The sequence below is a fragment of the Pithys albifrons genome, chromosome 23 (genome assembly GCF_047495875.1).
Source record: "Pithys albifrons albifrons isolate INPA30051 chromosome 23, PitAlb_v1, whole genome shotgun sequence".
Lineage (NCBI taxonomy): Eukaryota > Metazoa > Chordata > Aves > Passeriformes > Thamnophilidae > Pithys > Pithys albifrons.
This window is the reverse complement of record NC_092480.1, coordinates 7,481,584-7,549,047: the sequence shown is the minus strand read 5'-3', so window position 1 is coordinate 7,549,047 and position 67,464 is coordinate 7,481,584. Positions and strand designations below refer to the sequence as shown.

The 67,464-nt window shown below is 54.2% G+C and overlaps 6 protein-coding genes across 11 annotated transcripts; 3 read left to right on the top strand and 3 right to left on the bottom strand.

The window, feature by feature from the left end:
* The first annotated feature begins 4,776 nt into the window (after window positions 1–4,776).
* Window positions 4,777–7,346, top strand: TMEM218 (transmembrane protein 218). The gene is made up of 3 exons (XM_071576194.1): window positions 4,777–4,907; window positions 5,004–5,106; window positions 6,797–7,346. Exons 1-3 carry the CDS (start codon window positions 4,804–4,806, stop codon window positions 6,929–6,931), a joined length of 342 nt encoding a protein of 113 aa, XP_071432295.1. The 5' UTR covers window positions 4,777–4,803; the 3' UTR covers window positions 6,932–7,346.
* A 4,972-nt stretch (window positions 7,347–12,318) lies between these two features.
* On the bottom strand, window positions 12,319–22,186 carry SLC37A2 (solute carrier family 37 member 2). 3 transcript variants are annotated; one of them, XM_071576366.1, is made up of 20 exons: window positions 22,076–22,186; window positions 19,802–19,883; window positions 19,606–19,693; window positions 19,162–19,240; window positions 18,833–18,968; window positions 18,346–18,422; window positions 18,089–18,255; window positions 17,687–17,724; window positions 17,269–17,448; window positions 17,032–17,122; window positions 16,893–16,955; window positions 16,324–16,409; window positions 15,414–15,462; window positions 15,044–15,117; window positions 14,480–14,558; window positions 14,289–14,386; window positions 13,897–13,961; window positions 13,572–13,620; window positions 13,024–13,056; window positions 12,319–12,575 (listed from the first exon to the last, which is right to left on the bottom strand). In XM_071576366.1, the coding sequence occupies exons 1-18, from the start codon at window positions 22,132–22,134 to the stop codon at window positions 13,578–13,580; spliced, it is 1,554 nt and encodes a 517-aa protein (XP_071432467.1). In that variant the 5' UTR covers window positions 22,135–22,186; the 3' UTR covers window positions 12,319–12,575; window positions 13,024–13,056; window positions 13,572–13,577. The 3 variants fall into 3 exon arrangements, with proteins under 3 accessions (XP_071432467.1, XP_071432469.1, XP_071432468.1); XM_071576368.1 differs by lacking the exon at window positions 13,572–13,620; XM_071576367.1 differs by lacking the exons at window positions 13,024–13,056; window positions 13,572–13,620.
* Window positions 22,187–23,592: 1,406 nt separating this feature from the next.
* CCDC15 (coiled-coil domain containing 15) lies at window positions 23,593–38,421 on the bottom strand. The gene is made up of 11 exons (XM_071576073.1): window positions 38,027–38,421; window positions 37,438–37,624; window positions 35,069–35,218; window positions 34,108–34,272; window positions 33,257–33,361; window positions 29,705–29,857; window positions 28,603–28,713; window positions 26,887–26,990; window positions 24,839–25,009; window positions 24,619–24,767; window positions 23,593–23,988 (listed from the first exon to the last, which is right to left on the bottom strand). Exons 1-11 carry the CDS (start codon window positions 38,419–38,421, stop codon window positions 23,882–23,884), a joined length of 1,797 nt encoding a protein of 598 aa, XP_071432174.1. The 3' UTR covers window positions 23,593–23,881.
* Window positions 38,422–39,059: 638 nt separating this feature from the next.
* On the top strand, window positions 39,060–43,952 carry HEPACAM (hepatic and glial cell adhesion molecule). Its single transcript, XM_071576164.1, has 7 exons — window positions 39,060–39,535; window positions 41,570–41,911; window positions 42,141–42,422; window positions 42,530–42,623; window positions 43,229–43,302; window positions 43,389–43,459; window positions 43,542–43,952. Exons 1-7 carry the CDS (start codon window positions 39,451–39,453, stop codon window positions 43,827–43,829), a joined length of 1,236 nt encoding a protein of 411 aa, XP_071432265.1. The 5' UTR covers window positions 39,060–39,450; the 3' UTR covers window positions 43,830–43,952.
* A 1,773-nt stretch (window positions 43,953–45,725) lies between these two features.
* On the top strand, window positions 45,726–53,863 carry ROBO4 (roundabout guidance receptor 4). 4 transcript variants are annotated; one of them, XM_071576131.1, is made up of 19 exons: window positions 45,726–45,807; window positions 45,929–45,973; window positions 46,062–46,340; window positions 46,418–46,556; window positions 46,631–46,758; window positions 47,464–47,576; window positions 47,691–47,910; window positions 47,998–48,119; window positions 48,669–48,840; window positions 48,920–49,070; window positions 49,153–49,283; window positions 49,759–49,935; window positions 50,016–50,307; window positions 50,392–50,946; window positions 51,037–51,186; window positions 51,288–51,617; window positions 51,698–52,041; window positions 52,159–52,293; window positions 52,391–53,863. In XM_071576131.1, exons 1-19 carry the CDS (start codon window positions 45,744–45,746, stop codon window positions 52,525–52,527), a joined length of 3,684 nt encoding a protein of 1,227 aa, XP_071432232.1. In that variant the 5' UTR covers window positions 45,726–45,743; the 3' UTR covers window positions 52,528–53,863. The 4 variants fall into 4 exon arrangements, with proteins under 4 accessions (XP_071432232.1, XP_071432231.1, XP_071432234.1 ...); XM_071576130.1 differs by having other exon boundaries at window positions 51,034–51,186; XM_071576133.1 differs by lacking the exons at window positions 50,392–50,946; window positions 51,037–51,186.
* A 49-nt stretch (window positions 53,864–53,912) lies between these two features.
* On the bottom strand, window positions 53,913–66,426 carry ROBO3 (roundabout guidance receptor 3). Its single transcript, XM_071576097.1, is given in 25 exon segments — window positions 53,913–54,127; window positions 54,208–54,315; window positions 54,390–54,467; window positions 54,548–54,654; window positions 56,010–56,177; window positions 56,250–56,406; window positions 56,496–56,705; window positions 56,792–56,895; window positions 56,974–57,100; window positions 57,179–57,656; window positions 57,750–57,862; window positions 57,944–58,163; window positions 58,244–58,368; window positions 58,554–58,720; window positions 58,804–58,972; window positions 59,057–59,138; window positions 59,346–59,557; window positions 59,648–59,819; window positions 60,263–60,387; window positions 60,468–60,595; window positions 61,082–61,220; window positions 61,294–61,414; window positions 62,202–62,359; window positions 63,136–63,462; window positions 66,276–66,426. Coding segments are annotated over 25 exon segments (4,161 nt in total).
* Between the last annotated feature and the right edge of the window lie 1,038 nt (window positions 66,427–67,464).

The window sequence follows — 67,464 nt, the reverse complement described above, 5'->3', positions numbered from 1 at the left end:
AACAAGTTAAAAATGAGCATGGAGGGCAAGTGGTACTTGGAGATATAGTTGGCCTCACCTTTACACATCTCTTAAATCAATTAAACTTAAAATATTCTTAGTAAAAATAAATTAAAATTAATTAAATATTTTATAAATAAATTAAATAATGTTTTAAATTTATAATATAAATTTTAAAATTTAAAAAATCAACTAAACACTGAATATCCTAAATAATCTCCAAAATATGCCCAAAACATCCCTAAAATATAAATAACACCTTTCCAGGCTAGAGGATCTTAGGACCCCATGATCATGCTGGTTTGCAGCAAACCCCTCCAAGCAAATCTACACCAGTGAGAGGGACTGGTGGTTCCTGACATGCCAAGGATGAAAAATATGTGTTTGCACTGATGCTGTTTTACCTGATCACCATCCCTGGGCTCCCAGCCCACAAAGAGTACCCTCGAAAAGGGGGTCCCCAACCAGGTCCCCACCATCCAACAGATCCCCATCATCAGGCTTAAACACCTTTACAACAGAGTAATTTAACGCCATTCCCAGCTTAAGCTCCATATCTACCGGGCGTGAAATTAGTTCCAGCAAGCTGCAAATTTGCTGCTAATAAAAATATTTAGCAATTCGCTAGTCTTTAAATCGGGACCAGAATATTTTCTTGCTTGCATCAATGCCTGTTTCTTTTTAATTCTAATATTGTAGCATGAGGGAGCTCCAGCTGTAAAACTGAAGTTTTACGACTGCGCGAAGACTTTTAAATCAGTTATCCCAGCACTTCCCACTCAGCCACTGAGAGCTTGGTCATTTATTATCATTTGGTGGTAGACTATGTTGGTTGTTTTCGCCACCAGGATGGTCACTTGGCTTGGTGGATTTGCAGGTTTTAACCAAACAAAGGGCATCGTGACCCAAACCCACCCTGTTTCCATGACCTGCTCGTTGAGTGGTGCCTTACAAAAGAGTTTTGATCCACATGATCCCATCTGGCAGGCCTGGAAGGAAGGTCACCCCTCCATCCTCCTGAGCAAAGCATTTAATTAGCCTCAGCATTAATTGCATCTCTATGCCAAGCCCATTTCATCCAATTCCAACATCAGGATCTCTGTCTTGCCTTTGCCAAGAAATGCTGCAATTCCCTGATCTTTCCTGTGGGAAAAACTACCTGCAGTGATGAAGCATCCTTCAAATCATTCCTCAGCAGGACAGCAGCTCCCATCCATTGGAGAACACTAAATTATTTATGTCCAAATAAATCCTTTGCATTGGGTTTTCTGGGCCATGAGCCTCCAACAGCACCTGGATGATCCACTTCCCCTTGTTTAAAGCATGGTATTCCTTGAGAGTCTTGCCAGGAAAGGCTTTATGATAACTAGATTATTAATATCAAGCACATTGGAGCTGGAATTAATCACTAACATATCATTTGTCATTGGACCTGTCCCCAGCACAAGGGTTTGGATGCAAATGTCATGTGATGCAAGTAAAAAGTCTTGGAGAAACCTGGACCTCTGACATCAGCAAACACCTTCACATCAACAGCTATCCTGGAAAAAAACCACCATAAATATGAAGTTTCTTTCAGAGTCACATAAACAATACAAAAATCCTCAATTTCTGCTGCTTTTCTACATTTTTTAATTTACCTTTTATACTCAGCACTGCCTTTCTCCCAGTTTCTGCTACCTTTTAATTCCAGGTGTAATGCAACTCCAAGACAAACAGTAAATGGGACCAAATCCCAGCATGTAAAAGCTAGAAGGAAAAGTTGTTTTAGGCCAGCAATAAATGATTCTTTAACCATAAAATCTGTTTGTTACACTCAACTGACCGACTTCCAGCACAGTCCATAAAGCAAATCCCCAGTCAGGCATTTCTGATGCTGGGAGGAGGCTGAGATGAAGAACAGTGATGTGTTTAGGATGCTGAGTTTTGTTGCAGATGGGTTGAAGAAATTTCCAATGAAAGTTGTACCACACCAATAAGGTTGGTATTCCCAGGTACCTTCTCCCAGTGCATTAGCTGTGGATTTACCATTTGCCTCCAACATGCTCAAAGAAACCCACAGTCCTGCTGTGGTACCATGTGAACCATGCAAATAAACGTTATGGGAATGTATATTTGTCCTGGGTTGAGCTGGCAAAAGGCCAACTGTCCAAGACAGAGTGAAAAGGGTTCCTCCTCCCCCCAACCAGCCAAGGGGAAAAGAAGAGGGAGAGAGGAAAAAAAAACTTCCAAAGCCAGGTCTATGCTGAAACTAACTACATGTATTTATACAGAAAAGAGAAAATTAAGAGGATACTACAATAAAACACACACTTACACAAGTTATGTATAACAAGAAATAACTTCCCACTTCCCAGTAAACACAACTTCTACCATTTTAACTACAAATCATTTTAGAGAAGTTGGTTCTTCAGAGACAGACTTAAGCAGAGAGAAAAACTAAGAACAAACATTTTACTTCCTTCAGATAACATGATGTTAAGCCGGTGCTCTGGGCTTGGGCCTCCCCATCCCTCCTGGGACAGCAGAGTGTCTTGCTGGCACCACAGCTGTGAAGCAACTGAACAAGCCACACCCACACACCAGCTCTTACCCCTTTTGAGATGATGCAATATGGTATGGAATACAATATTATTGGCTAGCAGAAGTCAGGTGTTAGCTAGCTCAGCCCAGCTCAAGTCAGCTGACAATTTCAAACCTAATCTGAACTTTAAAGCCTAATTTAGGCCCACCTGGCTAAACCCATAACAATATTATTTGTACCCCTATAAATAAATTCTATGGGGATAAATATATAGGCATTTTGGAGCACACTGGGCTGCTTGACTATTTCAAACACAAATTAGTGCTTCATTTACTATCAAACCAACTTTGATGGTGGGATTGAAACCAACAAGCAGCATGACTCAAACTGGATGTGGTGGCTGGAGTGTATATTGAATTTATTCTTCAACCTCTGGCCAAATACCTGGTATGTGGTGTAGTCCACCAGATGGTCCAATAGCTGGATGATTCAAGTTCTCTGCTGCAACCTCTTGAACTGACTTAACGTTGCTGTTGCCAGCATCAAGAAACTACCAGGCAGCATCAAGAGATGGAGATAAGATCTAGTTGGTACAGGAAGAAGTTGAGGCCATTGGAAAAGCTGTGGGGAAAAGGTAGAAAAGAAAAATAAGTCAAGGAAAAGCCTCATTGGCTGATGGACAAAAATTACCACTTTTAGATGAAGAGTCTAAAGATGGAAAAGGAATGGCAGAAAGAGAAAGTTCCATCTGAAAACAGGGCTAGGAAGAAGAAATTTGGGATTTTTCAAACTACTGGGAAATACAAAGAAATGGCAAACTAGAGAAAAGCAAAGGGAGATTCCCAAACAAGAGCAGCAAATTCATAATTTCTGCTTGCCAACAGGAGCAGGAATCATGGAGAATAACAGAAGAGAAGGACTGGGGAAATGATAGTGAAATGGACATTCGCAGTCATGGGGTTTGCAGAGGGAAAATCCTGCCTGGTGGGATTGACGGCGCGAGGCAGAGCGGGAAGGTGCTCGCTGTCAAACATACGCTTTGAACACGCTGGCAGCCGGTTCCCACTCAGTGCCAAGTGAAGGCAGGTGTCAGAAACAGTTTGTGCTCTGCCTGCTGAGGCGCTTGTTGCCACGCCAGTTGCTCTGATTTCATCGCAGCAAAAGGCAGGTCGGTGCCGTGCAGCATAATTAACCTCCAGATTATTCCTCCCATTGGAAGGGGTGACAGAAAACAGCACTTTGGTGACATTTTATGCAGCCAAAGTATCATCAGACTTCAAGCAGTTGAAAAGATAAAGGGAATATATCAACGTTTAGGTTTTTTCAGGTTAACTGGTAGTTAGTTGAGCAATGAGTACCTGGGGGTTGAAAGAAAATGGTCTTTAAGGTCTGGTCCAACCCAAACTATTTTGGGATTATGTGATTCTGTGATAAAGTCACTCATCAAACCACACTGGCCAGGGGCTTCTTGGCAAGATGTGATGGCAAAGAGACAGGATTTATAAACAGGCTGAAAAATCTATTTTAAATGGAAATTTCTCTTGTCTTGATATTAAAAGATGCTCAAAGCATTGACAAAACTCTGTGTTTTGGCTTGGCTGACCCAGACGTCCAGCATGACTGCTCCAACACTGTAGTCCTCGTACAAGCATTATGGTATTAACTGAATCTGCCTGATTTTGGCCCTAAATATTTTGAGGGCACAGACAGCTGAATTTCTAGGGTTTGGGGGTGAAAGCATGTTCAGAGACGCTCCTTCCAGCGAGATGAGCAGGAACTGGCTGGCGCGGAGCAACGCTGGGCCAGGCACTGACCCGTTTGCACCGGGAGCAGAGCGGGGAAGGGAAATTCCAGTTCCACCGGGAGCAGCTCCGAGGTCCGGAATGGGGGGCCGCAGCCTCCGGACAGGGAGCGGCTGAAGCGGGTTCTGGGCGCTCTATGATGCCAGGAGGGCCGGGGTTCAGCAGCGACTGGTCCAGTGGGTCCAGGTTTCAATGGGACTGGGCCTGCGACTGGGCCGGGACCAGGACCGGACCGGGACTAGAACTCTACAGACCGCAAGGCGCGACCCCGCCCCGGGCGGCGCGGGAAAAGCGTCGGTCCCGCCCCTCCTCCCGCCCCTCAGCCAATGGGAAGCGCCGAACGAGTGCCGGGGGAGAGGGAAAGGCAGAGGCCGCGCCCTCCGTCCCCCTCTCAGCCAATAGACAGCACAGGGTGCGCGTCGGGCGGCGCTGATTGGCCAGGGCGGGGCGGTTGCTAGGCAGAAGCGACGGCGCGGCATGGCGGGGACGCTGGGCGTGGGGCCGGGGGTGCTGGCGCTGCTGCTGCTCTGGGCCATGGCGCTGCTGCTCGGACTGGCGCTGGGCCGCGCCGGCCGCGCCCGGTGAGACGCGGGACGGGGGGCCGGGCCCGGGGAGCCCCAGAAACGGGGGGCCCGCCCGGTGCTGACCCGCCCCGCCACTCCCCGCTGTCCCCGCAGGGTCGCCGCGCTGCCCGTGGTGCTGGGAGCCGCCGCGCTCACGGCCGCCCTGCTGCTCTTCCCCCGGGAGGGCGAGGGCCCGGCCCCGGCGAGCGCCGAGGAGGTGAGCCCGGGCCGGAGGAGCCAGGCGGGCCCGGGGGCGAGGGGGGGGCAGTACCCCGGGGGATGTGCCTTTACCCCAGGGATGCGCTCCAAGGATGCGCTGAAGCTCCGGGGATGGGCCCTTGAGACGGGCCTTTAGTTAATGCGCGGCCCCGACGCTACCCTGAGGCCTCGGGATGGGCCTTTACCTTGGGAATGGCCTCAAATGTGCCTTTGCCGCAGGGATGGGCCGCAAGCGCCATCCTGAAGCCCTGGAAATGGCTCTTTATCCCAAGGGTGCCTCAAGGGCCATCCTGAAGCCCTGGGAACGGCTCTTTATCCCAAGGGTGGGCCGCAAGCGTGCCCTGAGGCCCCGGGAATGGGCTTTTCCCCAGGGACAGCTCCAGCAGCACCTCCTGCCGCTCCCTCTCCTGCACAGGCTGTGGCTTCTGCATCAGCTATGTCCCAAATTCTTCAGCTAAATCCCTGATTTACACCCTGTTCCCCTTGGCCTGTGGGGTTTGGCTCCAGGGGCTCTGGCAGCGATTGCACTCCAGCTTTGGTCCCTCCCAGCTCCCCCTCTGCCATCCCCTTTCCCTGTAAGTTTCCTTACAGTTCTGCAGCCTTTCGCTTTCCCCCAGCTCTGTTATCTGTTTAAGCCCAGTGACTGCTCTGCAGCTCTTTTAGGTTGTTGTTCTGGAGCACGGAGTCATCTGTGTTTTCAGTAAGCCCCTCGTCAGGCACAGGAATCCCCTGGCCTAGGTTTGCATCAGGCTGCCCGAGCTGCCACCTTCAGATCTCCCAGAGCTCTTTGGGCTTTGAATACACAGAGTTTTGTGGCCTTTTAGGTGCCGTTTCCTCTGTTCTATTATTAATGCATGTTAATTATTGCTCTTGTGGATTTTGATATGTGTAAATCCCTACTAAAAGATACTTGTAAGGTTCTTTTCTTCTCTCTGTGTTGCATGTGACCTGCTCGTGTGAAGGTTGGGAGCGAGATGAAGGGCAGCCCAGCGCACGTTTGTGCCCGGGAGGCAAACGGAATTGGAAAGCTTATTTTTTTTTTTTACGGATCTTCAATTGGACTGGACCTGCCCTGCCTATCAATAATACATGACCTGGGCTTTCTGCACTGAAACTCTGCTAATTGGCTAATTAAAAAGTGAAACGTGCAGAAGGAGCCAGCACTTTGCTCACAAGAGACCCTCTCTGCAGCGGCACCAGGGCTGAGCATGTGCTAATGCGATAAAGCTGAGCCGAGGCTGAGCAAAGCTCTAGGGGGTCTCGGGAGTGGAGAGGGGGATTTTGTAACCAGCCTCCTCGCTCTTGGCTTCTCTTTGTGTCTTGCCTTTCTTCTGTAGCTTCTTTTTAAAATATTTTTTGTTTTTCTTTTCCCACCATTTCCCTTCTAAAAGGGAGTCAGGGCTGGAGTTTTGTAACTGGGACGAGCTGCTCCAGGGCTCGACTCGTGCCTCTTCCCTGCACTCAGTACTGTGTTGCTCCACATTAACATTCCCACAAGTAGCATTTTGCAGGGATTCTTGTCGCACACAGCGCATCCCATGGAGAGCACCCATGCCAGAGATGAAAAGCAAGGAGAGAAATGTGGTGGGAGCCCCATAGGTTCTCTTTTTTCAGGATGTGACATGCTCCCTTCAGGAGCAGGCTGGGTCTGTGACGTGCTGGGATCTTTGTGTTTCTGTTCCCTCCAGATCGTGGACACTTTCTTCATCGGTCGCTTCGTCCTCCTGGCTGTGACGAGCCTGGTCTTCTTGGGGTGCCTGTTCCTGCTCCTGATTTACCACCTCATGGAGCCTGTGTACGCCAAGCCACTTCACAGCAGCTAGAGGCAGCAATCCCTGTGAAGAGGAAATACCAATTTCATGGCAATAAACCAGGAAGGGAGACCAGGAGACTGTTCTGAAGGTGACCATGATGGTTTTTCTGAGCTCAGGAAGCACCGGTGAAGCAAGTGAGGTCACTTGCACCCAGCTCTGCAGCTTTCACTCTTTAAAGCAAAGGTTGGGCTGGGCAAAAGCCCCTTTCTCCCCAGGATATTCAAACCTCTGCACCTGCAAAGGCCTTTGAACCTCTTGTCTCCTGTGCTCCTTTACAGGCGAGCTGAGATCCAGGCACCCAGTGCTGCATCGGATTCCCCAATTGCACTGAACTGAAATAGTTTGTTATTGTTACGCACAAGAGATAGTTTGTTACCACTCCGTTTTCAAATTTGCTTAATAAAACCCTTTGAGAAGGCACTAATTCAGCCTTTGTTTATTCTCCAGGAATGTCACCTTTGGCCTCCCTGTGGTGATGGTGCCACCTTTTACTGGGACAGATGCCTTTTCCTGGGGCAGGTGTGGGGGGTTTTTGGAAAACAACCCAAGCAAACAAACAAGCAGTGCATGGTTGTGGATTGTTGGTTATGGTCCATGGGGCTGGAAACCAGGAGCTTTGGAATGGGAAAGGAACAACAGGTAAAATAATGCCAAAGCAGCACACAGAAAGCTGCCCTTCCCAGGAGTGCAGAGAAAAGGTGGGTCTCATCTCCCTGCACTGAACAGTCCTGCCAGCCATGGGAACCCCCCTTGCTGATGCCCAAGTCTGCCCTGGGTGTGAAGGACCCCGAGGTGTCACTCTGGGTGTGGTTGAAGGCTCATGGTTGTTGCTACCCTAAAGCTTCAAACCATTGCTCACTCTAGCACAGATCCTGCTGAAGCTGCTGCTCAACTCCAATACCTTCCCTCTTGGGGGGGAAAAAACACTGTATGTTTTGCAGCAGCAATGGGGTTGAATCCCATTTAACTTCCAGTTTTTTCAGGGAAGCTGGGGGAAGCAGAGCCAAGCCTTCAGCTGGCAGATACCTGTGCTGAGATGAACCTGTCCACAGCAGCAGCATGGGCTGGGTGTCTGCACAGCAACTGCTGCTCTGTGCCCTCACTGGCAACAGTTTATTTTCTTGCATAAAATTCAACAGGCTTTTAAATTGGAGGAGAAAAATGTTTTGGTGGCCTGGAGCAGCAGCATTTCAGTGCAGGGAAGAACCCTTTACCATCCCTACTGCATCAGGGAGAGGTTCCCACAGGTGCCAGGTCTCTGGGTGAGGTGGGTTATATCATGGCTCATGTTTTCCAGTCCCTGAGGGATGGAGCTGCCCAATCTGCCATGGTTCAGCAGGCAGTGGATGTTGCAGTGAGGTCAAAGCCAAGTGTGAGACAGCCCCAGTCAGTGGTCAGAGGCAACATAGGCAAACACTTCAGGGGCAGAAACTTAGATTTTTAATTTTTTCCCATTTTAGAGATATTTTTATTTTTCATTTTTAACTGAAGGTGGTGAAAATTAAAGACTCAATGGGCTTCTTTCAGCCATGTCCTGACAGCTATCAGTCACCAAGTAGCATTGTCAGGACATGAAAGATTGATAAGTCTGAGCCAGCAGGCATAGAGATGATACTTTCCCAGCAGGAAATGCCCCAGCACCCCGGAGCACTCAGTCAGTCAGCTAAAAATTGTAAGTACATTCCCAAAAAAGGCAGAGGAGAGACATCTCTGCTTTCCAAACCGGATAAACACTCGATCTCTTCCTATCCCAACGTTTAAGTCCAACGGAGCCGAGCAGTCGTGTTAAGGAACACGCTGAGCGTTTATGCAACACAAGCGTGTTGGGGTCTCCTGGTGATTTTGAAGTTATGCCTGAAACAAAATTCATATTTAATTCATCATCTTAATAACATTTTTGAACACGGAGCCTGTCTGGCAGTTCACTGCAGCTCCACGCCTGCCATTCCCGTGCTTGTGGGGTGGTCTGGGGCAGCCTCAGTGAGGCCATGGCAGAATTTTGCCAGGGTTTGAGTTGGACAAATGGAGGGCACACAGTGGCAAAAGTATTGGGGCACTAAAAACCCAAATCTAAAACCAGAAAATGTGAAACTTCTTCACATTTTGCACTGTAAATAAACCCAAACAAGGGCTTTTTCCTCCTTGTAAACTGTGACTAAAATCAGTCAAAAGGCTGACGGTGCGGGCGGTATTTTGGGGACAATGGAAAGCCATGCTGCAAGAGGGACATGGTGGCTCCTGCTTAAGGAGGCCATTCCAGAATTTTCCCCAAAATCCAATTAACTGGAGAAAGAGCCCCATGTGCTCTCACTGCCACAAAGGTGTTACAAGTTCCATCCTCATCCTTCACCACCCCTGGCGGTGGGGAATGACCAGCTGGATGAACTCAGCCAGGGCTTTCCATGTATTTATTTATTCTGGGCCATTCTGCTCCTCTCCTCACAGGGGCTTTCCAAGGCTTTCCTGTTTATTTTTGGGAAAGGAAAGACTGCGTCAAAGAATTGGTATGAGCCAAAGCTGCTTTCCAACCCACCCCAAATGGTGATGTTTTTGCTGCCATCCCAAACCTTCAGTTCTTAGGGGATGACCTCTCATTATCACATCCACCTCTGTCTAGCATCCTGATCCTTTATTTTTAAATTAATGTGCAGTGAGAGGGTGGGTTTGGCTTAAATCCCAACCCCTCAGTTGCCAGTGAGGTTGTTGGGAGCTCAGAAAATGTGACAGCCAAGGAGCTCTGCTCCAGCTCAAACTGAGCAAATGGTCCTGCTTTGCTCTTGCAGGGTGGGAACACTGGCTGTGCCATGTCCTGAGATGCCAGCTATGTGCAGGCAAGCAATGGGGCTGAGTCCCAAGAAGAGAAACCTGTCGTGTCTAAAGGGCAAGTGTCAAAAGATATAGCATGTGCCATGATGAGGACAGCAAGTCTGCTTTCAGGTCAGATGGGAAACAGCCCTTTCCCCTGCTAAATTGCCTGCCTGGCACGTTAGAAACAAGTAGCGATGCTCCTGCACCGTGATGTGTGCCCGGCCTCACCAGCCTGAGGGCAGCTGCTCTCTCCTGCCCGAGGCTGGGCGGGAAGCAGTGCCAAAGCAGGGATGGAGGAAGTGCGAGTGTCTGCAGGGGAAACTCCTCTCCTTGATTTAAGGTCCTTGAATGACGGCAATTCCTCACTCTCACGCTGTGCTCTGCCGGCACTTAATTACCCTCGCTGGAAAATCTGCCCTCAGATTTCCACCTTGACTTTGCTGACTTCAGCTTCCCTGCTGTTGGATCCTGCTTTGCCTTTGGCTGCTAATTAAAAAGCCCTTCAGCCTTTGCCGGCTGCTCCTTGCATAGGTAATTACGGGCCGTGCCCCAGCCACCTCTTCACCCTCCCAAGCAGCACGGCAGACCGGCGGCATTCCTTCAAAATATGTGTCCCCTCTTCCCAACCCACCTCCCGGTGAACGGTGTCACTGTGGTGGGGGGACTGCGGGGTGACCTGTGGAAAACCCCAAGCTCTGCATTTACCAAACTTAAAGAGCCCGTTTCAGGTGGGCCAGAGGGTGAGCAAGGGATGTGTGTCCGTGCCCTCCGGGCTAGCACAGCCCCTCACTGCAACGCGATGCTGAAGGGGGTCGTGGCAGAGGGCAAAGCAGCGGAGAAAGGAATGAGGCAAAGTGAACCTTCCAGAGAGCTCCCAGAGGAGCTCAGCTCCATTTAAACAGTTCTTTGGCTGAGGTAAACCCAAGGGATCCCCCCTGCGCCTTCCTGCCCACCCCTCAATGCCAAATCTCAGCGAGATCTGGGATTTTCTTTGGCATTTGTCTCTATTTTAAAACTGGTATGGGCCATGTGCCCTTTCTCCTCACTCCCAGCAGCACAGCCAAGGCTGCTCAGACTTTCCAAACACGAGTGGGACATGGCCCAGACCTAAATTTGTCCTGGAAAAACTGTGATCAGCTGAAAGGAGGGGGCGAAGGGGGGGGCACGCAAAAAAAGGAAGAAAGGGAGGAAAAAAGTCCCCAAACCAAATCGCTTTTGCAATAAGTGCCTGTGTGTGTCAGTGCTTGTGGGCTTTGTAGCTTGAAAATGTATTTCGAGCCCATCATCTCCTGGACAGAGGGATGGTAATTAGGCAACGTGAAAGCTCCATCACATAATCACTGAAAGAGCTGTTCTCAGCCCAGCGTGTGCCATTGGTCCTTGTGCCCTCTAAGGCCACATGGCCCTCTTGGCTATGCTGAGGACAGACACTGTTGTGACTCCTCTCCCTATACCTCCATCAGGGTCTGCCTTGGACAGGGGTGTGATATTTTCCTGGGAAGAAGGGCGGTTGGTGATTTTACTTCTCTCTGCCCGCCACATCATTTTCCTGCTTTTTCTCCCAGGCATCCACTGAGTTTCCAAGCCCCACTGAGCATCTCTGATCAGTGTGAGAGGACCAAAGACCATCTCAAACCTGCAGCTGCCACGCTCCAAGTTGTCTGTCCCCCTGTGCCGCTCCATCACCTTCAGGGGTTTACAGGGAGCCGATCAACAGGACAGAAAGTCTCCTTTTTTTTTTTTTGGTTCCCCCTTCCCAACCCCCCCCACCCCCCACTTTTCTTCCCCTTCACTGATGAAATCAGCAGTTAATAAAATCACATCAGGCCCAGATGTTTTTTCCTTGGGTTAAGATCTAAGAAGGTGAAGTCAGAATTCAGATTTATACCAGGCATAAACAAAACTGGAGCTTGCCTGGGCATGATCCCCAGATGGTGAGCAGGCTGGAAACACAACCCATGCCTTTCAAATGCCCCACGTACCCCAGCTTCTCATAGATCAAAGTTGGTCCCCCCCAGGAGGACACAGCTGGCTGCACAGCTGGCCATGGCCTTAGTCAAGTGATGCTGTGGGGACCTCTGAGCCCGATCTCTGCCTGGGTAGCTCACAGAGCCAGCAGCCAGTGGCGCCAGCTTAACCTCCTGGGGCCCCTCCTAATTGGAAGGTGTCTTATGAAGATCATCAGCTGCCCACACTGGACAGAGAGTGGCCACAGTGTGCAAGTGGCTGTTTGCTGTGGTGTGGAGGTTGACGCATATTCATCTTCTGGGGCTAATTGGCATGATTTAGGAATCATAATAATCAGGAAAAACACTTTTTTTTTCAGTGGGATGAATTGAGGAGTAAACGCAGCTTAATTTGGGCTCAGCCCAGAAATGTTCCCTATGTAGCAGTACTTTCTTGGTGAGGCAGTGCCTAAAGTGATGTGGCATCATCCTCCTGATCCAGGTCCTGAAATACCAAGCTTTGGGATGGGGCAGGCTCACAAACAAGAGACTGCATGTGCAGAAAAGTAAGAAGAGGGGAGTAATCACTGCCCCCAAGTATAGGAAGACCTGGCCAAGCTCCTCCAGGCACAGATTGGCCACTCAGGATTTGCATGTTTTTATTAATAAAATGGCCGACAGTGCAGAAACGCCCCAGGAACCAGCTGGCCGGGGCCCTTAGGCTGCTCCTCACCGCTCCTCTGTCAGAAGCTGACCCTCGGTGCTGGTGAGCCCACAGGGCTGTGCCTGAGGCTGTGCCTCGGCTCTGCCGGGACATCCACACTCCCGGTGTGCCCCAGCCTCTGTCCTCCCTCCGGGCTTGGGGCAGCTCACAGGGGGCACATCAAAACTCCTTAAACCTGTGAGGATAGAAGGGAGCGGCTGAGCATGGTGGGCACCAACCTGCAGGCACCACAGCTCTGCCAGAGATGGAAAGGGAACGCAGCTCTGCTGGGAAAGCCCAGCCCTATCTGCGTCACAAGGAGGAGAAGCAGGAGCAAGGAGATCCAGCCACCATTTTATCTCTGGAGAAAGCTGAAATGTCACCAAAAAACCCCCTGTATTTGTGTTTCCTCTCTGCAAGCTGTTCCACAGACAAGGCGCTCCCCAAAGCCCTCAAGATGTTGCAGTAATTCCACAAACTGAGCCAGCTGCTTCCCCCAGCAGAAACCAGCTGGAATTTGGTGCTAACAGGGATGCTGCTGACCCATCCAGGAAAGTCCTCATCCCAACCAGCCCCGGCACAAGAGAATGGAGTCCGACAGCCCTCCACCGGCAGACGGAGAAGGAGATTTGGGCCGCACTTACCACAGCGCGAGGCCCAGACTATTGGTCTTTCACCTGCAAACACAAGACATAAAGGACCAAACATTCACAGGGGGTCAGCCCCTGCTGCCGGGACTGGCTGCAGCCCCTTCCCTCTTGGTGTCATGGGGATGTCAGCGGCAATTGCAGTCAAGCTGGTGCTGATTTGGAGATTATTTATAGCCTGGCTGCAGTGATTTGGCTACGGTGATTAGCAAGCCCAGGCCGTGTGGAATCAAGATCAGTAGCACAGGTGGGTAAAGCCTATAAATTCAGCTGTTTCAAGTGCATTAATCAATGCCAATCAATCAGGCATCTGGGCCAACATCTCCTAAGGCAGCTGGAGACAAAGATGTGCTGCCCACCCATCCCTTTGCACTCTCTTCCCCAGACATTGCGATTTGATCCTTTGATTCCCAAATCTTGATCTCAGCCCTTAAATGATCAGGGGAGGGGCTGTTTCTAGGCTGAGTCTGGCGAGTGACACTCAGAATCAGGATGAATCAGGCTTGTTTGCATTTAATCCTCAGGGCTCAAATGGAGATACTTACACCAAGCTAATTCCCATCCATCACTGACTCTGTTAGCTGCACACTAGAGCTACAAAGACACAAGGACGGTGTGTTTAGCACCCTGAGAGTTATGTGGGCTGCAGATGGTTAAAGTCCCCCAGGTGCTGCCCTGGCTCGAGGTGGAAATGTCTCTGTGGCCATGGGAGTGGGGCACTGGGCAGATGGCCTCGCAAAGCCCGACGTGATGCCCATGCGGAGATGCAGCAGCGACAGCAAGGGATAACAAATGTCTTTCTGGAGCAGCACCGACACCGAGTTTTGGTGTCGTGGGGCCGGAGGCCACCCTGTGGTGGTACATACGTACCCTCTCTTCCTCGCCATGTAGCCACACCAACCACGGACCTCTTTGACCACCACACGAGCAAGGAGCTGCAAGAGGAAAGGTGAAGGATCGCGGTGAGGTGATGGCTCTGCAGCCACCACCCTTGGTCTGAACGTTTCCATCATCCACAGATCAATTCTATGCCTCTTTCCTAGCAAAGAACACATGAACTAAACCCATGTGAGGAGGAATTTGTTGGGAAAAGCCAAGTGAATGAAGGCAGAGGTTTGGAGTTGATACAGGCCTTTGCTGTTTGCCCTGTGCCTGGCTGTCTCCTGAGGACCAGCCCTGCCCTCCACTGGCTAGCAGGTAGTTAAAAGGGAACCTGTGAATCCTCAGGGTAGCAAAAAGAGTCCTGTTGAGGAGCGACCTACCAGGCAAGCCAGAACATCGGCTGCTATCAACATGTAGAAGACATTATTCCAGCCTGTGGGAGAGATGAGCCCTGCGAGCAGTGGTCCCAGCGCAGCACCTGCAAGGCACGTGAGCCACATCAGGAGATGCCCAGTTCACACCTGAGAGGGGTCTGGGACCCCCAGCACCTGATACTCCCCACTGTACACACCGACAGATCCTGTGCCATCAATGATGGCCGTGACAGTCGAAAGGGCTTTGGCATTTCCTTGGAGAGACTCGTGGGTTCCCTGTAATGATGGAGGCATAAAACATAAGGAGCAAAAGAAGCTTTGGGGTCCACAGTTGCCAAGCCCCAGCATGAGGCCAACATCCCTGGAAGCAATTTCCATGTGTCGAACCCAGCCCTGGACGGGAAGACCAAACTAAGACGCTGCCTGCAGCCAAACCATGGCAAAACCTGGATTTTCACCAGAGGACAGAATTTGCCAGGTGATTTCCCAGCAAATTTTTCCACTCTGCTTGTGCTCAGAGAGAGATGCAGCGAGGCTGAAACAGTCACACGGCCAAGGTGTAAAAGCAATAGGAAAAAACCCTGCATTTAAGGCAGGGTGTGGAGCACAGCACCAGGTGTGACAGCCCTGCCCTTCTCCATTAGGCTTCAGAGGCATTAGAAAAAAATGCAAAAATCCCAGCAAAACATCCCTCTGGGAAAGAGGGAGCAGCCTTCAGGTGTGCAGGGGCAGTGTCACAGGGTCTGAGGTGCACCTCTTACCAAATCTGCTGACACCGCTGTCGTGATGAGTGCGTAGGGCCCGTTAACCAGAGCACCACAGATGATCAGCATCGCTGCAGAGGTACCCAGGAAGAGATTAAATCTTTAGGTGCAGGGAGCAGCAAGATGTTGGATCCATCATCCCCTGCCCGTGTGTGGACATCACTATCCCAGCTATCCATCTCCTGTGCATCTTTGTTTTCCCATGGAGATTCCACCCAGCAGGCAGTGACTATTCATCCAACCTCACTCTCCCCTAAATCCCTGCCTGGGAGCCCAGCTCAAGAGGATAAAAAAAGGCAGGTGAATCCACAGTGTCTCCCATCACTTCTTCGGTGATGGGAGCCGGCTGTGCCATGGAGCTCCTTACCTATTGATGTGCCAATGCCGTTCTGGCCCACGTGGTTATACAGGAATAGCTGGAAAAGAGACACAAAGCAAAGCAGTTATGGCTATTCCAGCTGTTTTCCCAAGTGTTTTCCTTGCAGCAGCAGCACCCTGGGGATAGGATGGAGAATGTGGGGACCTGAATTACTGCCAGCACCAAGTGCCAGCCGAGACAGGGGGCTGAGTGAACCCCTGACCTCTGCATCCCGCTGGCTGCCTGCTAGATGAAATACCTGCCAGATGGAATACCTGCCAGCCAGCAAACTGAGGTGCTGCTGCGATTTATGGCCGGCAAGGCTCCGCTGCCTCCCACCGGCTGCAGCCAGACGGTGATTTGCCCCGACGATGCTATCGAGGCCGCGGACGTGACACGGCCTGTCTGCTCCCCAGCGTGCGCCAGCTCCTTCAGCGAGGAGAGGCTCCTGTCCCAGAGCCAGCCAGGCTTGGATTACAGCTAATTAGCCATGTTTTTGTGGCAGCAAAGCCAAATGAGCTCTGTGCAGGTGCTTGGGAAGGACATCTGGGCCAAGCTCCAGCGGAGCATGAGGTCGTCAGCATGGGGGCTTTGGGGATGAAAATCAGAGAGGCAAAAGCTGCATTGGCTTGGTGGGACCCCCAAGGCTTTGAGGAGCAGGGTTATGGCAGGATGGGTCAAAAAAACTCTAAAGGGTTTTTTTTAGTTTTCCAGGTGTCTGCAATCCTCCCCCAGTCTCTAAAGCTGGACATCCTCCCCAGGAACATCTAGGCACGTGGATCAATCTCAGCTCTCATCTCAGCCGAGCGCGTGACCAGCTCATCCTGGGGGCTTGGGAAGAGGAAGGCAGCTGTGACTCAAAGGAGCCGGAGGAGAGGAAACCCTCCTGATGGAGTTTTGTCCCCATGTGACAGCTCACCATGGGAGCGGCGACCACCAGCATCACACAGCACGTGGTGGCTCTGCCGCCAGTGTAGTCAGAGATGAGGCCAGCAAAGATCCCCCCTGCAAGAAGGAATAACAGGTGTCAGTCACACCACCCCAAAGGCAAAATTCCACTCTGGCTTAGCTCAAAATCCAATGGGATGCTCTTTTATACCCCCTCTTCTGACCAGTATGCTCTCAAGGTTAACTATGATATCAGAGTGAAGAACTTTGATTTATCCTTGCTGTTTCCTCCCCACAGGTGGTTTCTCAGCACCTCCATGCAGCTCTGGCTTCCTCCATGCTTGCAAAATGTATTATTTATCTAAGGAAAAGGAGTGCCTGAGCAAGTGAGACCTGAGGAAATGGACTGTGATGGTCACCTGGGTGTCAAAATAAAATAAAGGGGTATTTGCTGCCTGCTAAGTGCTATGAATGCTGAATAAATCTCACTAGGGAAAGAAATGGTGTTGTCTGTGAAGGAGACCAGCCAAGGCTGGTCAAGGCCAGGATTGTCCCCAGATTATTCCTGACCCACCCCCTCTGCCTGGGTACATAACGAACCTAAAATACCCCCAACATCAAAGAGGGTTGACAGGTCTCCAGCTTCCTTGGCGCCAAAATGAGCTGCAAGAGAGAGGAGAGGGATGAGGAGATGCTCTCCGGCCAGGCTCGCTCCTGCCTTGCTGCCTCCAAAACTCACCGACATTGACAATGTAGAGGGGCAGCCAATACAGGAAGGTGTAGCTCACCAGCTTAGCAAAGAGCAGGCACAAGGAGAACTCCACCACTCCCTGGGAAGAGAGGAGGGGACATCAGAGGAGCCTCCTTCTCCCAGACTCTTCCAGATGGTGGCATTTTCTCCAGTTTTCTGCCCTGTGGCCACCCTTACTGATGCACTGAGCTGCCCTGGCTTTGCTCTTTCCCCCATCCCACTCACAGGTATCCGGAGTGCCCCGAGGAAACTGATGGCTTCAGGCTCCTCAGCTGGTTCCTTGGGGCTGTGGGAGGAATCCACACTGCTCTGCCCTGAGAGGCTGAGTGGGCCTTCACTGGAGGTGACTGCTTCAGGATCCTTCTCGCTGGTGGTCACTCCTCCAGGATCATCATCAGAGGCCATCTAAAAGAAAGCCATAAGCAGGAGATGTGGCTCTCCTGGCTGGGAGGGGTTGAAAAGTTGGATTTGCCGCTGGGGCATGACCCAGAAGATGCTCACAGCAGAATAGCAGTGACTGTCCCCCATGACAACTGAATATTGCTCTAATTTCTGCCATTACAACCTGATGCCCTGGTTGTTTCACTGTAGCCTGAGCGACACTCAGCCCAGGACAAGCCCATTGGGAATCAGTGCTACTCACATGATGCAGAGGTGGACTGCAGTCAACGTCCTCAGGATCTGCAGGGAGAAAGGATACCCGTGAGAGCCTGGACCAGCCCCACTCCATCTGCTTTCACAGGGGCTGGGAACTTTCAGGTGTGAGCTGAAACTCTGGGTACCCTCTTCCCCAGTAAAATCCTGAAGGACTTCCCAAATGTTTCCTAGAAGAACAAGCTCAGGGGAATGACCAGCACACGGCATGATCCAGCGTGGATGACCCCAAAGGATGCTAAGCATCCCCGTGGTGGTCAGATCCACATCCCTGCTTGCCACAAGCTTGAAATAAGTATTTCAGATTGCCAAAAATGCTTGGAGATGGGCAAGGTGAAAAATTGTGTGTGTTACACCAGTTGTCTGCTGTGCTTCAAATCATGCCACTCACACTCCACGAGGAAGAAGAAGCAGATGATGCCCACGGTGGTGATGATGATGCCAGGCACGATGAAGGACAGGCCCCAGGCAGAGGAAACCCAGGCGCCAGCAATGAGCGACCCTAAGATGTTGCCAACAGAGGTGTGCGAGTTCCAGATGCCCATGATCAAACCTCTCCTGGTGGGGACACAGCCGGGGTCAGTGTCACTGGGGTGGCCGCTGCGGCCAACAGGGACAAGGACTGGGACATGTTGGAAAAACACTCACTTTCCCTTCCCAAACCAGTTTCCGACACACGCCACAACAGCAGGCCAGCCGGTCGTCTGCACCAGCCCATTGCAGACCTGCCAAGAGATGGGGAGCATCACCCAGTAAGCACCAACTCCAGCCACGGAGCGCAGCCCCTGCACTGTCTTGGGCAACCCGGCTCTAAAATACCCACCCCCATCCTAAAGCTGTTAAGAAAACGCTTGGTTTGTTTGGGTTTTTTCCCTGCTGGGGCAATCCTGGAGCCATTTGCATCGTTCCCATGGCTAAAGTGGGAGCGGCTGGTGTTGCCAAACCGGCTGCCCGCACTGCTCAGACAGGCACACCCGGCGGTTTCGACTCCCACACCACAACCAGGTTGTGCTGGGAGTGGAAATGCTCAGCATTTCACTACTCAGAAACTGGGCCACCCCAGTTCCTGAAGGTTACTGAAAAACTGGGATGAGGCCATAGTGGTAAAGCCTGGGCATCCTCTGGCACGACATACCTGCACAACAATGAAGTACCAGAGGACATGGATGTCCCAGAAGTAGCCGAGGCCGAAGAGTGCGGTGAAGAGTCCACTCAGCACCATCCCCCCTGACAGGTAGTAGCGCAGGGGGAGGCGCTCCCCAAAAATGCCACTGCAGAGAGAGGGAAGAGCAGAACGGGAACTGTCAGGTGATGCCACCAATGCATGTTATCACACTGAACCAGTGCCCAAATTCTGAGCAGATCCCCAGCTGCCTTCCCATTAGCACGACCACATCCCGATGGAAACCAGTTTCCTGGCAAACTGGGACAAACTGGTATATGGAGTGCAAAGGCCCTGAGTACCTGATAAACATCCCAATGGCGTAGGCCACCAGGAAGGCATTATCCAGGGCCCCAAAAAGCTCCTTGTAGTTGTCCCCATCTGGAAAACAAATATTAGGACCACCTCAACTTGGTCCACATCTTGTGTCCCCTCCCCATGGCTGCTGGTTCGGTCTTGTTCCCCATCCCCAAAAGCCTCATTCTCTTTGGTGGTTTCTGGGAGCACGGCCAGGTGCCATCAGTGCAGAGACCTGGTCCTGTCTTGTCCTGGATTTCACCACCCACTGCTGCCCTTTGGCCCAGAGGCATGGGCCAGGCACTCACCGCTTAATTACCTTCGGGTACCTAATGAGCAACTGGTCCCCTGCCAAACCCTGGCCACGACCCAGCTTTAGGGCATGGGGAGAGCCCACCTCAGCTGCCAGAGGTATAGGCTTTGAGGTACCTGGAGTTGCTCAGCCTTACCAAAGGGTGCCCAGCTGCACCACGTGCTGCTGTTTGAGTCATTGTGGGGGTTTGGGCCCAAGGCTGAGCAGTTGGGATGCAGCTGGCTCTGCAGGAAGAGAGAGCGGGTGAAATTGGGGTGCTGTCAGCACCCCTCAGCCCCATGTTCCCCCTCCAGGCCCTCTGTCCCCATAGCTGGGGTGAGGCTGAAGATCACCTTCACAATGCTGATGGGTTTTCGGGAGAGGTGGTAGCTGGTGTAGCACAGGAAGGTCAGCACCAGTGTCAGTCCCCGATAGCTGTGGAAGGAAAAGAAGGGAGAGGTCAGCGTTGGTGGGACAGGGACGGGGACAGGGACGGGGATGCAACCAATGGGACTCTTCTGCAAGACTGGTGACCTGAACCAGCTCAGCTGAGCCAGTTGGGCGGTGACCAGCACCCCCAAAATAGCCCAGAATACAGCTTAAAAGGACCAGCTGAGTTTTGTGGGGAGACCAAGCAGTGTTTCCCCCTCCTTGAGCAGACATCCCAGCAAACCAGGGAGTGAGCAAATGCCTTCCTGGTGTCACGGGTGGAAACAGCTGATTCATCATCACTGCCAGGGTTAATTAAAGACAAGCTGGAAAAAATAAGCCAGGGGGTAGGATGCCCTAAGCAATACCAGCTCCCCATCCACCACCAAATAACCACTTCATCCTTCTTGCTAGAATTAAATGCAGGGAAATGAAGGAAAACGGGGTCTGTGCTCAGGGATGGGGATACTGCTCCCAGCAAAGCTGATAGATAAAGCCTAGAGCATCCCAAATAAGATCCAGCACTCTCTGGAGCAGGATGAGTATCTCCAAGGAGATTGTCTTGTATTCAGGGAGGGTTTTATGACAGCACAGAGAATGCAAGTCAGGGGCAGCTGCAGTACCCTGATGTGTCATGGGGTTGCTCCAAGTTTAGAAAAAAACCTCTTTTTTGTGGTTTTGGCCTGTCCTGCTCCTCTTTGCAGTTTCAATTCTCCCTGGAGCTGCAGTGGTGGCCAGCACCCTGCAAATCCAGGGCAGTTCCCAGTGTCAGAGTGCTGGCTCTAAGGCTGCACTATGGCTGAAAAACTGCTGCTTCCCACACCAAAAATTAATAAACCACCCAAAATCACAGAGGGTCAGAATCAAAGGGTCCAAGGAGAGCAGAGAGGCCACAGTCAAAAAGGGGAAGAGAAACTTCACATGCAGTGCCTGGCTGGGCTGGACAATTGCTTGTATTCTTTTTACCCCATGTGTTCTGGCAGGAAAACTTTGAGCTGATGGAAAAGCAGGGGGCATGTTTAGCAATGGGCTTCCAAAAAATCAAAATATTAATTGAAATTAAATGGGCAGTGGGTCTATCACCTCTCCAAAAGGGAGAAAGGTTGTGTTATGTGTTGGCCACATCCCACTGAATTTTGAAGGCAGGAGCCTTGGACAGCTGGAGGCTGGTGGGTGCTGCTGCCCACCTCAGGGTCCCCCTGCAATCCTCCTGGGCCATGTCCACCCCTGGGCTGCAGCTGATGTGGTGGGTTTGTGACTGAAGGGTGATTGAGTCCCTGTCCAGGGCAGGTCCCTATCCCAGAACTCATCCCCATCCCAGTGCCAGTCCTCACAAGAAGTGACCCATCAATCCAGGTCTGATCCCTGTCTGTGCTGGTCCCCAGGCAAGTCACCCCCTGGTACAGCATTGGTCCCCATCCTGGTGCCAGTCCCTATCCCAGTACCTTGTCCCAAGGAGAGTAACCCCTCTCAGTCTAGGGTCTGTCCCCACCCTGGTACTGACCCCTTCCCAGAGCCATTCCCTATCCTGGCGCCGGATCCCAGGCAATTTCCCCTGGTGCCAGTGGCTATCCCGATGCCAGTCTTGAGGGCCAGTCCCCACTCTGGTATTGGTCCCTGTGCTAGTGCTGGACTCCATTCTAGTGCCAGTCCCTGTGCCCACGACCTGTTTCCACCCCAGTTCCACTTTGCAGTGGTTGCTGGTCCTCAGTCGAGTGAAACCTCCCTCCACCCCCACAACCTGGGGTCAGCCGGTCCCTATGCTGGTTCTGGTCCCCATCCTGCTGTCGGTTCCTATGTCTGCGGCCAGCCTCCATTCTGGTGCCGGTCCACAAAAGAATGAGCTCCATTCCAGAGCCAGTCCCTGTCCCGGTGTCGATCCCCAGTCTGATGCCAGTCCTTATCCCAGTGTCGGTCTCGATCCTGATGACAATCCCTGTCCCAGGGCCAGTCCCTATGTCCAGAGCCAGTCCCGATCCCAGTGCCAGTCCCTAGCCGGGTGCTGGTCCCAGTCCTAGTGCCGGACCCTATCCCGGGGCACTCCCTATGTCCAGTGCCGGTCCCTATCCCAGTGCCGGTCCCTCTGTCCAGAGTCGGTCCCGATCCCAGTGCCGGTCCCAACGCCCATAGCCGGTCCCGATGCCGGTGCTGGTCCCCATCCCGGTGCCGGACCCGGTGCCACCCCCGATCCCACTCACCGGCTGTCCCGAGGGAGGGCGCGGAGCAGGCGGATCCCGGGGGCGAGTGCTGCCCTCATGGCGGGCGGCGGCGGCGGTCGGGCCCCCCCGGCTCCTTTTCACCGCCCCCGGGGCCGCCGCTCCCGCCCCGCCGGCCGCGGTCCCGCCCCGGCCCTGCCCCGGCCCCTGCGCTCCCCGCTCCGAGGGGCGAACCGCGCTGTCCCTGCTCCCCTTAACACAAAAATCCCCTTCAAATGCAACTGGAATGAGGGAACAGCTGCGCTGGGCACCGGGAAGGAAGCGAAGCCCCGAAGGGGCCCACCACCGCCAGCTTATGCCCACAGGGGTCTCTGGGAGCTTCTCCAGACGCTGTTTTTTCAAGCGGAAAATGCTGGGTTTAACTTTTGTGCTCTCTTTCCCAGCACGGGCCTCGCTGCTCTCATGTCGGCTAAGCCATTCCACATGTGCTGTGGGGTTATTTCCAGGGATCTGGAGAATCCTGCTCTCACCTGCCTGGGGTTTGTTTCACAACAGGAGAAAACTCCTTCTTCCAAAATATCCATTTATTCTGCCAAGACAGAGCCAAGCAAGGAACAGATCAAGGATGAGGAGCAGCAGCAGCTTTATTTAACCATCATTCCTTTAACTAAGCCACAAATCAGACCACTGCCTCTTGGGGATCCTCCTGAAGAGACGGGAAGAGGGGGCCCCAGGACCTGAGCAAGACCGTGGGGACCTGCCAAGAAACTGCTTCATCCTCAGCTGCCCCAGAACTGAAGTCAGTTAACAAAAACACCATTTGCAGCTTTGGACTTTTGCTTCCCTGGCCCCTCCAGGGGCAGATTCTACCCTTTCCAAACCCACTCCAACACCCCAAATTAGGGCTGCAGCACCTTCCCCTGACACAAGCAGCAGTTAATAAACAACATCAGCTGCCACAGATTCCTCAGTGAATGATTCTCTAGCGGGAATGGAGGAGCATCCCCTGGCTCTGCAGCTCTGTGCTACCTCTGGCCCCGGGTCGTGGGTTTGCTTCACACACCACAGGATGGGAACAGGGAAGAGAAATGATCCAGCACGCTCAGCCACCCATCCTTCCTGCCCCAGTTAATATTGGAGAGGGCGGCCAGCAAGGAGTAAATATTAATGACAGGGTATGGTGCAACCTCCACCCAGGAACATGGTACTGCACCAGAGGCGGCTCTGGGAAAAGCCACCTTGCTCCAGTCACCCCTGCACAGGACTGCAGATTGTATTACCAGGAAAATGCTCCTTTCCAGAGCAAAATAGAGGCTTATGGGAGTGTGGGCCTGGTGTGAAGCTGGGTAGCTGTTACTAGAAGAGAGGTCCTCATATGGAAAAGAAGGGAGGAACAATAAATACCTGGCTCTAGAAGGTGATCAAAGTGGCAGGGGGTGGCAGGAGCCCTAGGGAAAGGGAGAGAAGGGAGGGGGAGGAGTCAAGAACCCCTGCCCTAAGAGATATTTGAGGCCTGGTGCCTTGTTCTCCTCCTCTCACACTCCAAACGAGACAATCAATCCCTGAAAACAGTTTATTTTGCAGCTGAATGCTGGAATTCAAATGCCTGCCCATAAACCAGCTCCGCAGAGCAATCGGCTCCTTTGCACCGACCATCGCCCCAGCCACCTGCACACGCGGCACAGAGTGGGAGAGGCACAGCTCAGACTGGAGCACACAAGGCAGGAGAGCAAAGGTGACACTGTCCTGGCAGCTGGCACGGAGGGTCAGGCAGGAGGCAGGCAGGACAGGGCCCGGCCCTGCTCCCTACTCACAGGATGTGGGGAGGGGGACATGGGGCTGCCCCAGTCACAGACGCTTCACCGAGCAAGCGTAGAGAGCAGCCAAGTCCTGGAGCGGCTGCGTGGCCAAGGGGGCACAGGAGGAGATCACGGAGCGCAGCGCCTGGCTGTAGGCTGAGCAGGAAGGGGACACAGAAACGGGATCAGGGGATGAAAGTTGCACTTATGGCCTGAAACTGGGCTCAGCTCCCATGTCTCAGCACAGAGCAGAGAGAGAACAGCGGGGGTTTATAGTTTTCCATATGCCTGCTTGCACACTCTGCACACTCCTGAGTGCAAAGTGGTATGCAAGCCACAGATTATTTTATGAAGCCCAAATTTCTCTGTTTTCCCTCCCAGGTAACTCTCGTTACCCAGTCAGGTACTTTCCCAAGCTCTGCTCCAGATCAGAGAACACAATCGCTTAAGACCATTTCCATGCCTTGATGCATCCTCCCAGTAGAAGATTCAGCACTTAAGGCAGATGGCTCTGTGTCCTTAACAAGATGGTTTGCAGTGTTTTCCTCATGGTTGTGTCCCCAGGAACACGTGGCTGTGTCACAGCTGCATTACTTCACACGTTGTAGGGACGAGTACTTTGCTGAGGATGCCACTCGGGACAGAGCCCGACTTGCCCTCTCCAGAGTATATTTAGAGAAGCATCTCTGCATAGTGGCATGAAACCACCTATTCTGGTTTGATTTTTCCCTCTGTAATCAGGGATTCAGGCCCAGATGCCTCCTCCCTGGAAGGAGAGGCTCCTACCTTTGTGGTTTTTGTAGAAGACACAGTTGTTGGCGCAGGTATCTGGGTGGGAATCCCAGAAATCAGACCCGCAGGAACACAGCGGGGGCAAGTCGATGTTACAGAGTTTGATCTTCTCTCTCATTTGGGCCTTCAGAGCTTCAACATACCTGTGAGGAACCAAACACTCACTTCTACCAGCGACACCCGACTCTGCGCAGGGAGCAGGGACTGGCCATACCTCACGTGCTCCTTATCCCGCTGCCATCTGTCCCTCACTCTTCTCTCCTGCAGCTCAAGCTGGGCCAGGGCTTCCCAGGCTCCCTCTCCCAGGGAGGATTTTCGCTGCTCAGCTAAATCCCGCATCCTCTGCTCCTCCATCCGGCGCTGGTTCTCCTTCTGCCTCTTAATCCTGCAGGTGCACATATGCTTAGGGAAGGAGCTGCCCCATCCCAACCCCTCAGTTCCCAGCCAGTCCCTGTCTCTGAGGTCAGAGCACAGGGATCTGGATGATACTGCTGCTTTCACAGGCAATAACTCTGCACTAAATCACAGCATTAAATAGAAATATATTGGCTTTAAACATAAAATGGTTAAACATGGTTCCCAAGCCTCTGTTCTTCCCCTGATAAAGCAACACTAGCCTATGAATGCTCTCATGCCCTTACACTCTTCCTGCCTGCTCATTTTCTCACTATGGTGGACTTCCCTTTCCAGCTCCCTCCTGCATCACATCCACACATGTCCCTGTCAGGAAATGCCACCTGCAGTTCCTCAGAGCTGCTATTCTGTCCTTAAACCAAGCACAATGGTCAGGCTTTTAAATACCCACCAGAAAGGACCAACACCTTGGCTTCCCAGCTTCCCATTGCTTCTGATTATGGGACAGCTTGGAGCCTTCTGTAAGCAGCTTTCAGGATTGAGAAGCATAACAGGACTGGATACAGCAGAAACACTCCAAGGATCCCACCTTTACTCTAAAATAGGCTTTAAGATGCACTTTTAACCAAGTTTTCCTCTATTTCCTCAATCTCCCTTGCACCTACAGCCCTTAAGTTGGCCTGGGTTGTGTAATTCCCACCAAACACAACACAGATTTCCCTAACAAGAGGCAATTGCAAAGCACAAAGACTTTACACCAAAAGCATCTGCCATTTTATTCCCAAATGCAACAATGTGTCTCACTGCCAGGAGGCATTAAAACACAAAATCAAGGCTGGTGAGAAGCCAGGGGAAGGCAGTGTCATCAGGCAAGACATGTCATATCTTTCACATAGGGGGGCAAATCTTTACATCCAGAAGGAAAGCACTGAAGCCAAACTTCTCTGGCTGAAGTTCACTGAAATGTTTTTTAAACAAAATGTAGAGCTTCAAGTACAGCACCATAAACCTGCTCCAGAAACTGAGGCCAAGGCCAACTCAGAGCTTTACACCCCGTAATTACAAACCCAGCTCTTCCCTGTATGTGCTCCAAGGGAAAAAATAATAATAATGTAAAGGTATCACACTAACAAGGGAGTCCCTGGAGCCTCTTGAGCCCTCGCAGGGCAGAACAAGCTTTTCAAAGCTCCCAAGTGCCATTGGAACATCAGGGATGTGGCTGGAAAAGCACTGATTCAGACTGGCAGTTTTTCGTCGAAAAAGTGACCATGAAAATCCTGCCCTGAGGTGCCTGTCCTGCTCCCACAAAGTCTGCCCAGCGAGCCAGGATGGCCAGAGTTATGTCAGTTCACTGGAGGGCAAGCCAGCTAAAAGCCAAAACTTAGAGGATCTTTCCTACTTTACTGTGAATTTGCAGAGCTCCTCCTGAACAAACACCTTTAAGGGAGAAGCTGAGAAATCCCCACCATAACCAACACTTTTACACAGATACCAAGAATAAACGAGTGGAAATAGTTTTATTACACCGTAAAAGTTTTTATAGCTGTGAGGGTTAAGGGTATGATACTAAAAATGCCAGAGATAGGCACAGTTTAACCACAATGGTGTGACCTCACCCTGAAGTTTCTAACACAGGCTCAGGTTCCCAAGACCCATGGTTTGGGAAGTTTCGTCTCTCCCAGCCCCATGTTCCAGCTCCCAACTCCTAAACAAGCTGCGCCAGAACTCAAAAACCAGGTAGAGGGACTTGGCATGGCCCAAGGGTCTCTCCTGGGGGGTCAGTTGAGTGAATCCCACCCTGGGGTTGGAGCACTGTCTGTTCACACCAGACAAGCTCACAAGACCTTTCCAGCCTCCCAAAGAGCCCTGCCCTGATGGAGGAGGTGACCCCAGCACCCACAGACTCACTGGGCAACTCTGTGCTGCCTCTCTCGCTGCCGCTGCTGGTCCTTCACTCGCTCCCGCTCAATGGCCATGAAGAGGCGTCGGCACCGCAGGAATTCGCTCTGCTGCTGCACAGAGGAAGAGGAACATTTGGGAAGAATGTCTGGGATCAATATTGAGCTGTATCAGCTTGATTTCTGGAGGACAGAACCTCAATCCTTCCCCAAGAGACCCTCAAATGGACATCTCTGAGTGGACATGACCCGGGACTGGGAAGCTGAGGAGATGGCACTGAGGTAGGAGAGAAGGGTCAAGTCATCTTGGAGCATCGGAGAGCTTTGTACCAGCAACTCTCCACTGAAGCTTCCTATGTCAGCTTCCACCTGACAAATTCCTAAACTCTCTTTCCTGAGGGTAAAGAACCAGTTCCCACTTCAACCTACTTTAATTTGGATCTATCTGGGGACTGGTGCTCCCCTGCAGCTCACTGGAATCCTGTATCTCCCCCCAAAAATGAATGTGCCACACAGAATTGCACTGCTACAACACAGGAGAACCACAGAGGGGGCAAAACCACTGCTAGGAAAAATCCAGGAGCTCTGCAGAGAACAACTCCTATAGGGATATTGAGGGTTTAGTGTCTGGCTTTGGCTGATCCCACCAAGGCAGCAGGGGCAGGGAAACCTCCTGGCCAAAGCCCACACCAAAAGCTCAGACACAGAGGAGGTACAGAGTGAGTTTAAGCTCCATGACTTGAAACAGCTTAAGGCATGAATTTTTCTTCATCAATGCAAAGAGCTTTGGGCCAAGTTTGTCCATCTCACCCTGTGGAGAGTCCAGCACAGCTGAAGATAAAGGAGGGATCACCAGGCCATCAGTAGAGAAAGCCAGATGGAAAAAACCCAGAGAGAGGAGAGTGCTGCAAAACGAGTTCTCGGGTGGATCAGAGCCAAGGAGATAAAAAGCAAGGGTATGGGGAGGGGGGGGGAAGAAGCAGCCTGAGGAGCCCCAGCTGTTGTCACACCAGCAAGAAACCACAGCCAGATTTGGGATCAGCTGGTTGGAAAATACTTGTAAGGAACAAAAACCATGCAAATTGTTCAGAGTTTTACACTGTAAGCTGCAAGAAAGGTTACAGAAGGAGAGAAAAGTGTTCCTCTTCACAGCAGGAGGAAGCAGGAAAATAAAAGTCACTCACTTTAGGCATCCAAGACAAACCATCATTCTGCGTTGCCCAGATTAGCACAAGCAAAACCATCCCAGACACTGCAAACCCTTCTCATTAAATCATCTGCTCGGCATCAGGCCAGGCCTGAGACTATCCCAAAATCAGAGAAACCTCTATGTTCCAGCCTTGTACCCAAACAAGATAAAGTTGGATTTGTTCTTTTTCCTTTTAAGCTTTTTTGGCAGCTTCTTGCTCTCCCTGCAACAAGTGACCCCTAGCTTTTGCCAGACAGAATGAATGCAGCCCATTTCGTCTCCAACCCTCTGGGGTGATTCAGATCTCAGATTTTGCAGGAAGAGTATAGATAAATTGCTCTTAGTCATGAGAGACCTTAAAAAATAACCTAGTGGCTTTGCCCAAGACCTGAGACACCATGAAGCTGAGCTGACAAACACAGCATGGGTTTCATACCTCAGGGTTGCTCTGAGGCTTCTTATCGGAGACATCAGCATTCCTGACAGCCCCATCCCTTTCAGACAAAAACCAGGAGGGTTTGGCTCCCTGGGACAGACCTGCTTCCTGGTTTCCTCTTGGTCAACACCAGCCCAGAGCACAAGAGCAGGTTGGTAATCAGTGCGTAGCCTCTTGGGCAGGTTGAGGTCCTTCACCGACCCATCACGGACCTGGAAGACAACACATAGGAGAGGAATCAGCATTGCCACGGTCAAGTATCTCATCTTCCCTCAGCAAGATGCTCCTCACTGGTGGCAAGTTCTCTGTATGATCCCTACAGCTTTATTTTGGGTACAGATTGGCTACGGACAGGAGAGGTGTCACATCTCCACGCAGGAGCCTGAGCACAAAAGCTTTGCCAAAGCACCTCTAAAGGCATCCTTAGAGAAGGTTTAGCCTAAATATGGATTTACACCTACCCAAACTTTTATTATGAACTTTGTGAAATGTGAAAAAAATAACAATACAAACAGCAAAGTATCGGGGGAATTCCACAGTCAACATCTCCCAAAACCTCAGTGTAATCCCCACCATAAACCTCTGCTACCTCCCCCCGCTCACTGTCTGCCCAGCCAGTACTTCTGCTCCAAGCTGGACTAATCCCCAGCCAAGGCTGGGCACAGCTGCCACAGACATGGAGCCTTTTCCAACCACCCCAGGTAACCAGGGCAAACCATTTCCACCCCCAGATGCTCAGCAAAAGCTGCCTGAAAACAAAAGAGGAATGATAAGGCCAGCAGAATCCTTCAAGGGCAGGTCTGCCACTCCGAGGCACCAGGACTGACACAGCCACCTCCTTCATCTGATACAAAGGATTTTTCTCCCCCCATCTTTTTTTAGGAGGTTTCTGGTCCTGCTGTGCAGGCTGAGTGCAGCTCCACGCGGCTGCAAGGGCCTGGGTTTCGGCTGGGTGGCTGCCAGCAGGCACCACAAGGCAGGCAGGAATCACACCCCTCTGAGGCCACAGCTGTACTGCGACAGCAAGAAACAGCAGCGCCAATTTCACTGAACTCAGACACTGCTCCTGAGCCCACTTTGACAACAGAACACTTCAATCAGGCCCGAGGGAGCAACTGCTCTACTCGAAGAGCAGCCTCTCTGAGACACCAAAATAAACCTAACGATTCAAACCTTTTAAGACCAACTCTGCATGAGTCTTACTTTTGGAAATTCAATTTTGATGCAGAAGTCACCGTCCTGCCCAGCTGTGCCTCGCTCCTGCAGCTCAGCAGGCAGGTCGTGGTGTCCCACCAGCAGCAGCTCCTCGCTCTCGTCCTCCGAGGGCACTGCGGCTGCTGGGCAAGGCTCTGGCTTCTGGAAAGGGAGGAGATGGGTGTAAACATGGAATTCAAATCTGACTGCTTTGGCACCAAGGGCAAATTCAACACCCTCAGAGCAGCTTTAATGCGAGGGCACAAGTGCTGTCAGTTGGATGAGATCTGGCAGCACCACGTGTTCAGCACCACCGCGGGGCACCAGAGCAAGGGGGCAGGAATTTAACAGGGTCACATGTGACCACACTCTCCCCACCTGCAGCAGCAGCGGGACAGACGCTGGGCCGGGGGGGTGTGACTGGAAGGCAAGGCAATGTTTCAGAATGGCAAGGAGCTGGGATTTCTGGAGTGACACCGGAGTATGGAGCATACTCCTTCAGATGAGAAGTGGGCAGGCTCCCCAGTGGCAATCTACAATATTTTGAGAGGCAGCAGATTGTTTCACACAAACTAAAGAATCAAAATGCCAGAAGCAAGCTTGTAGCCAGGATAAATTTTTTTCCTTCAGCATGGTGGGAAGGGAAGAGCAGGCCTGCTGACAGGGGAGAGAGGACCAGCAGGAGAGCAGGTCATGCCAAGAATCCCTTGAGATGGCTCTGCTGCTGTACAGGAAGGACAGAGGATAGCCTGCAGTCAGTCTGAACATGGAATTATTTGACAGGCACAGGAATTACCCTATCAACCCCATCATGACAGAAACATGACACAGAAGAACTGATTTGGTGAGGATAATGGAACAGAGGGGAAGGGCTGTTGCTTTGGAAGATTGCTCTGGAGCCCTGAAGGTAAAAAGACATGAAACTGTGGGGGAAAACCACCAACTTTGTGAAATGAGACGTTGGGGAAAATAATTTGGGTGCTGCCATGCTGGGCAGATACAGCAGTCTACCAAAACCTGAAGGTAAAGGCTTGGTGAGCAAGATGACCTGGAACAGACAGGTCATTTCCAGGTAATTATCACGTGGTATCTGCTTGGGAAATCAGGGAATCAACTCTTTGGATGCTTCTGACCTGAAAAGAAATCTCTCAAGGAAAGAAAGAGCAATGATTTTAGGAACATGGATTATTGATAGCAGGGAATGAAGGAAAAATGAGAATAAAAGTGCAGAGAACAGGACCGAAGGTGAAAAACATTTCAGCTAAAGGCTTGCTCTGAGCTAGCAGCAGGGAGAAAAATGCTAGTACTACTACTGGGATGAAGCAGTCAGGTTATTCCTAGAAATTGAGGTTTTTAAAGAGGCAGGACCTGCCTCGGGCCACTGCCAGGGGTGGCAGTCAAGGTAGGAACAACCCCCTGAAATCTGTGGAGGTCCAGATTATCAGAAAAGGGTAAAAGGAGCAACTCTCTTTATTAAAGGAGGGGGGAAGGAAATACTAAGTAGAAGATTCTAGCCTGATGAGTTTAACTGTGACTTTTGGAAAAACAAAAGGAAATCACCTTGCAAACTGCCTTAAGACAGGAGAAAACAAGATAATCAGCAACCGGCATAAATTTGTCAAGAGCAAATCAGGTCAGGTTGGGCTAAACTTTTTCTACAACAGAAGTAAGAGGCCTCAGGCAAAGAGCAGCAGAAGACTCTGGAGTTCAGCTGAGCTCTTGACGTGGCCTAATTCAACATGGGGGTAAAGCAAATCCTGTTAGATAGAAGTCTGACATGGGAGGTGCAAGACTGATTAAAAACACAGCCCAGATTTGGTCTCAGGAGTTCACTGCACAGAAATAGGGTAAGAATAAGTGGGCTCTGCTCCATGATTGGATTATCAGCCTGGATGAGGGAAGAAAGAAGCATCTTGATTAAACTACTGACCCCACTTGCAGTTGCAGAAGTATTGGGTGAAAAAACCTTGGGTTCAAACCAAAGAAATGGGCTGGAATACACAGCACAAGGAAATCCAGGGAGGACAAAAGAAAAGGCAGCATTACCAGGGGGTTAAGTCCATGGTTATGTCTGTAGCAGCCTTTTGCACCTGAAGAGAAGGGAACACACTGCTGTTCTACCTGGGTGGGAACTGCCAAACCTTTATACAGGGAGATAGATTTGGATTAAGACCTTTTTTTCTTCTCAGCTACCTTGGAGTAATAAAACAGAACAATGCAATAAATCTATATATTCCTCCTGGAATAAATCACCCACGGAAGCTGTTGAACTTCCTTATGCAGATTAGCTGTAGCTGCAGTGAGGCTGGGATGGGAGCACGGTCCCAAATCCCTCCCAGTGTTTCTCAATGCTGTGGATGACTTGCCCAGGACTCCCACAGATCTCCTGTAACTCTCTGGCTTCTCTGGGCAGTGGCTCTGTGATTTATGTGAAGTGTCGGTGCTGCTAATAGTGAAGTCATGAGTCACCCCTTCTTGCTGAACACATTGAGGGCTCAAACAGGAGGGAAGTTCGGTGGCAGAAACAGGTAATGAGGTTTTTGAGCCCATATAGTGTTTCTCTGAGTCCTGTTTGCAGAGCTGACTTCATCAGAAATCCAAGAGCACATAGAAATCCAAGAGTAAACAGAGGAAGAGCCAGACCAGCCCTTATGTAAAAGATATTTTCTAGGTAATCAGCCAAGATCTACTTCACCTTTGGTGAACCTGACAAAGAGATGGGAATGAAGAATTGCAAGATGGGCAGGAAACTGGCTAGAGACAATAAGCCCAGGCTGGGTTGGTGCTGCTGTTCTCCAAAGTGCGCCAGTTTGAGAAAGGTCTTGGCACAGAGCAGGATAACGGCTGCAACACAAAGTTGTTCTTGAGAACTGGAGGGGCACAAGCAGCATGAAATTCAGCACAACAAAATGTGGGACTGACCTCCCGCGAACTGCTTCAAGGAAAGCAGCTGCATGCCAAGATTCTCTAGCAGAAGACAGCCCCGGGTGAGGGAAACACTCCAGATCTTTGCCACCCACACAAAACAAGGGCTTGATGCAAGGGAAAGAGTTGTTGAGGTTTGTTGAAGAAAGGCACCTGAGGGGAGAGCTGGTAGTCACATGCCTCCCAAACACCCAGATCACAATCTCGGATCACAAGCCTTTAAAAGCCTTTTTTGAATTCTTGTTTCTGAGTTTATCTCAGAGACGTTTTCACCCACTTTATCCTGCTGCCTTCTCTAAAAGGCAGCAAAGACAGAGGAACAGAGCCCTCGGGGTCACCCACATCCAGGGGCTACCAGTCAGGTGGGTCAGGAAAGCAGTTTACTTCATTCACAGAATCACAGACTATTCTGAGTTGGAAGGGACCCACAAAGATCATCAAGTCCAACTCTTAAGTCAATGGCCCACATAGGGGATTGAAACCATGACCTTGACATTATTACAACCAAGTTTTAACCACCTGAGCTGATCTCAGGGTCCTGCTGGAGAAACTCCTTGAATCATGCTGTGAACTTCTTAGAGCCAAACCCTGACCCGGGTGATTTCTCTCCCCCCAGCCCAGGCAGCCCTCGCTCACCTCCTGTCTCCAGTTGCCTCCGGGAAGCAGCGGGGGCTCCGCGCCGGGGCACACAGTCCTGCAGGACGCCAGCCGGCGCCGCACCTGCCTCACGGCCCTGCTGAGCTGCGGCGAGGGAAGGGAAGGACAGCACAGCTCAGGGTCAGCAGCACAGAGACATCCCAATCGCTCTGCTTCAGCCAAGACGCTTCATCAAGGCAGCATGACCCAACACACAATCAGCCAGGGGTCTTTCAGAGCTGCCCCAAGGTATTGAAATCCCGATCCAGGCAACTCATCTGCTCCCAAAACACGTTGCTGAGATGCCAGATCTCCAATTTTCCTGCCTGGTGTCCAGCCAGAAATGATTTTCCACCCTAAGGTACTTCAACTGAAACCCATCCCACAGTGCTTCAACTGGAGTAACTCCAGCTCCTAGGCGAGCACACAGGCTTTATAAACCACGAAATGTAGCAGAAGCATCACTTAAAAAAAAAAAAAAAAGCTTGAAACAGTCCTCAAGGCAGGTTTTTCCAGATTTTGGCCGGCAGGAGACAAGCTGCAACGAGCTGGCACCACCTAGTGCCACCTCTGAGCCAGGACATGGCCGTAAAAAAGCTGTGTCTATGAGCAGTTCAGCTACAGCATCCGAGGAGGAGGCACCTGTGACCCAGCTGGATCCTCTGATGAGCACTGGGGAGGAGCACAACATTCAGGGTGGGAAGGGGAGCGAATATTTCATTCAGTACTAAACCTCAAATACTAGGGATGTGCTGTAAAAGCAAAACCAAATATTGCCTGCACTTAATTTCAGACACCAAGGGCCCAGGATGCTGAAGCGGGGATGGAAGCATAGGAGATCCAAGGCTCACCTCAGCAGCTTGCTGCTGGAATGGCTCACCGTGTGTCCCTTCCCACCGGGCCGGGCTGGAGCCAGCACCAGGCCCACAGATGACACGTGTGGGGTGGCTCTGGGACAGGCACGTGTTCCTCCAGGGCACTGAGCACTGCATGGCAGCACAGCTCTCCCGCTCCGCCTGCAGGGAAACAGCCACCGGGGATCTCCAATCGTCACCTGGAAAGACCTCAACCCTGGTGACACTTCACCACCCTTGGGACAGAGGTTTTGGCTCTCCATGCGAAGAGCACAAAGAACCACCAAGCTCTCAGGGGCCGAGGGCATTTGCAGGCTTCCTGCTTGGAGCTGGCGGAGTTACACGAGGACATCCCCACTCAGCCATGGAAACAGCCCAAACACCCCAGGGGCAGCCAAAGCCGGTGACATTTCAGTGCTTTCCCTTCTGTGCCAGTCAGGTTCTGGCAAGTCTTCCCAGCACTTGTTTGAGAATAGAAAGGATTAAGTATACTCATAGGTTAATCCAAAACAAGCCCATGGGGGGAAGAGGGAATATAGAGACAGCGAGAAAGTGTTGCTTAAAAACTATTTGGCTGCTTTGGAAAAGGGATTGGAAAAAAGACAGCAGAAAAGCTGTTTTGCTTGAAACACAACCAGGAGACATTCACATCATTCCCAGCTCTGGCCTGCGTGTTAATTTTAACTCCAGGCAAACCTGCACAGGACTGTGGAACTCTGTTCTGCTGCTGCCCACGGGAGCCAGTAACCTTTCCATGGGGAGGCTTCAAGCACCTTCAGCACCAGCCAAGGTGTCACGCTGACCCAGCCTGCCAGGACACCCTCTGCCACCACAGAGTCTGGGACCTCAGATTATCCCATTTTTAACTCATTAACACCTTGACTTGAGCTCCACTGCTTGGATTTTCCCCAATTTACGCTGGGTTTGGAGGAGTTTCTCCTGACAGAGCCCTGCTTACCACTTCGCAGGACTCGTGCAGCTCCTGCCTGCGCCGCATCCTGACCTGCCGGTTCACGCGCCGCCTCACCTCGTCCTGGAACCGCCTCAGCCGCTCCGCCTTCTCCCGCTGCTGCTGCCACAGCTCCTCCTCCACCCGCAGCACTGACGCCTGCATCAGGCACAAGCACATTGCACGTGGGTTTGGCAGCAATAAAGCAGCTTTGTCCCTGTATCTGCTTGTAGTGGCTTTAGTTAGGCCTCAAATTAGCAGGCTCAAGGAGTCTGCATAGATTGGGAGAAACAGGTATTGCCTGGCTAAGTAACCAGGGAGATATTTCATACCAGATGATGCAGACCTGAGATATGAGTGCAAAAGTGGGGAGGTGTTCAGTTCAGTTCCATCCTGGCTAAAGTACAGGCAGGACATGCACCTGTTGTCTTGCTGGAGCAGGTCCTGCTCCTGCTGCCGCTAAATGCATTTTGTTTGAATTCAGGGAAGTAGAAACATTTTGTTGTTATACTTTCTGTTTCTTGCTGGGTGTCTTTTAGAGTGCTTATGGATCTAGAGTAATAGACTTTGTATTAACTGGGGAGTGGGAAGTTATTTCTTGTTATATCTAACTTGTGTAAGTGTGTGTTATATTGTTTTCTCTTAATTTTCTCTTAGTTTTCTCTTAATTTTCTCTTTTCTCTAGTAATATATATAGTTAGTTTAAGCAGAAGCCTAGTTTGAGAGGGTTTTTTTCCCTTCTCCCTTTTCTCAGTCTGAGAAAGAGGCCCTAACTCTGTACTTGAGCAGCTGGCATGTTGCCAGCTCAACCCAAAACACTGTTTTTCCAGCGACCAGGCAGACAAGCAGCACTCAGGGCAAATTTCATGGTTTTCTCAAAGTCTGTGGAGTAACAGCTTGGACAATGTCTACTGGATTATTATAGGCTGGATTGAATCTGACTAGACAGAGGTACAATGTGCACACCTCTGCCTTTCCCTCTCTGCAACACACCTGGAAGGAAAGAAAAAGGAGCCTTGTGCAGCAGTTTCCTGCTCGTGCTCCCATGAAAGGATGCTCAAACCCCGGATCCAAAAGGAACAGGCCAGCCCCTCATCCTGTTAACACTCTGCAAGGCTGGAAGCACATCAGGGAAGCAGTTCACAGAGCACAGCACTGCTCTAGAATATTTTTACCATGTGAAGTGAAAGATTAACAGCAATGACCTGAAAACCCCCCAAAAAACATTTTTTTTTCTCCTTGCAGTCCTGCCAAGCAACTCTGCAACACCACTGTGGCTTAAAGACCAACGGCATCACTGTCCTGGCTGCCACCACAGCAAGAGAAACCAGAGACTGAAGGGATGGAGCAAGGAGTGAAGCTGAAACTAAACTTGGAACACTCCCAGCAGCAGAGCAGGGTCAGCACAGCCCAACAAAGCCCCAAGGTGGGGAGAAATCTACACTGTTACAGAGAAAACCAAGCCAGAGCTCCAGCAAAAAGCCCAGCACCAGCTCACCCACTGCCCACCTCAGCAGCAACTCAGATGTAGGAGGCATTATACGTATTAATTAAAAGTATTAAATAAGGTCAGATAACCCTGGGCAGTTTCACCCACCCCTGGAAGCCCCACATGAGGGCCCTGGGAGTGCCAGGGCACCCCAAAGCTCTCAGGAAGAGCTCAGCTCCCCCAGAAGTTTCACAGTGCCAAGATGGAAGTTCTGTGGAATATGGAGATGATTCATTTCCATATATTATCTCAACCTTTCAGGATTTAAATTACAATGTAAAAATAAATCATCTCAAAAGGGCAGGAGCTTCTGTAATGTTCAGACATTAATTACAGGGGACTGAACTCATCATCCGATATTTAATGCACTTTTAGTCCTCTCAGAATAACCCTCAAAGCAGAAATCCCTGAGATAAGCATCCTTAAAGATTTCCTTAAGTGTTTCTAATGGGGTTCAGCCAAGATTGGCTCCAGACCCTGAAACACTCAATTTAATATATTTTTTTTTAAACCAGCAACATGAATAGAGATCTTGGTTCACCAACATCCTTTGGGGATGGGTGGGAAGGCGAAGGGGATGGGTGGGAAGGCGAAGAGCAGCACTGGCTGGGTTTCCCACCTGACTGATGTTTAAAATTGATACATTTGTCCCCCAGACCCCGTTTATTGGAGGGGAATCAACTCAGAGAGATGCTGTGGGCTTGAGCAAGGGGGAGGCCAGGATACATAGGCATCATGGCAGCTTCTGACCCCACTAAAAATCATTAAAATAAATTACTATTTTTAGGAGCCATCTTCCTGGCCACCTTTAGGCTGTGAAAAAGCTCATTTTTAGCTGCGATCGCCCCAGCGGGTTTTACAGGCACACTGCGGGGATCGGTGCACTCACGAAGGCCGGGCTCTGCTGCACCGGGGCGCTCTCCACCCACACGCCCACGGGGGCCGCGCTCTGGGTCCTCTCGGCCAGTACCCGCCAGCTCCGCCGCGGGGGCCTCGCCCGGCGTCCCCTGGGGGGCTCCCCGGGCCCCCGGCGCCGCTCCTCCCAGGGTGCAGCATCCGGCACCGCCGGGATGGCTCTGTGGACGGGAAGGGAGGTGAGGGTGGGCCCAGACCCCCAGCCCAGTCCAGCCCAGCCCAGCCCACCCCCTGCCCCAGCCCGGCCCAGCCCAGCCCTCGCCCCTGCCACCACCTACCCTCGGCCACGGCGCACCCCATTGTTCCCGGCCCTGCAGTCCGCGGGCACCGACCCCCCAGCCCACCGCGGGTGAGCGCCCCGACACCGCCCTCGCATCGCCCTCGCTGCCCCCGCAGTGACCCAGCCCCTGGCATCGCCACCCGCAGCTGCGCCCCCGCAGCGCCAGGCCTGAGTGCGCCTTCACCTCCTGCGCCACCGACCTCCGGACACGCCGCACCCTCATCCCCGGGCACACTTCATACCCCCCACGGCCTCGGGCCCCCCTCCCTCATCCCTTCCCAACCTCCTCATCAGGACGCGGCACCTCCGACCCCGGAGCGGCCCCGCAACGGCCGCACCCGCCCCGCCACCGCTTTGAACGCGGCGCCACTTCCGCCCCAGGCCCCGCCCACGTTCACGGCCCCGCCCACAGTCCGGGCCCGCCCAAGGGCCCGCCCACAGCCACGGCCCCGCCCACGGCCCCGCCCACGCTCTGGCCCCACGGCCACGCCCACGCCCTGGCCCCACGACCACGCCCATGGTCACGCCCACTGCCATGACCACGCCCACACCCCTCCTGTTCCCGAGCCTCAGGTTCGAGTCCCGCCTCCGCTGGAAAAGGGAGGGGGCGGCGTGGGGAGTGATTGCTCCCCGAAACAGCCCCTTGTGCACCCCTGGAACACCCTCCCCACAGAGCATCACGCTGCAAGTCGCCCCCAGATATCCATATATTGTCTCCCCACACCATCCCTGACCCCCCCAAGTACCCCCTTACATCTCCGCACGTCATCCCTGCAAACCCTGCCAAAGGCATCTCCCTATAGCATGACCGCAAAGTATCTCCCTCACGAGTTGGCTCCGGCAATTTCCCCCCAAAAGTCTGTCAAAGTATCTTCATTTAGCATCCCCTAAATCCCTCCCAATAGCATCTCCCTACAGTGTCTTCCCCCAAAAGGCGCTCCAGGCCCTCCCTGCACCATCCCACCATAACATGTCCCGCTCCAAAAGTCTCCCCCAAAGCGTCTCCCTCCCTCTGGGACAAGACATTTGGAGGTCTCGACCCCTTTTGGGGACCAAGGAGCCTCCCGTGGGGGTGGGCGGTGCTCACCATGGTGATGAGCTTGGCAGGTCTCAGAGTGGGGGTGGGAAGTGGCTCTGGGCATCCTGCCCCACATCCCGCTGCCCTATTCAGCAATGCCCGGGAAACCAGTGCTAATTGGCATCAGAGCTGGAACAAAGCCTGGATGTGACCACAGCTTCGTTTTAGAGCTTGGGAAGACAAAAATAAAAGGGGGGAGCTCCTGTAGGGTGGGAGTCTGGCTTTGAAAAATATCCCCCCAAAAGAAAACTCCAACTTATGGATGTTCAGAGCCTTAAATGCCATTGGATTATCTGTGGAGGGGATGGTAAACCTCATTTGGACTCAGTGGGGTGATGCCCCCAACATCAAGTGTGTCCCTGGAACTGGGAAAACATGGAACTGCGGGTCCATGTAATGGGGAAAATTGCAAATCTGAATGTTTTTTCCTCAAATAAATGTCAGCTTGAGGCCGCTGGGGAGGCGAAAGCCACCGGGACACAGGGCTCTATTGAGAAAGGCAAGAACAAAAAAAAAAAAAAAAAAAAGAGAAAAAAATAAATTAGCCGGGCAAGACGCCAAGCCGGGAGCTCCGAGGGACGTGCCCGGAGTGGGGAAGCGCAGCGGTTCGGGGGGCGAGCCTGCCCGAAATGTGGGGAGCACCGGCTGCCCCGCGGGGCCATCCCGCTCCCCCCGGCCTGCTGCCCATGACCTGGCTGCTGGCGCTGCACGCAGGTACTGACACTTCCCATTTTTCCATGGCTTTCCCATTTTTTTCTTGGGTTTTGGAGGGTATCCGGGGGGGGTTGAGGGCCAGGGGTGATGATACCGATACCCGGTGGAGGGGCGTTGGAGTGATTTGCTGCGCTGTTGAACATACTCTCTGCTTGGGAGGCAGAAGAAAAGGGGTAAAATTGGGAATAAAACTGGGGAAAAAACTCTGGAACCAAGCAGGTCCTGATGAGGGGGTGGATTTGGCACTGCCTTTACCCTGAGCTTCTCCCAGCTTTTTGTCTTTCTCAAACCCCCTTTTTAACTCTCATTTTTCAGCATCCTCAAACCTATTTTCTTACCCATCCTTCAGCTTTCCTAAAAAACTCATTTTTCATTCCATTTCTAACTTTGCCCCATCCTGTTGCAACCCTGGTTTTCTCCATCGTTTATTCCCTAAATCCTCACTTTTAGGAGTTTGATCAATCTGAAGCTGCCCCATCCCATGTCTGTAAACACAGAAAATCACCTGCAACAATTTTGCCCTATTTTACCAAAGTTTGGACCCAAAACCAGCCCTGGGGAGGCCCCATTTCCCTCTGAATGAGGGGGATGGATGCAAAGCAAAACCATCTTGATTCATTGCTGGCTTTGATCTAGACCTTAAAAAAACACCAGGGCTGTGACCAGGGCACCCCAAAAATGCTGTGATGCTTCTTCCAAACAAATAGGGATTTATTGCTTAAAACAGCTGGGAAATGAGGATTTTTGGTGGGTTTTTTCAACAGAAGGCTGGGAGATCTGCATCCCTAACCCAAGGATACCGTAGGAAATGGGAATGTTTCCTGATTTATTAATTAACTCCCAAATTTATTACCCAGAGTGGAGAAAAAATTAGGAATTGGTTTTAAAAGGGAAGAAACAAATAATGAGCAGAGATTTGGGGGTGCACAGGGGGAAAAGATGCATTACAAGCCACATCCCCATCTCATGCCTGGGTTTTCTCTGTGGGAGATCCCCTAAATCTGGCGAGTTGGTGCATGTTTGCGGGGCAAGCACAACGCTATGGAGGACAGACAGACGGACGCTGCATACCAATAGGTCCCATGACTTTTCAGGCTTGTTTAAGGCCTTTCTTGCTCCTGCTTCGCCCTCCCCAGCTGGTTTTCCCACTCCCCCCTCCTCTTCAATGTGGGGTTTGTTCAGCATTGGATGACAGCATCTGGGTTAGGGGTGGTTCACAGATGAGACCCCTGGGATGGCAAGAGGATGATGAAGATAAGGTATTTTGAGGGGAGAGGATGTTTGGGGGAAGCCCCTCCCCAAACCCCCATGTTTTTCCACTTCTTCCCTGCCTTTTTTCTTGGCTTAAAACCAGCAATGAGGAGTGATGCACGTGCACTGACCCCGGTGATGCAGTTTTACATCTGAGGGGGGCTTTGTCTGGACAGGAGCATTGAATGGGGATGGCAGTGGGATGCAAAATAGTCTCTCCATCATTTCTGGGGGGATTAAGGCATCTTTGCAAAGCATAGCATGGATCTGGGCACCCCACTCTCCATGCAGTTTTTGGGGAGTGATGTTTCATCTTTGCCAAGGGTTGCATCGACCTGTCTCCCACCTTCTGCATTTTTTTGGGAGATGTGTAATTTTTGCAAAGGGTTACATCAATCTGGCTGTAGGACCACTTCCCCCTGCATTTTTAGGGTGATATAGGAATTCTTGCAGAGGGTTGGTTGCATTGACCTGAATGCAGGACCACTCCCACCCTCTGATGACATTTTGAGGGGCAATAATGCATCTTTGCAGAGGGTTTCATTGACCCACTTCCCATACCCAAAGCAATGTTGGGGGTGGTTCTGTGATTTTTGCAGTGCATTGCATTGATCTGGGTGCAGGAGAGCTCCCACTCCTCACGCCCTTTGGGACTGATGTGGGCATCTTTGCAAAGGCTACGGAAACAGGCTGGGCAGTTGAGGGGTGCTCAGTGCATCTCTGGAAGGGGATTTCCCCAGTTTTCTCCATGCTCAGCACCCCACTGTGTCTCTCCACCCCAAGGTCTGCTGGCAGGAGTGAACATCACCAGCCCCACGCCACTGGTCCGCGGCACGGCGGGCAAAGCAGCGCTGCTGTCGGTGCGCTACACCAGCGCCAGTGCCGACAAGCCAGTGGTCAAGTGGCAGCTGAAGCGGGACAAACCTGTCACTGTTGTCCAGTCCATTGGCACCGAGATCATCGGCAATCTGCGACCCGACTACCGTGACCGCATCCGCGTGCTGGAGAACGGCTCACTGCTCATCAGCCCCTTGCAGTTGGCTGATGAAGGCGCTTACGAGGTGGAGGTGTCCATCACCGATGACACCTTCACCGGCGAGAAGACCATCAACCTCACTGTGGACAGTAAGGGCAAGAAGGGTAACCCATGGAGATTCAGTTCCCCATGGGACATCTTCCCTGGCTATATTGGGGGGGGGATGTTTCTCCAAGTGGGAGGTGGCTTTGTGGGTTTCAACTACCCCAGGAAGCCAAGATACATCCCTGGTGGGGCTTTGATGTCTTCCTTCCTGTCTCCTGGGCCGATCTGTCCCCTGAGACATGGCATCACTGTGGTTCCCCTACTCATCCACAGTTCCCATCTCAAAGCCACAAGTGCTGGTGGCCTCCTCAACGGTGCTAGAGCTCAGCGAGTTCTTCACCCTCAACTGCTCCCACGAAAATGGCACCAAACCCACCTATACCTGGCTGAAGGATGGACGGCCGCTGAGCAATGACTCCCGACTGCTCCTCTCCCCTGACCAGAAGATCCTCACCATCACCCGCGTCCTCATGGCTGATGATGACGTTTACAGTTGCCTGGTGGAGAACCCCATCAGCCATGGCCGCAGTGTCCCTGTGAAAATCACTGTCTACCGTAAGCCACCTGCTCCCCGCTCTTGTACTCCCAGGGTTAGCCATCCCTTGCAGATTCTTCCAGCTAAAATTTTGGAGGGGTTGGCCCCTCTCATTCTTCTCCCCCAGGCCGGAGTTCTCTCTACATCATCCTGTCCACAGGAGGCATCTTCCTTCTCGTCACCCTGGTGACAGTTTGTGCCTGCTGGAAACCTTCCAAGAAGTACGGCTGGGGGTAACACAGGAGACCAAGGGGGTTGTCCCATCTTGTCCCATGCCCTCATGTTCCATCCTGTCTCATTCCATCCTGTTTTGTCCCATCTCATCTCTTCCCATCTTATCTTGTCCTGTCCCATATCATCATACCTCATCCCATCCTGCCCTGACTCACCTGTCCTGTCAGATCCCATCCTATCTTCTCCCATCCCATTCTGACACATCCCATCCTATCTCCTCCCACCCCATTCTGACACATCCCATCCCATCTTGACCCATCTCATCCCGTCCTGTCTTATCTGTCCTGTTCCATCCCATCCCATGCTATCCCACTCTGATGCATTTATTTGTCCCACCCTATTCTAGTCCACCTGATCACATCTCATTCCATCTCATTTTGTACCATTCTGTCCTATCCCATCCCATCCCCCTGCACCCCATTCCATCCCATCTTGTCCCATTCCATCCCATCCTATTCTACCTCATTCCATTCCACCCCATCCCATCTCTCCGTCCCAACAGCAATGGGCCCTCCCCTGGCTGAGCCGCAGGCAGCCCCCTCACTGCCCCCACCGCGATGCCGGTGCTGCCCCATCCCCTCTCCCTTCCCAGGGAGAAGCGACAAGTGGAGACGCAACCGACCTCCGACTACGCTGAGCAGGATGAGGAGCGCCTGAAGCATGAGGGTGGGTGCCAGCTTTGGCATTGCAGTGGTGGGTTGGGGGAACACCAATGCCACTGGCTCTGTGAGCAACACTTTGCTTCCATGCAGCTGAGGGCATCCCACGGAGCAGCGAGCACGAGCGCAAAAACCCAGTGGCCTTGTACATCCTCAAGGATAAGGTGAGCAGCCAGTAGCACTGGTAGCATGGCGGCACAGAGTATCACACACATCCCACACTCACCAGCTCTTGGCTTTTGGCAGGACTCACCAGAGGCAGAGGAGGATTCACCGCCTGAACCCCGTGGCACAGTTGAACCGGGTTACACCAGCTCACCAGTACCCGCAGCTGGTCGCTCACCGGGACCGGTGGGACGTTCCACTCGTCGTTACCATCGCTCACCAGCTCGCTCGCCTGCCTCGACGCGGACCCACAGGTCACCCCCGGGTTCGCCAGTGCGTTCCCGCGGCGCTCCGCGGCTGCTGCGGACTGCCGGCGTCCATGTCATCCGGGAGCAGGAGGAGGCCAATGCTGTGGAGATCAGTGCCTGAGCAGGGGGACTGTGCGCGCTTCGGCGGTGGCGTGCAAGCAAGCGGGGACACTGGCACAGCCCCACTTCTGCCACTGGGCGTCATTCCTCTTGGCGTAAAGTCACTAATTTCCTATTGATCCCATCTGGAGCTCCCCTCTTCCGTCCCCCGTCTTCCTGGGGCGTTGCTTTAATGGCCTTCTCGCCAGGATGAGTGTGCAGGGAGCACGCAGGAGGCACACGCGTGTGCAGAGACAACATGCACATAGTGCACAGAGAGAGCATGCAAGAGAGTGTGCACAGAGTGTGCAGGAGAGCATGCAAGCAGTGCACAGAGGGAGTGTGCAGGGAGCGTGCAGGACAGCACACACTGTGTGCACACAGGGTGCATGGGCGCAGGCACATGGGTGTGCAGCAAGTGCGCACAGTGTGCAGAGAGAGGATGCACAGAGTGTGCAAGAGAGCATGTGGAGCACATGGAGAGAACACACATGGAGCATGCAGCTAAGACCGCACAGAGTGTGCGCAGAGTGGTAAGACCATGCATGGCATTTGCAGGGATCCCAGCACCGGGTGCGCTCTCCAAGTGTGCATAGAGTGTGCAAAGAGCACAAGTGTGCAGAGACAGTCCATGCAAAGTGCACGTGGAGCATGTGGAGAGAACATGCACACAGGATTTGCATGGAGATTGCAGCAAGTGTGCAAAGACTGTGAGGAGAGAGGGTGTATGGAGCACTTGCACGGAGCAGCTACCAAGTGTGAATGGCACATGTGGAAAGATGTTCATGCCCAAAGTGTGCAGCTGAGTGTGCACAGAGTGCATGGGAGAGCAAGCACCTGGTGTCGGCACAGGTGCACCTGGAACCTGCAGTGAGTGTGCAAAGAACACGTGTGGTGCTTGCACAGTGTGTGTGTGGTGCATGTGGAAAGAGCGTGCACAAAGCAGCTGAGTGTACTCAGGGCGTGCTCTAGCACACAGGGAGCACACACACAGCATGCCCAGCGACTGCACCTGCATACGCGTGTCTAAGCACCACGCCTGCCTGCCGAGGCACACACCCCCATGTGTGGAGCAGGGCACACAAACTTGCCCAAGCACATACAGGCACAAAGGTGGCCTAAATGGGGGGCCTCCCTCCTGGCCCCCAGCTCCCTGGATGCACCACCCCCTAAACGTGGGCTGGAAGCCCTGGCCAGAGCGCTGCCTCTCCGCCATGCCGGGGGTTTCTGTGAAAATACCCCAGTTTTGAGGTGCTCGCTGTCACCTTTCCCCAGGCCTTCCCAGGAAATAGGTTTAGGATGAAAAGCCAAGAGCCGCCAGCCGAGCAAACCAGGCCCTGGGGCACCCAGGGTGGATGCCGGGGCACCCTGGAGTGCTCAAGGTGCGCTACTAACCAATAAACTAAACCTACTACCCGGCCAGTGCCAGCACCTTTGGGTGTCTTTGTGGAACAAGGGCCCCCCTGGGGTGGGGGGGCATATGAGAGCTGGGTGATGGCTGAGACCACACAGGATCGATGCACTTAGGTGACACAGCAGACTTCAGCTTGAAGAGCCTGGGAGACCCTGAACTATTCACTCTGGTCCCTGCAGAGGGTGTCCACAGCTGAGAGCTCATTTCTCCTTAATTCATCTTCCTCTGAATATGGCAGAGGATAGGGCGAACTTTTCTGACTGATTAAATTCATTAACTGCTGGTGTCCCCAACTCCCCTATTTCCAGGTGCTGCCAGTGCCACCATGCCCAGGCGCTCTCACCGCCACAATGTGCCTGAGCTGTTTTGTTCACCACAACCTGTCCCCCTCCTCTCCTCGGCATTTCCCGGCCCCTGCATCCGGCTATTGTATCCCCCCCATCCGGAGCCAGATCCGGCCCCGGTGCTGACAGGGAGGGACTGGGATTTGGGGAGGAAGCGGGAAGGCTGGCTGGAGCTGGCATGGCGGGCGGCTGGGCGATGGTGCTGGGCCTGGGGCTCTGCCTCGCCACTCTGCACCGTGGAGGTGAGTGCAGCTCATGGGGAGGCAAAATCTCCTTAACTCTTCCCCCTGCCCACCCCGGGGCTCAGACTGTCCCCACTTGGGGGAAACACTGGCATCCTTCCATCTCCTTGTCACCCTACAGGCTGCCACTTGCCCAGCGCAGCTACGGCACCACCTATTCTGGCTGGTAAGGACACCCGGTGCGGGTGGATGCGGGTGGGGGGACCCCATAAAATCCTGTCCCCTCCACCCATGGTGTGCCCTCCCCACTGCAGTGCTGCGGGACAATTTCCGCCTGCAGCCGGGAGATTTGGTGACCACAGCAGGTCAAGCGTTGGAGTTGGATTGCGTCCCCCCCTCGGGGCACCCCGAACCCCGTGTCACCTGGAAGAAGGACGGGGTGACCTTGGACTTGGTGGGTGACAGGTATGTGGTCACCAATGGGAAGCTGAGGGTGGCACCAGCACAACGGAGCGACTCCGGGCTCTACATCTGCGTGGCAGCCAACGCAGCAGGCAAGAGGGAGAGCCGGGGTGCCCGTGTCTCTGTCTTGGGTAAGCCAAGGGTCTCCCATGGGTGGTGGACACGTCACACCCAGCCATGGTGCCAAATCCTCAATGTAACCCTGCAGAGAAGCCAACCATTGTGCGTCACCCGAGTGACGCCGTGGCAGTGGCCGGCACCACCGTGGAGCTGGGCTGCAGCGCACAGGGTGACCCGATGCCACGTGTGCAATGGCACAAGGAGCGTGGGGACCTGCCCTGGGGCAGGTATGTGGTCTCAGGGGGGAGGTGTCCAACCCCTGGCATGGAGATGGGGCTGATGGAGAGCTGGTGACCCACAGGCACGAGGTGGATCGAGAGCACACTTTGCGCCTCTACGCCGTGACACCTGCCGATGCCGGCACCTACGTGTGTACAGCACAGAGCCAGCTGGGCACCGCTGCCGCCGCTGCCCTCCTCCACGTGGAGGGTCAGTGGTGGGACTTCCTCCACCTTCACAGGCACCCCGGGCCATCTGGGGGTCCATGCAAGGGAGTCCACGCAAGCGGATTCATCTGGCAGGGTCCATCTAATGGGGTTTATCCAAGGGGAGTCCATCCAGGAGGGTTCATCCAAGAGAGTCTAAGGGGATCTATTCAAAGAGGATCCCTCAAAGGGAGCACTTCCAAAGTTGGGTCCATCCAACAGGGGGCACCTAAGGGTTTCATCCAAGCAGGTCCATGTAAGAGGATTCATCTAAGGGGATGCATTGAGGTGGGAGTCCATCCAAGGGAATCCATTCAAAACAGCCCACCTAAAGAGGATCCAGACAAGCTGGTTCCAACAAAAAGATGCATTTAAGGAGGTCTGTCCAAGGTGGGGGTAGAACAAGAGGTATCCAACCACAGGGTCTATGTAAGAGATGAGCATCAATAGGGGTGTATCATGGGGACCCATCCCATGTCCCTAAAGCCAGCATATCAAAGGGGGCCCATTCAAGTGGAGTCCATACAAGACAGATCCATCCAAAGCTATCTGTCCAAAGGGGTCCATGCAAGGGGTACACTAGAGTGGATCAATCTAGGGAGACATCAGTGTTTCCAGCTACAGGTATCTGAGCTGGGTGTCTGGGCAGGTTCCAGAGGACCTTACTCCTGCTGGAAGCTGCCATTAGCCTTCCCCTCTCTGCCCACAGATCAGCTGCCAACAGTCCGGCATGAGACTGCACCACGGGACCTGATGGCTGTACGGCTACACCTGGACAATGGCACTGCACTGCCCACTGCTGCTGTCCGGCTCCGCTGGCGGGTTGGTGTAATGCTGGAATGTCCCCAAATGCAGGGGGTGGAATGGGGCACAAGGATGAGGCTGGACACATTCCCATGTCCCATCACAACTCAGAACCCTTCCCAACCCCTTCAGATGCTGATGCCGGTGCCTGTGCCAGTGGGGTTCATGGTACTGTACCGCAGTCTGCTCCCAGCCACCACCTCTTGGGTCCAACATGATGCAGGCAAGGAGCTCAGCACCATCATCCCCGCACTCCGCAGGGGCTACAAGTACGAGTTCAAAGTCCGACCCTATGCTGGAGGGACCCAGGGCTCGGACAGCAACAGCAGGCACCTCTGGATACCTGAGGAAGGTGCGCTGTGTGTCCCCAGGGATGCCTGGGTGGAGGATAGGGAGGTTGGTTGGGATCCTAGGGGTCTGAGCACCCCTTTCCTGGCAGTGCCAAGTGCAGCACCCCAGCACATCACCGTGGGGCAGGCTGAGATGGGGAACAGCACCGTGGTCGTGACCTGGGAACCACCTCCTCCTGAGACTCACAATGGCATCATCCGGGGCTACCAGGTTTGGAGTGACAGGGCGAGTGGACAGGGCTGAGGGGCTTCTGACCAAGGAGGGTCCATCCAAGAAGGGAGCCTGTCAAGGGTGGGGGTCTATCCAAGGGGGAATCCATCCAAGGGGTCCATCCAGGAGGGATCTCATCATGGGGGTTCATCTGAAGAGACTAACCCAGGTGGAGGTCCATCCTGGGGCGTCTGTCTGGTGGCCCTCATCCAAAGGGGTATAGCCTAGGAAATTCATCCAAGGGGAATCCATCAATGGGGGTCCATCGAAGGGGCATTTACCCGAGGGGGTCCATCCTAGTGGCATGCAAGGGAGCCCATCCAAAGAGGTGCATCCAAGGGGGATCCATCAAGGAGGGTCATCTAAGGGGACCAATCCAAGTCAGTCTACCCAAAGGGGGTCCATTAATGGGGGTCCATCAGGGGATGTTCATCTGAGGGGGTCCATCCAAAGTGGTCCATCCAAGGGGATCCATTCACAGGGGGATCCATTAAAGGTGGCACATCAAGGTAATTATCTAAGGGGATTCATCCTCTTGGTGCCTGCCAGGTCTGGTCTGTGGGCGAGGGCTGGCAGCACCCCACCAATAGGACAGTGGATGGAGGCACCCGCCGCCTGGAAACCCTCCTCCCACACCCCGGGGTCGAATTCTGTGTCCAGGTGGCAGCTTTCAACAACGCAGGGCTGGGGGTCCCCAGCAATACCACCTGTGGTATCCTGGGTAGGGGATGGGGAGCAAGGTGGGAAGTGGGCGGGGTTGAAGTTTGTGACATGAAGCAACACTGATGGGACCCTTGTAGGGCTGACAGTGGGGAGCAGCAGGGTGGTTCAGGCACTGCAGCAGCCTGCCGTCATCGCAGCCGCCGGCTCCATGCTCTGGCTGGCCTTACTCGCCCTCCTCCTCCTCCTCTGCCAGCGCCGCGCCAGCCAGGATGCTGCAGTTCGCCGCAGGTGAGAGGCTGTGGGGTGAGGGACACAGGGGACCCCTGGTGTGGTGGGATGGAATGCCCTGACAGCATGCCTTGCCCTGCAGGCTGGTGGCTGGTGACTCACCGTGGCTTGGTGGCCCCTGGAAACCCAGCTGTGCCCCTCAAAACCTCAGCAGCAGCAGCAGCCTCAGCAGTCGACTGTTGGGCAGTGACGGCAGGGACCCCCATCCCTCCAGTGAGCCCCATCAGAGCTGGGACCCCCACCTAGTGCCATGGAACACCCACCCCTCCAGTGAACCCCAGGGCTGGGACCCCCACTTGGTGTCATGGAGACCCCACTCTGCCATGGAATCCCCACACAGGGTGCTCTGGGCCCCTCATCTGGTACCATGGGGCCCCCATCCATCCCAATGAGCCTCCCACATGATGGCATTGGATCCCCACCCAGTTCCATGGGACTCCTGACCTGCTGCCATGGGAACCCCCAGCCCAGTCTAGGACCCTCACAGAGTCCTATGGGACCAGAAAAGTGTGCCCAAGACCCCAATCCTATGCCTGGGATCCCGGTGCCATGGGACCTCCACCTCGGTGGCCCCCATTGCCTGTCTGCAGGCAGCAAGGACTTGAGCATACACAGACCCAAGAGTGGAGGGGACAAGGAACACAAAGTTCAACGCCCATGGTTGCCCTGACCTCTCTTACCCTCCCAGCCTTCTCCTTGGAGCCGCTGAGCCTTGGCACCCCCACGCCCCCCAACCGCAGCAGCCTCCGCGGGGGGCACCCGCCACCCTTCGGGGCCTCGGGGTGCTGCAGTGGGGGGCACCCCGGGGTGTGCACCTCGCCCAGCACCCCAAACCCAGCACCCTGGGAGCACATTCGCAAGAGAGGTGGGTACAGGGGACACACAGGGGGACACGGGGCACTGGGGAGGTGGCCCACAGCTCTGTGTCCCCCATCCCCCACACAGAGCTGCATCAAGTGCACAGCACCCCAGCGCTCACGGCTGGCCCCAGCCACGCCCCTGTCACTGGAACTGGAGGTGAGAGGGGGACAGATTTTGGGCCAGCACCCAGGTGGCCTCAGCGAAGGGGACATGAGGGTGACACCACTGCTGGCATAATGGACAGAGGGGATGGGCAGCTGCCAGTCTTCAGCTCCCCAAAACCACGTCGAGGCAGTGCTTCGCTGGCCTCTGGTGTCACCAGCTCACCAGAGACACCCCCAAGAGTAGCCCATGCCTGGCACCCACCAGTGACACGGTGAGTCTGACTGTCCCCAACCAGAAGAGTGTCTTGCATCCCATCCCTGTACTGAAAAACCCAACATATCACTTGCATCTGCAGATCCCCAGCCACTGTGTGCCCCAGGGACACATCTCTGGTCACCAGATATCCCAAGGACATGTGCCCAGCCATTGGGATCCCCAGGGACACGTCTCCAGTCCCCCAGTGCCCCAAGGACACATCCCTGATCACTGAGAGTCCCAGGGATATGTCACTGGCCACCAGACATCCTAGGGACATGTCCCTGGTCACTGAGCACCCCAAGGACATGTTCCTGGCTAGCAGGCACCCCAAGGATGTGTCCCCAGTCCCCAGGAATCCCAGGGACATATCACCAGACACCAGACACCACAAGGACTCACCATCATCCACCAAGCACCAGATGGACACAGTCATGGCCACCAGGCACTCTGAGGACACATCCCTGGTCACCAGGTGCCCCAGGGACCCATTAGCAGTGACCAACTGCCAGAGGGACAGGTCACCATCCACTAGGCACCCCAAGGACGTGTCCCCAGCCAGCCAGCACCCAAGGGACATATCCCCCAGCACTAGGCTCCCCAAGGAAACGTCCCCAGCTACCAGGCACTGCAGGGACAAGTTCCTGGCCACTAGGTATGCCAAAGACTGGTGCCCAGCCAAAAGGTACCCCAGGAACCCACCACTGGTGACCGGACACCCAAGTGACATGTTCTTGTCCAGCAGGTACCTTGAGAACATGTTGCCAGCCATGAGGCATCCCAAGGACACATTACTAGCCACCAGGCACCCCAGAGACACATCCCCAGTCACCAGGCACCATGAGGAGATGTCACCAGTTTCTGAGCACCACAGGGAGAAGTTCTTGGGCACCAGGTACCCCAGGGACACATGTCAAGCTACCAGGTACCCCAGGGACACATCACTGGTGACCAAGCACCCGAGGGATGACCCTTCACAATATTTCTGATCACCAGGTACCTTGAGGACGTTTCACCAGCCATGAGGCATCCAAAGGACACATCCCAAGCCACTGGGCACATAAAGGACACATCCCCAGTCATCAGGAACCCCAAAGAGGTGTCCCCAGTAATCAGTCACCGGAGGGACATGTTCTTGGGCACCAGGTACCCCACAGACATGTCCCCAGCCACTAGTCACACCGGGGACACATCACTGGAGACCAGGCATCCAAGAGACAGGTCCCCAGTCACCGGGCGCCTCTCACCAGCATTCAGCGATGGGGTCCTCACACGACAGCAGGTGGCTGAGGACCTGGAGATGGACCAGGACACCACCTGCATCAGGTATTCCCCATCCCCATGGGATGCTCCCAAGATGGCAGCAACTCCCAGTGTCATTAGTGTCCTCACCATGTTCCCCACAGACCCACAGCACCAACCACACCACAGTCCTTCTCACCACTGCACACCTATGGCTACATCTATGGTCCACCAGCTTCTGAGCTGGGCGAGGAGGAGGAGGAGGAGGAGGAGGAGGAGGAAGAAGAAGAGGAGGAGGAAGAGCAGACAGCAACAAGGGGCTCACCAGGGGGGTCACTGCTGAATGGCTGGGGGTCTGTCTCAGAGGACAACTTTGCCAGCGCCCGCTGCAGCTTGGTGAGCTCCTGTGATGGCTCCTTCCTTCTGGATGCCAGCTTTGCACGGGCACTGGCTGTGGCCATCGATGGCCTTTGCTTCAGCCTTGAGGACACTGAAGGGGCTTACAGGGGTGAGCAAAGAGTCCCTGGACCCCCTCTCTGATCCCAAGGATCGTCACCTCCTTGGGGAAGGTGCCTCCATCGTGACACCATGGTGATGCCACCATCTCCTGCCTTCTCCCCTGCAGGTCCCTCACCGCCACCATCACCCTTGGAGCAGGGCTACTCACCTGGGGTCCCAGCCACAACCTGGAACTGGGGAACAGCACTGGGAGTCCCACAGAGAGTTGGGACAGAGGTAACTGTGGGCATCACACAGAAAGGTGAGTGGTGCTCCAATCCCAGGGTGATGGGTACTGGGGGTAGAAGGGAGTGCCATCTGTTGTGGGGTGCTAGCAAATGTCCCCCTTTTTTTCCCAGGTGGCCAGGGCTCAGGGAGTGGCAGCCCCTGGACCAGGGCAGGTGGCGAGCTGGGGACAGGAGCATGGAGGTCCCCAGGGTGCATGACACAGCAAGTCCAGAGTCCCCTTGGCTCAGCTAAAATCCAGTTTTATTAAGCAGTTCCCCAGAAAGGGGCTCTTTAGTAGGAAAAGCCACTCACAAAGTTTGGGTGGCACCAAAGTGGGTGGGTGTCCCTCCTTGTCCAGTGTCCTTGCCCTTCCCAAGTGTTCCATCCTTCCACAGTGTCCCCATCCCTCTTCAGTGTCCCCATGCCTTCCCAACTTCCTCATTCATCCCTAGTATTCTCATCTTCTTCAAGAGTCTGCGTCTCCTCTAAGTGTTGTCATCCCTCCCCAGTGTCCTTCTCCTTCTCCAGCTCCTGTGCTTGTCCCCCCCAACTGTCCTTGTCCAGCCCAAGCACTGTTGCCCATCCCAAGTGTCTTTGTCCTTCCCCAGGGTTGTGGCCCTGACCATCTCCATGCCCACTGACTATTCCCATTTCTCCCAGCTATCCTTGTCCTTTCTGATAGTCCCTGTCATTCCTCAGCATCTTTGTCCCACCTCAACCATCCTTGTCCCTCCCAAACGTCCTCATCCCACCTAAGCCATCTGTGCCCCCACCAAGTGTCCTTGTCTCTCCTAATGATCCTCATTCCCAGGGTCCTCAGGCCTCTTGAGCATCCCTATCCTTCTCTAATTATTTTTGCCCCTCCACACCAAGCGTCCTTGTCCCTTCCCTCTGTCCTCATCCCCTTGCAACTCTCCTCCTCATCGCTTACTATTGTTCTTGTCATCCGCATGCCACCGTGTCCTTTCCCTGTGTCCTCTTGCCCTCAGGAATCCTTGTCTCCCAGCCTTCTAGTCACTCACCAGCACCCTCATCTGTCTGTAGTGTCCTTGTCCCTCCACTGTAATCTCATCCCAGCTGTTCCCATCCATTTCTACGATCCTCATCCCTCATAGTCATCCTTGTCCTTTCCCAGCATCCTTGTTCCTCCCAACTGTCCTTGTCTCCAGGATCCTTACTCTACTTAAGCATCATCCTCATCCCTCTCCAGCATCCTCATCTCTCACCAGAGTTCTCATTCCTCTGAGAAACTGTCTCTGTTCACGGGGTCCTCATCCTTCCCTGAGCACCTTCCTTATCCCTTCAGATCATCCTCATCCTTTCCCATGATCCTCATGACTGTTCTGGGTCTCTACAAGCATCCTCATGCTCAAAATTGTATCCTTATACTTCCCTATTGTCCTTGTCCCCAGGGTCCTCATCCTTCCCCAGGTATCCTCCTCCCTCCCTCCCTAAGTATCCTTGTCCCTTCCAAGGGTCCTCATCCCTTGTGACTATCCTTGTCCCACCCCGAGCACCCTTGTCCCCCCTCACTCTGATGCCCACCGGCCGCTGGCTCTGTGCAACCCTATCTACATGGCGCCACTCGGAAATTAAAGAATATTCCTCCACGTCCCCTGTGTCCCCAACCCTGTCACCGGCTTGCCCTTCACTTTATCGCTTCTCCTGAGACGGGCAGGGAAATGGGACCCCCTGGCGACGGCGACGGCCGGTCCCTTTGCCGCGGTCCCCCCGTGTCCGGCTGCGCCCCGAGCCGTGGTCGCGGGAGCTGGAGGAGCCGCGGGACGAGACGCTGCCCGTGGTGGAGCAGCTGCCAGACACCTGCCCGCGGGGCAGGCAGGAGGGTTTGCTGTAGGAGACGAGCTCGTCTGCAGGGGAGGGGACAAGGTTGGGGTTCGGCAGGGACACCCCCAAGCCCTTTCCCACACAGCGGGTGGCTCTGCCTTACCGCCGCGTGGCGGGCGATGCGGGATCCTGCGCTCGGCGCCGCTTGGCTCCCCCTCCGCAGAGGGGCCGGGGGTCTCGCCCGGCGGCGGCAGCGGCGGCGGCGGCAGGTCTGCGGGGGAGAGGGAGGAGATGTCTGAGCATTCCTGGACCCACCCGGAGCTCCTATTTCCAGCCCCCACTCACCTCCCGTCTGCTTTTCCCGGCAGTAGCGGCTGCATTTAGGCTTCAGGCGACTTTTAGAGGTCGCGCTGCGGGGTTTTCCTGTGGGTGGATGGCAGTGTCAGCCCTCCCCCATAGCCAGTGAGGTCCCCACCCACCCAGACCAGCCCCACAGGGCTCACCTGTGTCAGAGGGGCAGCGGGCCCGGGGTGGGTAGCCCTCGCTGGCATTTGGAGTCACGGGGGGACTGGGTGCCTGTGGAGGGGTGCTGGCGTTGTGGGGGGGTCTCCTGGTAAAGAGGAGGGTGGGGTAAATCTGGGGTGGAGGAATTGGTTCAGGGGCTCAGTGGCCACCACAGTGCTGGCTGGTACAATCCCTCCAGAACTGTGCTGGAGTCACAGGAAGATGTGGTGTCGGCACAGCTGGATGGCACTGGGAGGGCTGAAGCATCATAGCTAGATGGTGGTGCCACATCTGGATCACAGACACGCAGCTGGGCTGGCAAAGGGCAGCTGGATAAGTGCAGTGGCACAACTGGAGGGGAGAACCACAGCTGGATCACAGGCCACAGCCTGGCAAGGTTGTAATGGCACAGCTAGACTGCAATGGCACAGCTGGAGCACAACTGGATAACAGTTTCTCAGCTGGATTACAAACACACAGCTTGCTTTCAGCTGCACAGCTGGGTCACAGCTGGATTTCAAGTGCAATGATACAGCTGGCCCCTGATGTCACAGCTGGATTGCAGCTGCACAGCCAAGTCACAGCACAGGTGGATTGCAGCCACATGGCTGGATTGCAACACTACAGCTGGAGTGCAGTGACATGCCAGCGCTGTGATGGCACAGCAGGCTTGCAATGGCACCTCTGACTTGCAGTGGCACTCCTGGATCATGGCAGAGCTGGGCCACAACCGCACAGCGGGATGATGCAGCTGTATTGCAATAGTGCAGGTGAACTGTTACATGCCAGTCACCCGATGGTGTCATGACAGCATGGACAGAGCACAGCTGGAGAGCAGGGACAGATGGTGACATCATAGATGTATCACAAAGGGACACCTGGTTCATGGTGGGACATCTGGACTCTCGTGGGACATCCAGACCCCAATGGCATGGCCAGAACATGGTGGCATGGCAGGATCAGATTCTGACAACATGGCTGGATTGCAATGGGACACCCAGACCATGATGGGTCATACGGGCCCTGATGGGACATCCCAACTCCAGTGGAAAGGCCAGAGCATGGTGGAACAGTGGGACTGGGTCATGACAACCAGACTGGATCATCATGGGTCATCCAGACATCAGTGGGACACGGGGACCTCAGACGGCACATTTGGACCTCAGTGTCATGGCTGTACCATGACAGCACAGCAGGGCTGAAATAATGACAATATGGCTGGATTGTGATGGAACATCTGGACCATGGGGGGTGACATCTGGACCTCAGTGGGACATCTGGATCCCTGTGAGACATCTGGACCGCAATGACACAGTTGGACCATGATGGCATGGCAGGGCTGGATAATGACAACATGGCTAAACCAGAACGGAACACCCAGACCATGATGGGACACCTGGACGTCAGTGGGACATCCAAACCCCAATGGCATGGCCATACCAAGCGAGGCCCATCTCCTACCAGGGCAGGCGGCAGCTATCAAAGTCACGGAGGCGGGGAATGTCCTCGGTGGTGTGGGGCGATGGTGTCAATGTGGTGGTGGACTGGCAGCCAGAGGAGATGGTGGGTGAGGATGCAGCGGTGGCACAGGGGACGTCCTCACCGGGGTACCACACCTCCATCCCTAACCTGCAAGGGGGAAGACCACAGGGTAAGTTCTGCAAGCAGTAGAACCCAGCCCACCCAAGCCTCCACACTCACCTTCCAGCTGCCTTTTCTTCTTCATCCTCCCCTTCCTCCTCCTCCTCCTTCTCCTGGGTACACTGGCTAAGCTCACTGGCTGAGGGTGGCGGAGGCAGCAGCTCTGTCCAACTCACTGCTGACAGTTTCACTGCTTGCTCCAACTTTGCTTTGGCCCCTGTGGCAAGGAGGGATGCTGGGGGGGCTGTGGGGAAGGGACTGCACTGCCAACTCCCATGTGTTTGCCCACCCATCCCACCACCCTACCGTGTTCAGCCCATCCATGGGGTGCCTGGGAGGCTGCAGCATCCATTGGCTGAGGACCCACCCCAGGACAGGGGGTCCCATACTGCGAGAAGGGACGGGGGAAAGTGCAAAGCTCCTCACTGTCCACCTCGATGGTACTGTAAACTGGCCCTTCACTGGTCCCCACCCCAAACTGCTCCATCTGGGCGATGTAACGGGTGATGCCGGCATCTGCAGAGGACGGCTGGCACCATCAGAGCTGATCATCATCATCACCCCCCCAGTCAGAGACACCCATCCCCATGCTGACCCCTCACCATTGTAGTATCTCTCAGTGGTCCCCAAGCAACCGGCAGCACTGGCTGTGCCACCACCATGCCACGCGTCTGCCAGCCATGGGTAACCACTGCCAGTGGCTGCCCTGCAAGGAGATGGGGTAAAGGGATGCTGGTGGTCAGTGCTGGGGTTCTTGGGGAGGGCGGGGGATACTGGGGCTTACCTGGGGCTGCTGCGCACTTGAGCTGGAAAGGCAACTGTGGAAAGAGATGGGGATGAGGGCGGTGCAAGACCACGCCGGGACCCTGCGGCACCTATGGGCTTACCGGTGGGTGTGTAGGCAAAGGATGCTGTAAAGACAGGAGTAGTAAGTGGCTGGTGGGTGATAGGTGAGGGGTGGGGGTCCCAAGGGTAGCACCCCCCTGTACCAGTGAAGTGGCTGAGCTCCTTCTTCCTCCGGCGGCGGCTGTAGAGCCAAGCAGCGAAGGCCGCGAGAACAACCCAGCAAGCACTGCCAACACCGGCAATGAAGGCTGGCTGCCTGGCCACCTCCACAAAACGTTTAGCCATGCTGCTCCCGCCTGCTGGCCCCGCATCCTGCTCCACCAGGGGGGCTGCAAGTGACATGGAGAAGGGAGACACACCAGTGGGGTGCCAAGGAGCCAATCCCAGCACTGCAGTGGGTGACTCCCATCACTCCCCATCCATTGCGGCGGTGACAAGAAGAGACTCACCGATGCGGATGGGGACAGGGGCGCTGCGGGCGCCCACACCAGCACCAGTGGCGGCCGCAACTTCTGCATGGTAAGGGACCCCAGGGACTAGTCCCTGCAGCACTGTTGCCAGCACTGTCCCCTCCACACTCTGGTTGATATGGAAGCGGCTCTCATTGCCCAAGCACCAAATCTGAGATTGGAGGAAAAGATAAGGGATAGCATGACATGATGTCGTGGGTTCACAGAGGAGACCTGCTACCTCCCTGGTTCTGTCCACCCTTACCCGGTAATCACGGATGATGCCATTCTGCTCGGCCAGTGGTGGTGGCTGCCATGAGATGCGGATGCTGGTGCCATTCCTAGCCACACTGACAGCTCGTGGTGGGGCACTGGGGGCTGTACAGTGAGGAAACATGGGGTATCACCTCCAGGTTGTCCCCCAGGGATCCCCACCTTCCCCTTCATTCCTGCACTCACCCGCCTCTGGGGTGCGCAGAGCACGCACAGCACTGTCTGGACCATGGAGCTGACGAAAGTAGGGTCGGACCTTGACCTCGTAGTCTTGGCCCCGGCGCAGCTCGGTGAGCAGGGCCCCCTGCTCCTCTGGTGCCTGCACTGCCCGTGCCTCCTCCCAGTGCCCACCACGCTGCCGGTACAGCACCCGGTAGCCCTGAAGGAAGGGTGCGAGGTGCTCCACCTGGGAATCCAAGGGGAGGGTGCTATGGGGGGATGCTCAGCACAGGGAGCCCTGTACTGGCAGCTGGGCGCAGCACTCACAGTCCAGGAGAGGCGGACAGCACCCAGTGGCAGCACCACAGGCTCCTGCAGGTGCACAGCTACTTGTGCCAGCTCCCGCTGCACCTGCTCGGGGTCCAGCCCTTGCTGTGTGGGGCTGGCATCTGCTGGAAAGGTGAGAGAATGGAGGGTCCATGGACATCTCCACTGGTGTCACCAAGTGGCGAGGCCATGGTGACACCATGTTCCCATGGTGGGTACATGGGAAACTCGATTGGCATCGCTGGGCAAGAATGGACCCAAAGTTTTTGGGTTCACAGACACCTCTACTGATGTCACTGCTGGGTCTCACCTTGGGTGCGCACAGGCTCCGAGACGCCACTGGGGTCACTGAGCCCATAGGCATTGACTGCGCGCACCAAGAAGAGGTAGACAGTGTCAGGGATGAGGCCGCTCACCATGTGGGTCTCACCCTCCACATCAGCTGCCACCGTCCGCCATGGGCCACCCTCCGCCTGGCTGCCAAGGGACAGGGGTGACACGTGACAGGATGGTACCAGGCCACCACATCATCCCTGCAGCCAAAGATGCTTGAGTGATACCTGAAAGCCTCCACTATGTAAGAGGTGACATCAGTGGCATGGCTGTCCTTGTTTCCTTTCCAGCTCAGGGTGACACTGCTTTTGGTGATGTTGGTGACCACAGGGGTGGAGGGTGGCCCAGGGAGGACACCGGGCACAGGGGAAGGTGGGGAGAGGTCAGATTCATCACCTGTAGGGAAATGCATGGAGGTCTGGGGTTGCTTCATCCCAGGTGCCATGGGGTCCCCGGTGCAGTGACATCCCTGTGACCCACCTTGCACCTCCAGGGAGCTGCCCCAGCGTGTCTCGCCTGCTGGGCTGGTGGCCACACACTCATAGAGCCCGGAGTCTCTCACCTGTGAGTGGAAGAGCTCCTGCCCCATCACCCTGAGCACCTGTCACCTCAGCACTCACCACCCTGAGCCCCAGCGCTGCTTGGACCCACCACCCTGTGAAACCACCACCCTGAGCACCCATCACCCTTTGCACCCACCCCTCAGACCCACTGCCCCCCTCCCCTCCCTGCAGTACACCCATGGGTGCCCCTGCTGGGGCCAGCTCACCCGGAGGCCAGTGATCTGCAGGGTGCCATTCTCCAGCAGGCTGGTGCGGGGCTGGGCACCCACCAGGGCACTGCCGTCCTTCAGCCACCCCACACTTCCCAGGGGGTCACCGCCCCCCACCCCACAAGGCAGCCGGGCCGTGGCCCCCACTGGCAGCACCGTCCGGTTAGCAGGAATGGAGCTGATCACCGGTGGATGGAGCTCAGTAGGTGCTATGGGGGAAAAACCGGGATTTGCTGGGTCGTGTGGTGGCTGCCACTCATGCATTGAATGTGCCGGTTCTCCACTGGCACCACACTTACCCCCTGTAACCTCCAGGCGTGCCCTGGCCAGGACACTGCCAGCCACGCTGATGGCCTGGCACAGGTAGTGGCCAGCGTCACTGGGCTGGACATCAGTGATGGTCATGGCACCTCCAGGGCTCACCCAAACACGGCTGGAGGGAAGTGGGGGCTGGCCCGGGAACAGCAGGGTCTGGGGAGGCAGGGGGCTGAGTGGGGGAAGAGGGAGAAGTGGCATGGAACAAGGATGGGGACAAGGATGGGGACTGGGACAGGAACAGGATATGAAGGGATGAGATGGAATGGGGATTGACATGGGGATGGAATGGGGACAGGGATGGGATTGGGAGTAGGATAGGATGGTGATGAGGACTGGGTGGGCATAAGGATGGGGATTGGGATGAGGATGAGATGGAGTGAGACTGGGATAGGGATGACAAGGTAAAATGGGGTGGAAATTGGGATGGGGATTGTCATGATAATGGGAATGAGAAGGAATGGAAATGGAACAGGGATGGTGATGGGTTTGGGGTGAGGATGGAATGGGGACAGGGATGGTGTGAGGATTGTGTTGAGGACAGGGCTGTGGCTGGGTCTGGGGTATACACAGGGATGTGGGCAGAGATAAGGACAGACCTGGCTCCCCTCCTTTTGCCAGAAGACGGCGGGTGGCGGGTTGCCCTTGCTCTGACACTGGAAGGTCACACTCTGGCCAGGGGTGACATCCTGATTGCGGGGCCCAGTGACGAGCTGAGGAGGAACTGCCACAGTGTGGAGAGAGACAAGAGCTTGCCCAGGCACTCCATTGGCACCCAAGGGTGCTCCCCAGGGCCCTGCTTACCATGCACAGTGAGGGTGCCAGATGCCTCCGACCTGCCCACACTGTTATCAGCCACACAGGTGTAGGTGCCCTCGTCCTCTGCTCGCAGCCGGCTGATCCGCAGGGTGTTGTCTGGCAGCACCTCCCACCTGGGGGGAAACCCACGAGGACATGGCACCAGCAGAGTGCTGGGGCACCAGAACGTCACAGAGTGCCATGGGGTTGGGATGTGCTGAGCATGTGGGATGGGATGGGGCTGCAGGATGTAATGGGAATGTGGGATGTGAAGGGGATGTGGGTACAATGGGGATCTGAGATGCAAGGGAAATGGTGAATGCATGGGGATGTGAAATGTGGTGAGGCTGTGGGATGTGATGGGGATGTGGGTACAATGGGGATGTGGGATGCAAAGAAGATGCAGGATGCAATGAGGATTTGAGATGCAACAAGGATGCAGGATGTGCTGAGGATGAAGGATGCCCCAGGGATGTAGGATGTGATGTGATTGATGTCATGGGGATGTCAGGCGCTCTGAGCACACCAGGCTGGCACACAGCAATGCCACCCAGCTGCACCACAGAGACCTGCAGCAATGGCCCTGGTAACCTCCAGCAGCCCCTTCATCCTCTGCTCACCTTCCCAGTGGCATCTCACTCTCCTCCTTGTGCCAGCGCACTGCTGGCTGGGGATCCCCCACTGCCTCACAGGCAAACTCTGCCGTCCCCTCCACGAGCACTGCCTGGTTGAGGGGTCTCCTGCCAAATCCCGGGCGCTCTGTGGGGTGGCCATTAGTCCTGCCAGGATGGCACCCACCCCCACAACACCCTAAAAATTACACCCCACGCACCAAAGACCACCAGCTCGGCCGGTTCGCTGTCCCTTTCCCCCACCACATTGGTGGCCACACAGATATAGACGCCGGCGTCACTCTTGCGGGTACTGGCCACCATCAGCTTCCCACCACGGATCTGTGGGAAGCACAGCTCATCCCACATCCCCATTACATCCCACATTCCCACTGCATCCCACATTCCCATTGCATTCATATCCACATCAAATTCCCCATCCCCATCAAATCCAGCATCCCCATTGCATCATGCATCTCCATTGCATCTCATACCCCCATTGCATTCCAAATCCTTATTGCACCTCTCATCCTGACTGCATCCAGTATTTCCATTACATCCCGTATCCTCACTGCACCTCACATACCCATTGCACTTACACCATCCTCACATCCCATATCTCCATGGCACCTCAAATCTCTGATGCATCCCACATCCCCATCCCCACATCCCCATCTCATCCCTATCATATCCCACATCCTCACTGCATCACATTCTCATCACGTCATTCATTCCTAATACATCCTCATTGCATCTCACGTCCCCACTGAACCCACACTCTCATCACATCCTATATTGCATTGAGTAACAAATCTCATCCCCATCCCATCCTCATCACATTCTGTATCCTCTTTGCACCCATATTGCCATCACATCCCACATCCCCATTGCAATCCTCATCCCTATAAAATCCCACATCTCCATCGCTTCAGGCATCCCATTCCACACCTTCACAGCATTCTTCATCTCCATTTGCATCCTGCATCCCCACTGAATCCCACATTCCACATCCCCACTGCATCCTGTATCCCTCTCACATCCCACACTCTATTGCATCCTATAACCCCACCAGTATCCCACACCCCCATCGAATCGCCCTCACCCTGGTTTTGGGCCCCCCAACCCTCACCGTCAGATGCTCATCCTTGTCACTGAGCCGGACTCCGTCCTTCTTCCAAGAGACGCTGGGCTCGGGATGGCCGCGGGGCGGGACACACTCCAGCACAGCCGGTTCTCCCGCGGCCACCACCACGTCCCCGGGGGGCTGCCGGAAATCATCCCGCAGCACTGCAGGGACAAACCAGCCCGGCCTCAGTCCCCAGCCCTGCACCCCCGGGCTGGGAGTGGCACCGGGGACACACTGTCTGCACTGGCTTTAATTGATTTTCATTTATCTTCTTTGATTTTACTTGATTTTCAAATATTTTCAATTAGTTTTATTTTGTTGCAATTATTTTCATTTATTCTCATTTTCATTTATTTCCAAGTATTTTCACTTCTTTTAGTTTCTTTTATGTTGTTTTCTTATATTATCACTTATTTTTACTAATTTTCACTTTTTTCATTTATTTCCAATTATTTTCATTTTTTCATTGTTTTCATTTTTCTTCAGTCGATTTCACTTATTTTATTGTTTAATTTATTTTCACTTACCTTCACTTCTTTTCAATTAATTCAATTTTTCCCCATGTTTTAATTTCTCTTGTTTTCATTCATTTTCACTAATTTCTACTTTACTCTTAATATTTTTCACTTTTTTCTTCTTTCCCCTTAGTTTCATTTATTTCTAATATTTTTCACTTCCTTTGAACTTATTTTAATTTCTTTGCACTTCTTTGCATTTATTTTACTTATTTCAAATTACTCGCATTTATTTCCCCTTTCTTTCATTTATTTTCACAGACTTTATCTCTTTTCCCCTCTTTTCCCTGGGCAGCGCCAGGCCCGGGGATGTGAGAGCCCCTCGCTCCCCACCCACCAGAACCGCTTGGGCTCAGCAGTGACTCCAGACTCCCAAGCCCCCCAAATCACCTCCCAGCCCCCTCCGCGCCCCCACGACTCACCGGCCACCTCCAGGGAGGCGTTTCGGCTGGTGGCCTCTCCCAGGTAATTCCTGGCCACGCAGACATAGACCCCCTCGTCGGGTTTCCCGCGCCGCCCGTGCAGGATGCGGAGGAAGAAGAGGGATCCGCCCGGGAGGAGGGTGCGGTGGGAGCGCGGATCCTCCCGGTCCGTCTCCACCCGCTCCCCGTCTTTGTACCACTCCACGGTCGGGGCCGGGCGCCCCTCGGCCTTGCAGCTCAGCGTGGCCGGTTCCCCCTTGGAGACCAAGAGATCCGTGGGGTGCTCCACGATGCGGGGGGCCGTGTCCGCCAGCTGAGAGTCGGACCCTGCGGGAAAAATAAGGGAGGTGGGAAGGTGGGGCTTGGGGGGGCTGAGCATGCTCCACTGGTTTGTGCGGCGCTTTCCCGAATCCAGCCCCTGCTTTAAGTGGAAAGCAGGAAGTGAAATGAAGTGTGGAGGGGTCTCAGCCCAGTGTATCGCCCTCTACCCTATCCCAGGGCGGGTGCCAGTGGGGAGGGAGCAGGTTCAGACAGGGACAGTGGGACAAAGCACCTCTGCTCCCAGTAAGGCCCCTTTTCCACTGAATTTCCAACTTGGCATCCCTGGGCAAATGGAGTTAGAGCAAAATTTTCCCCAAACTGGGATTTTTTTCATCATCTACAAGTGCTGATTTTCCATACCAGAGCCAGTAACTCCAGCCAGTAGAAAACGCTTAATTTTTAAAAGGCTCCATATTGGATCTATGGAGTTGTCCCAGGGAAATCCCCCCACTAGGGCACAGGAATAGATGGATGCACATTAATGCTGGCATAATTAATACTCATTAATGCTGGGGCCGGCTGGGCTGAACCGTGTGTGTCCCCAGTGCTGCCCGGACTGGCTCGGCAGGTCAGTGTCCAAGTGTCACTGCTGGCCCACAGGCACATACCACTACATGCCACAGACACGCGTGTGCACAGCGGCGTGGGCCTGCACACACCTGCACACACACAGTCAGGCACTGGGGGGTGTTTGCAGCTGTGTGCACTCACAGGTGTCTGTGCACACGCAGGTGAGGGTGTGCAGGCAGGCACTCAGGGGACTGTGCACACACACACACATGCACACATGTGTGCAGTCAGGCAGGGGTGTGCATGCACAAACTTACACACATACAGGCACACACGTGCATTCATGCAGGGGCTTGCATGCACATACAGGTGCACACACACCTGCATACATGTGAAATCACACAGGGGCATGTGCATGCCCTTACACACACAGATGCATTCACGTGTGTATGCATTCCTGCAGCGACACAGGTGCACTTGCAGGTGCATGCACATGTCTGCACACACATGTACATTCGTGGTGGGGGGTGAATGCATACACACACCTGCACACTTGTGTGCATTCATGCAGGGGCATGTGTGCATGACCTTACACATGTACATGCATTCACGCGTGTGCAATCATGCAGGGATGTGCATGCACACACATGCCTACACACACGTATGTGCATGTAGTTACAGACATGCACACACCAGCACACACATGGGTATTCGTGCAGAAGGGGTGTCCTTACACAAGCACATGTGTGCATTCAGGATGGGGTGTGCACACGCCCACACACCTGCACACACATGTGTATGTACTTACAGACACACACCTGCACACACTGGTGCATTCATGCAGGGGTATGTTTGTCCTTACACACGCACACAGAGACGTGCATGTGCATGTGCACATACACACACACGGGGACCTGCACATCCATGCGCGTCCTCTCACTCAGATGGGACCATGACCCTGTGCTTACCCACATGGCTGTGCACCCACACACGCACACTGCACACACATGTACATACATGCACATACGTGCACACTGCACATACATGCACACTGCACGCGAGTGTCTCCCATTTGCACACATGCCCTTCTCCTGCTCCTGCCCCAAGCATCTTGTGGCGGGATGTGGGGGGGGGGTGTCTGCAATTTGGGGAGCCCGTGGGGTTGCCATGGGGACAGGATGTGGCTGCCATGGGGATGGGAGGGATGCTGCAGGGTACCGGGCACCCCCAGGGGGGAACAGCGGGGACTGAGGGGGCCGCAGCTGGGCCCAGTGGCTAATTGGGATGAGCAGGGGGTCAGGCCAGGCCCCCTCCTGTGTCCAGCCGGCTGTGCAGAGGCAGGGGGTCCCTCGGGGCTTGGGGACACCCCCTCCCTCCCCGGCCACCCAGGGCCAGCTGGAAGGGAACATTCAGGTCAAAAAAGAGGTGCAAGGTTCAAAATGGGGTTTAAATTCAGGCAGGCACTCCCTCCCTCACCCCATTGCACTGCTGCTCTGTCCCAGCTAGGGGACATGGGGCTGTTTTTGGGACATGGAGAGGATTAGGGGACACAGAACTGGTTGTGGGAGACTGCAATGGTTTAGAAATGTAAAAGTAGTTTGGGGACACGGAGCTGTTTTGAGGGTTCAGTGTCTGCCAGTTGGTATGGGAACACAGGGACAGTCTGGGGACATGGGGCTGGTCCTGGTTCAGAGACTGGGGAAGCCTGTGGGGACATAGGGGATGTTTGGGGACACTGGGTCGCTCACACTTTGGGGTCTGGGGATTGGTCCAGGGACATGAGAAAAATTTAGGGATGAAGTGTCAGTGCCAGTTCACGGTCTGGGGACTGATGTAGGAACACAGGGGCAATTTGGGAACAGGAGGCTGCTCCTGCATCAGGATTTGGGAACACAGAGCCGATTTGGGGACACTGGGTAAGTCCTGACTCGAGGACAGCAGGCTAGTGTTGGTTTGGGGTCATGGGGACTATCTGGGGACAAAGCATCACTCATGGGAGTTGGTCTGGGGACAGGGAGCCGGTCCCAGACTGGGAACACAGGGCTGTGTGGGGACATCAGGTCAGCCCTGGATTTGGGACACGGGCAGGTTCCAGTATGGGGACACAGGAACAGTTTGGGGACATCAGGTCAGCCCCGAAGTTGGGACATGGGACAGATCTCGGTTTAAGGACACGGGGCCAAGTTAGGAACCCAGTGTCGGTGCCGGTGGGGTCCCGGCTGGGACAGGGGAGCTTCAGGCTACTGCCAGCACTCTGTTTGGACCAGAAACCCCGGGACACGGGGACAGAGGGACCGGGGCTCACGTACCGTTAGCGGGGACGAGATCGGGCAGGTGGAGTGCAGAGATGGAGCGGTTGATGCCAAGCAGGAGCGAGGAGGAGGAGTTGGAGCCTTCGGCCCCCAGCGAGTCGGCGAACAGGTTCATCTGCAGCAGCGTCTTTAGCAGGTACCGCAGCATCCTGCCCCGGCTCCAACCAACTCGGTTCGGCTCAGCTTGGCTTGGCTCGACTCGGCTCGGCTCAGCTTGGCTTGGTTCGGCTCGGCTCGGCTCGAATCAGCAGGACACGACCCGGCACGGCTAAGCCCAGCTCAGCCCAGCTCGGCTCAGCCGGGTCCGCCTCAGCTTAGCTCGGCTCGGCTCAGCCCGGCTCAGCCCGGCTCGGCTCAGCCCGGCTCGGCTCAGCCCAGCTCAGCCCAGCCCGGCTCAGCCCGGCCCAGCCCAACCCAGCTCAGCCGGCCCGACTCGGCTCAGCCCAGCCTGGCTCTGCCCGGCTCTACTCAGCTCACCTCAGCTCGGCTCAGCTCACCTCAGCTCGGCTCGGCTCAGCCTACGGCACCGCCTCCCGGGTTGGGGGACGGGCCAGGGCTGTGCTGGGCGGGGGGAGACGGGGTTGTCCTTGTGTTCCCCCCTCCTCCCCGAGAAGCAGGATGGGCGAAAAAGGGGGTGTATCCCATATGGAGTTGGGGCTCCCTGGTGGAGGGGAATTGAGGCGACTTTTGGGGAGGCAAAGGAAAAGGGGGAAGAGTTCGGATTGACAGGAGGAGAAGGAGGAAGAGAGGCAGCATCTCCCTGGCTTCACACCAAATTAAGTGACACCACACAGGGCTGCCATCACCCTCCACCCGCGACCCCCCGCAGTGAAACCCAAAGGGCAGGGTCACCCCCCCACTCCACAGAGAACCGCGGCTGCTCTGGGGGCCCATCACTGGGGTGTGCTGGCAGGGTTAGGGACACTTTGGGGTGCTGGGAACACCAGTGGCCTTGAATTTTGGGGGGAGGGAGGGAACACAGAGGAATCAGCTCATGGTGCCGTTGAATCTGTAATTAGTAATTGGCCTCTTAATGCGCTGGGGCTGATGTGGGAAGCCAAGAGCCTCCTCCAGCGTGCCCCCAGTATGGGGGGTGGGGGTGGTGTTTTAGGGGGGGACTGTTTAGAGGGTTGTTCTTTATGAGGGTTCATTATAGGAGGCTTTGTTGGTGGGGGTTGTTAAGGGG

Coding starts and splice junctions, on each gene's coding strand:
- TMEM218 (XM_071576194.1), top strand. CDS start 4,804: ATGGCGGGGACGCTGGGCGTGGGGCCGGGGGTGCTGGCGCTGCTGCTG. Junction 4,908..5,003: donor GGCCGCGCCGGCCGCGCCCG/GTGAGACGCGGG, acceptor CTGTCCCCGCAG/GGTCGCCGCGCTGCCCGTGG. Junction 5,107..6,796: donor CCCCGGCGAGCGCCGAGGAG/GTGAGCCCGGGC, acceptor TGTTCCCTCCAG/ATCGTGGACACTTTCTTCAT.
- SLC37A2 (XM_071576366.1), bottom strand. CDS start 22,134: ATGAGGGCAGCACTCGCCCCCGGGATCCGCCTGCTCCGCGCCCTCCCT. Junction 18,969..19,161: donor GCCATTGGGATGTTTATCAG/GTACTCAGGGCC, acceptor CTCTCTCTGCAG/TGGCATTTTTGGGGAGCGCC. Junction 18,423..18,832: donor GGTACTTCATTGTTGTGCAG/GTATGTCGTGCC, acceptor ATCTCTTGGCAG/GTCTGCAATGGGCTGGTGCA.
- CCDC15 (XM_071576073.1), bottom strand. CDS start 38,421: ATGCTCTGTGGGGAGGGTGTTCCAGGGGTGCACAAGGGGCTGTTTCGG. Junction 29,858..33,256: donor GAGGCAACTGGAGACAGGAG/GTGAGCGAGGGC, acceptor CTCCCTTTCCAG/AAGCCAGAGCCTTGCCCAGC. Junction 28,714..29,704: donor TCAAAATTGAATTTCCAAAA/GTAAGACTCATG, acceptor GTTGTCTTCCAG/GTCCGTGATGGGTCGGTGAA.
- HEPACAM (XM_071576164.1), top strand. CDS start 39,451: ATGTGGGGAGCACCGGCTGCCCCGCGGGGCCATCCCGCTCCCCCCGGC. Junction 39,536..41,569: donor GCTGCTGGCGCTGCACGCAG/GTACTGACACTT, acceptor CTCCACCCCAAG/GTCTGCTGGCAGGAGTGAAC. Junction 41,912..42,140: donor CATCAACCTCACTGTGGACA/GTAAGGGCAAGA, acceptor ACTCATCCACAG/TTCCCATCTCAAAGCCACAA.
- ROBO4 (XM_071576130.1), top strand. CDS start 45,744: ATGGCGGGCGGCTGGGCGATGGTGCTGGGCCTGGGGCTCTGCCTCGCC. Junction 46,759..47,463: donor TGCCCTCCTCCACGTGGAGG/GTCAGTGGTGGG, acceptor CTCTGCCCACAG/ATCAGCTGCCAACAGTCCGG. Junction 52,294..52,390: donor TGTGGGCATCACACAGAAAG/GTGAGTGGTGCT, acceptor TTTTTTTCCCAG/GTGGCCAGGGCTCAGGGAGT.